The following is a 72089-nucleotide window of genomic DNA, read 5'->3' on the forward strand; positions in this document are numbered from 1 at the left end:
GTGACCACATCCGAACAACTCTAGTAATTACCGATGCCGACAATGGGGAGCTCCAGGGGAAGATAAAATACGGAAAAGACCACGCCGGCAAGCGCTATCAGATGGCGCGTGTCTGAGTCGTCCTGTTCGTTTCTGTAATTCCTTCGTGCTATTATTCCTCGTGTACTAACAACGAAGTAGGACATGAAGTCGGGATAGTCGGTTCATATTTGATGCGAATAAAAACTGCTCGAAGTCGACGGGACAAAGAGAGACACAAAGACCCACACACAAAGCGCAGATGTGTGCTTCGTGTGTGTGTCTTTGTGTCTCTCCTTGTCCCGTCGACTTCGAGCAGTTTTTATTCGCATCAACTAACCACGAGCTCTTCATGCAGGGCGGTTGTCAAGCTCCATTTGAAGCTTTGAAACTTCCGAGTCTTCGGCAGCGTATATTCCTCGAGCAGCACCTTATAATTCAATTCATGCCTTATTTTCGATCTTGTTTTGGCACTCCAGTGTACCGTACGGTTCAGTGTGCGGAAAATTTCCTTCATTACACCCACAGTGCCACCTTTATCGCCGGCCGCACGCCATACACCACCCCAGACCACGCTCACGGCGGGCTATAAAGTGTCTAGTCCAACAACTTTCCTTGTTTGTTTTTTAACCGGTGTCCTATGTCTGGGGCTCCTTCCTCGGTGGTCTTTGTTGTGCCAGCGATTTTCGTTATCATAACGAAGACCGTTCACCGTGGTTGTTTGTTTCAGAAACTAATGGGCTCGTTAGCCCCGTGATAATCGTTGTCGGGCGGAGCGAGGATTTCTTGACAAACAGCGCCTTAACACGCTCGCCGGTGGTTCACCTCTGCACTTTGCACGGCGTGCTGTTTGCGCTGAGTGAAGCACTTAAAGGACAGGTCTCGTTATCACGTTGTTTTGCGCTAAGAGTGATTCTGCCGAACGATGCCTGTCGATGAAAAAGGAATACAAAAAATACTTCAGAAGCAACAAAAATAGGTCGTGACTAAAACTTCTGCCTTATATAGTCAAAAGCCAGTCAATGACAAGGGCGCCGCATGGAACCTAAAACTGACAAGTGCTAGGCATCCTGTGAACAGTAATAATTGATCAAGCCGTCTTGATTTTGCTGTGTCAGTTAAAGGAAGACGCGCCTTAAAATTAAACTGCAATAGTTCCAGGAATTTTGGATTGCGATAACTTTAAGATTCATAAAAGTAAACAATATATTTTGATGCAGTGACGTAAGCCGTCCCCTGAAATGCTGAGTGTGCTCCATCAGCTGCTAAAGTTACCAGGAGGCTGGGTCAGAAGGCAGTACAACAATAGATTTTTTTTCGAGAACACGCATCTGAAAATTTTGAGGCCGATATATCGCTTTCTTTGGTTAAAGAATGAGAAGGGAAATATCGATGAATGATACGGCCCCTGGTGGAAGAGGGGATAAAAAACACAAATGCTGGACATGAGTTCTTTTAGCACAAAACTTTTGTTGCGTTCACGGTAGATCAACTCATTTCTAATAGTCGGCCCCTTTGGTGAAAAAATGAGCAAACCGCTAAAAGATGCTTTGAAGTCAGGCTTTAAAATAATTAAGAGCACTGCATCAATGTCATGAAAACAAGCACTGAATATCAGACCGGTTTCAAAAGAGTGCGAAATATAAAAAAATGGCCTGGCTTAGCTTATGGTTAAGCCTAGGATGCGAAGCATACGTCGCTTGGCAAGCCGTACTTCTCGTTCTTCTCCCGTTTCCGTGGCTCTTTGTAACTTGCGCTTTGCGGTCTGGTGAGCCGCCCTCTCCCTGGCCGACATCTCGCTGCTCAACTGACTCAACGAGTGCGTCGCCTTTTATACAATTGCGTGACGTCAGTATCTCCTAGCGGTAGGAGCGGGAGTTAGGCCACCGGCGGAGGCTGCGCGTCCGCAAGCGAGCGCAGGAGTTGAGCCCCAGCTTTCACAGCTGTTGTGACGTCAAATCACGTGGTGCGCCGATGTAGGTCAAGTGGTAGCTACGCGGCCGCTTGCGGCGCAGCAAGGAAGAGCTCGGTTGTGCGGCTAGTATGCTTCGCATAAAAAATGACACAAAGAAAAACTGAGCATTAACGCAGTTACCAATTAAATCAATAAGCCAAGGAGCAGCAACAGAAGATGAAGCTAGCGAGTGATGAGCGGATATAAGCGATAGGAAAGTTTAGCTGGTCATGTGAAATTTAAACTTAGTTGTTTGAAAAACGACTTTGAAAGGATGTAGAGTTTTTCAACTTACACGGTAAATACTGAGCAATACGTACGACATAACATCTGGTTCATTATCTCTGGACACATGAACATATGATGGCAAACATGTTTCCTGCTAATAGGCTCGAGAAGCCCGAAATAAAACGGAGAAAAAAATGCTAGCAGAATTCGAAGAATAGCTGCAGCATTGTGAAAGGAACACGAAAAGGGTTGGTCTCTCCTTTTGGGTACTATGTCTATACAGTTCCGGGTTCATTTTTCTCTTCCAGAATGGAGGCACAGTGCAGAGTTGTGCTCAGGGCATCCACACTTTTGGATGCTCTTCTTTGCTGCTGATGCTCTTCTGGTGTTTTTTTCTTCGTTGTGATGAACCAGGAGACGTGGCTGCTTAGATTCACATGACGTCAGGTCCTCTTTTTATCTCTTCCAAGATCCCGTATGGTCGTGGCGGGTTTGCTCAGCGGGCCAAACCTTTATCATCGTTTAGGTTTCTTATTGTTCTTTCTGTGTTATTGACGTGTGCAGCAGCCATTTATTGCTAACGTGGCCAACTTACTTGTCATTAACTTTCATTCTCGATGTGTCAGTACGTTTGCGTCCGCTCTTAACGTGCACCACCCCGCACATGCTCCCAGATTTATATTGATCTCACTGGGCCACACAATTTAAAATGCACAAGATAAAATTTCATGAAGCCAAAAGTCACATATTCGTCTAGCTTGTAACCACTGAGACCAATTTCAGTTGGCTGAAATATATGTTTGTCTAGAAACGCGTTTCTGCATTGAAAAAAGAAGTGAAAAGAGAAGAAAGAATGTAAGCACAGAGCCGCTTAAATATCTCTCCATTGCCGTTTTATCAACTTTACCCTCGCTATAACTTCGGCCGCTCAAACTATTTTACTAACAGCGAAAAGGCGCCAATATTAAACAAAAGTCAACTGTTATTTCTCGCTCTCAAAAAAAAAAGACAAGTGGGGAAACCCATTATGTGCAACGGAATTCGCAGTTAAGCATTTACTTTGAGCCGCCTGAAGAGGTGGAACGATACGCAGTCATTTTATTGGTGGTCAAATAAAAGCCCAGGTGTTAGGCAGAGTTCAAAGAAGCGGATCAATTTGGAGCTGCCGCTTACGAGAAGATGCACTTGATAGAAACATTGATTAACGCATGGACATCGGGGCAACATACAATATTCGGTCAAAGTTGTATGCTAATTTTCGGCCCCATTTTGCCTTTCCTTTACTGCCACAGTTTCTGATTTTCATGAGCCAGAAACGTGGTACTTCAACTGGCGACTACGCTTCTTATATCTCTACTATAATGAGCTTTTTAATTCATTTTTCATCCTGAGACTTATTCTGAGTAGAACTTCAGTGACGACAGTTAAGTGAGGTCATCATCCGGCGATTGTTTTGAGTAGCTGAAGGGGCTTCATTCTTAGCTTTTTAGGTTTCGCTGTCATTCGTGTTATCCGACGACACTGCACGCCAGGAATTTTGCAGCAAGCCAGTATCAAGGGATATAAAAACTTACACTGATATACCACATGCTTCGTTCCGTGTTCAGACTGCGCCAACTTTAGCTCACTACTGCAAACCGCGTTTTTACTCCTAAACGTCGCCTGGAGACAGCAGAAACCGCATAAGAATACTGGACGAAAAAGAAATATTTGTAAGGTTATGAAAGACCCACTACTAAATTCTTGATAGACCCCTCAATCTTGAAGAGAGAGAAAGGAAAAAGACGGAATGGAAAGAAGAACGAAAAGCGGTGCTGTGTGCCAGCACTGTTTGAGGCCAACACCAACCACAACAAAGAAAATGCTGTAGTGGCGAGCTCCCGAATTATACTGACCACCTGAGGTTCTTTAGAACCCGAACACTGCGGCTCAGTAGCCGACAGCCCTAACCTCACGGAAAGCATGCTCACGCAAAAAAATCTCCTGCCATAGAAAGAGGGGGAAACGGATATTTATTAATGAGAGAAATTTTTAAAGCTCCACACCTGAAGAATATGACAGGCAGTCGCTGTGCGAAACCAGTAGAGACACGCCAGAGTTGTTTTTTTTTTCTCGAGGGAAGGGTATGCGTGCAGCAGATGAAAATAATGTTTTCGATCCTGACTTAAGCGCATTGACGGCGTCTTCCATTGACAACCTGAAAGTTGATTTTAAGGAAAGTATCTGGCGCAGTAAGTCTGCGAGTTCTCGGTACAAACGTTAATAATGTTAATTGGTTTTGGGGAAAATGAAATGGCATAGTATCTGTCCCGTATATCGTTGGACACCTGAACCGCGCCGTAAGGGAAGGGATAAAGGAGGGAGTGAAAGAAGAAAGCGAAGGAGGGGCTGTAGTGGAGGGCTGAAGGAATAATTTTAATAATATTCATTATAATTGGTTTTTTGGGGAAAGGAAATGGCGCAGTATCTGTCTCATATATCGTTGGACATCTGAACCGCGCCGTAAGGGAAGGAATAAAGGGGGAGTGAAAGAAGAAAGGTGCCGTACTGGAGGGCTCCGGAATAATTTCGACCACCTGGGGATCTTTAACGTGCACTGACATCGCACAGCACACGGGCGCCTTAGCGTTTTTCCTCCATAAAAACGCAGCCGCCGGGGTCGGGTTCGAACCCGGGAACTCCGGATCAGTAGTCGAGCGCCCAGCTGGGGTTCTTTACCGTGCACGGACGTCGCACAGCACACGGGCGCCTTTGCGTTTCGCCTCCATCGAAACGCGGTCGCCGCGGCCGGCTTCTAACCCAACTACTCCCATTTAGTAGCCGAACGCTCTCACCACTGAGGGTACCATGAAGTAATCACGGAGAAAGTTTTCACACAGACGTTACTGTGAGAGATCTGCAGAAAAATAGGAGCGGCAATCAGAGTAGCACCATGTCGGTGAATAAAGATGCGCTTCTGGTTCCTCGGGAGCGCACGCTCAATATGGTATCATACAAAGCAATTCTGGGCAAAAACATTTTTGAGCTAGAAACCGTTAATTAACGTAATTTTTTTATAGGATGTAAGATTTCACTATAACAATCACTATATTCGCAGCTAGCTCGACGGCAGTCTTGTATTTCTTATATTAGCGTTTTTGCTAGCATCAAAAGCTTTCCCCATTTTGTATTCCATGCCATTCTTATAACTGTTCGATGCGGTCGATGGAAACACTTTAAAAGACATATTTTGCCAGATATCATAGTAATGAACCATTACCTTAATTACTTCCATAACACTTTCTTACAATTGTCCACCTTTCAAAATTTTTGCCCGCGGAAGCTAGACATATGTATGAGCCAGGTTGGTCTTCCCGAACAGCCTGTTGCGAAAAATCATTAATTTAACTACTAACTGCCTAGGTGGGTTCCTTCTGTGAGGATTTTTCACACATAATCTACGACGCAGAAACCGACGTTGGCTTTTTATGCGGCACGAGTTCTTTAACACTATCCCGTTAAAGTGCATTCGAGTGGAGCAATAAAATTAATTGAAAGGCTATTTCATCATCCGCGAGTCCGACAGAAGCTTAGCACTCCAGAAAGGATGCGGAGGGTATGGAAAATAAGGACAGGTAATGGCATGCGTTATATAAAATACAGATTGCGTTCTGAGTCTGCCCTAATCTCCAGACAGTTGAAAGAGTGAGCTGTGTGACACCATCAGAAATCGCAGAGCATTAGTGGAGGGCGGAGAGTGTGAGTTTAAACTTAGAGTTCTAAGTACGTGTGCTTGTTCCGAATTGATTGACGGGTGAGGTCGGAGTGAAATATTGCGGTTTTCCTTGGCATTTCGGTAGTATTCAGCTATTTGCTCTTTGTATGTTGCGGAGTCTTTCGCTGATTTTGGAGGTGAGAGGATCGAGGGCACCTGGATGTTAATTTTGCTGGCCCGTTGATTTACTGCCTCATTTCCCTCGAACGCAGAATGATCGCGTATCTGACGCCGGGTGATAGTAATGTTCCGATTACGGCAATAGGATTTTATTAGGATGTTATATAGGCGGATGTCCAAATGTCGCCGTTGTTTATTGCGAATCGCTTTGCTGAAGTCGGGGGTGGGGTGCTTTGTGAGTAGAGATGCTTCTTGTATGACATAAACGCGTGAGTTTCTAGTGTGGTTGCGTTGGAAGGCTTAAACAATAGTCCAGCTTTGTACGTGATCGGTTCAACTTTCTGCACATGCATCATTCAGGCGCTGTGCTCGAAGTAAAAAAAGAAGTGAAACAACCAAGGCCAAAGAAGCTTCGAAATGCAGCTTCACTGGATAGATGTCGGTTTATTTCATAACGTTAGAATGATCGTTTTTCTTTTCGTCACAACACTTCATCAATGAACGGGCGTCATAACCGATGGGGAGGAATTATTGATGCATGAACAACATTCTACATCCACTGTGGCAATACCAAGCAGGGGAAGAAGGCGACGTTATCGAGACTTAATTTCCAAAATTAACCAACTAAAAAAAGCAATAACTTTGAATTCCACGTGTGTTTTCTAAATGGGACTCATTCACTTCCTCATTGTCTCATCTCAAGAGGCATAATACTAAAAAAAGTAAAGCAAGCACACACACACACACACACACTTAAAAACTTGAGCACTGCTATTGAGATGATTCGTAGTAAACAAAATAAGAGTGAGAGCGATTGAGCGAGAATGGCGGCCAGCGACTCTAACGGTAGGACACGCCTGAACCACACTGGAATTTCTGATTAAAGCTCACGCATCGCCGAACGTCCACGGTACGCCCCTCGCTTTTGGAAGGAGGCCGCGCCAACACTGGAGGACCCATGCTGACTCTAGTTCTGCGCTTGAACGCACACGACTCCCGATTTCTACCCGCATCACTGCCTCAGCCTCATTTTATCGCTGCTGATGCCAGCAGCGACTGTACGCTGCTGCAAATAGGGCACAAACAGACGAAAACAAATGGCAGAGTCAACAGTGGCTTGAAAGCAGGGCGCTGCTCCCTTCGGACCTTCGTGTCTTTCTCTTTTTTAAGCGAAAACGTTCACTACGTTAGGTAAAGCCGTCGTCACGTAGGCCGGATAATGACCTTGAACGATCTTCAGGCCATCCAAGGGTAGCCGTGGATGACCATGTGTGGTACAGTTATGATGTGGAACCCTTGACCCTTGACCTTGACCTCGTGACCTTTAGTTGACCTTTGACATTGGATGACCTTTCGGTTGACCTTTGACCTTTGCCCTTAAGAACATCCGATGAGGGTGCTGTAAGACCATGTGATACAACGTCATAGCCACGTGGTCCTGTGGAAATATATAGAAGGGCTGTCGCGAGCGTGTAGCGGAGCTGCCATGAGCGAGCCTCAGACATTTAGCAAGCGCCCTTGCTTTTCGCCGAATTCTAGGGTTAGTGAAACTAAGCCACTGCAAATTTTTTTTCCTCCCCTTCAACTCTTCTACGTCCAAGGATGGGAGGTGGCAATTACATGCCGACGGAGCAGAAAGCAACAGCGACCTACTCGCCCAGCTTTATTAAAAACAATATCACCGCGACACCACGGTTGAGCATCTCTGTTACCAAACGACAGAAAGCTTTGGCAGACTGGTGTCGGGAGCGGAGGGTGTTAGTTGTGTACCGCTTCCCCCTCAACACCAATTTGGTAGAGAGGGGACGTATTGAAGAACGCTCGAAAGATGTCGGCCACATTTCAGCCCCAGGCCTCTTTCCACGATGGTAAATACGAAAAGTAAATCATGCACGCTCGCTGCCATCCTTGCTTGCAGCATTCAGGCCAGGAAATCGCTCCATATAAGACATTGGTAAGTTGTCTTACAGTCCAAAAGAAAACTGGTTTCTCTGCTAACGGTACTTAGTTACAATGATTTAGTTACAGAGAGTATTGTTTTGTTTTGTTTTTTACGTTTTGTGTTGGCTAAGCGCGACTTGTGATGTTCCGCCGGCTAAGGGTGCCTTTCAACGATATTGCACGGCTTACAGAACCCTATAGCCACAGAACAGCAGTACAAAGACGATACATTTTCGAGCCAATGCAAAGAGAAAGGAAAAAAAAAACTTTATTATGACAGAAATAAAAGTGAGAGGCTCCCAGAAGGTAGAGCCCTCAGTCCAGGGCCCCATGTGCCGTGGCTACAGGAGTGGAGCGCACGGTCAGGTCACGTCGGTTGTCTAGGGCTGTGCTAGACAGGACGGTTTCTCACTGGGATGGGGAGGAATGGGTTATGGAGGTAAAACGAAGTCCCTAGCTGCCTCAGAAGAAGAGGGGCAAAGAATAAGCACAGAGAAGGACGAACTTAGTTTTCCTCCTCTACATCCTTTGGCATCGTTCTCTCAACTGACACGCTTTTCTCAAAGCAATGAAAATGCCAATGCCCTCCACTTCACGTTTTCATTCCACCTCTGTCCCGCCCACGGTCGCTCAGAACTAGCCGTCTGGTGCGCCTAGTCTTTTTCCAAGAAGGCCAATGGCTTTTTCCTCCCAGCCTGAAAATCAGACCTCCAGCACCATTTCTTATGTGCCTCGCTGTTTTTGTTTGTTTTATTCTGCCCCCTTACACTATTTTTCTCTCGAACTTTTTTTTTTTTCTCTTTGGACTCTCGTGTTCCATAACCAGCTCCTCAGTTGTGTGTTTCTCGCCGTTCCAGTTTTACCAAACTCAAGAGCTGCGCAATCAGAGCATGTTGTCTAGGATCCGTCCTTCCCTCACTTTGCCTGTTTTCAGTTTCTCTTAATGTCGTGACTGACTGAGTTGTTTCTCCCCTAACGGAAGGCGCAGCTCAGCCTCACATGAGTTTCCTCCTAACTTCTTTTACTTATGCGTGCCGCAACTAGTTCAGCTTGCAGTTCTAGATATTTTTTTACTCTGCTTTCTATTTCTGTCTACTCTTGCATGCATGCTGCCTCCATTTAAGAGAGCGAGCTGGTACAGCGTTCACTTTTTACGTGTCCAACTCTGAGCCAAAAGTAGTTCTAGGCTGTACAAGCGTAGCCAAGCTTTTTCTCCTTGAGCAACACTTGGGATTTTTGTTTCACGTTCCCAGAACCTAGGCGCCACTTGTTAGGCAGCGCCGCGTAGTAGCTGGCACAGTACACACATTCCCAGCCCAGCCTTACGCTCCAACTACAACTTGGTAAGACAGAGTCCACGGAAAAAAGGAAATATCAAGAAGGAAGGCAGACTATGGAGCCAGTTGTCCTCGTTCTCTGACTCAAAGTTGTGTTTGACTCTATTTGTTCTTCGGAAGTGAGCAGCTTTCGTTTCCTTGTAGATGACCGACTCCTCATTTTATTTTCCTTCCTCCAATTAGTTTTGACGAATAGCGAGGCGTCCCTTGGGGTTTGAACCTTTTAGTGCACTTGCAAACAGTGACATGAACGTCGCTTCTCTATTCCAGCTTTCCTTTTTTACAGTTGCTTCTCTTGTCTCACTTTTTTTCTCGTTGCTTTCAGGTCTCGTTCGTTCATTTTTTTCTTGCGTTGCGTATACACCAAGTAGAAGATGGAAATCTTCACGAAAGCAAAGAAAGATTAGATGGTTCTAAATTTTCGTCTCAGCGTAGCGATGCTTGAGCTGCTGTGGCACTGCTCCACTCGACCGGGGAGGAAAGCGACATTTGGCGGGAGGGGCGCGTCACGCTTTCTTCGACGAACTTGCTCTCCGCCCTCACTGAGCCCGAGTCCACGAGGGGTCTCCGACGCATCGCTTCCTATGTGGCGGTGGTTGATCGCCAGCACTCGATTCTCCCGCCCTCCCCCTCACGCCTCACCTACTTTCTCTTTCCAAGCTTCGAGCCTTTTCCTTACGCCGGGAATTGGTTTTTCTTGTAGCGCTCGCACTTTCGAGCCATTTCCTCTTCTAAGAGCTCATCCCAGGCACTCAGTGTCTCTGTTTCGCTGTTCTGTCTGTCTCAGTTTTTAGTAGGCTCTTCCGGTTTGAAAAAAGCGATTGTAGAAAAGTGAAGAAAATAAAAAAAGAATGTAAAGTAGAACAGAATACTACCGAAAAGAATTTTGCCAGGTCCATTGTGAAAAAAAAGCAACAGAAAGTTGTGGGAAAAAGAGTTGTTCGGTTATTCACTTGCTTCGCTTGCTTCGTTTCTTTCCATGATCTTCTAGAGATTTTTTGTGGAACCGCATTATGATTATTTTTTTTGTGTGTAACTAGAGATATTCTCTCCGGATGTGCTATCTTATGCCTAACTTAAAGCGCTAGTGGTTAATGCGGAGCTTCTCTGGAAATGTCTCATCGTGGTCGTAATAATTGTAGTCAAAATTCGTCCATGCAGCCATGCGCTACCCGAAGACGTGAAACAGGGGTAAGGCGGTGGGCAGGACGGGTACTTTACTTAGCCCTGTCCCGCTCGAGTAATGACCCTTCTTTACGATCGAATTCAACTTAACTCACCTCTTCACATCACCGCTTTGCTGCCGCTGGCTCTTTTTCCTTCCCCTTGGAATCCTCTCTGTTACCAATCGTGTCCGCCTAAGTCGACTGCTTTTCGGTGCTTTGTGATGAAATATTTTAGTGGTACAATTCGCTTGGTTTCTTTTGGTCTCTTAAATTTTCATCTTTCATATCCCTTTTTTTTCTAACTGCGCACAGACGCCATCAGTTAGGTTGCAAATAATCTGCACCGCAGACTCGAAAACAATTTAGCGCACAGGTTCTGTCAGTGGTTGTGTTGAGTGCGCGTAGCCTCAAATTATTCAGGCGACTCCCAAACATCTCGTAGGTAGGAAACAAGAAGTATTTAATGATTAGCGTACACTGCGATTAGCGATATAGGTATCAAGAAATCGTGTTTCCCCCAAACCGATGAGTACATGTTAGTCGTGTGTGTTAATACTTTCCTACTTTTAGTTACTGGTGAATAAGTCCTCGTCCTGCCATCCGCTTGTCATGCGGGCTGACTCAGTTGGTAGAGCTTATGGATTAAATAAACGGGTGGTGCTGAGTTCAATTCTCGGACCGAAATGAATTTGTCTAACTGCGATGTTGATGTGAAAGCTGTGCAACTATTCTTAGTAGCCGAACGGCTCTGTTTTGTTCGACGCAAAGGAATAGTTACTCCTTTATTATATGCAAATACTTGCGCAGTGTTTCACGGCTGCAGTCTCATATTTGTCATAAGGTATTTAAGCCCATTATCGCATCTACACGCTGTTGACTTAGCCTAGAGCCGAAGTTTAGTGCCCAGAGTTTGTGACTCGAACGAAGGACGACTAGATAATGCTGCTGGCATAAGGCTCGTGTAAGAAGGAAGGCTTTTTCTCATATGGCAACCGAGAAAGACGACGATGATGAGTGTGCCATGTTGTTCAATGGAGGGCGGTTATCATCACTGCCCGTCTGACCCTTTCCGGCTCATCTCTACTTAAGGCTCCTGGTAGGGCGCATTATATTTTCTCTAATCATGCTTTAGCGATGAATAGTCCTAAGCGACACAAAGGAAAAGTGAACTGGAGGTAGAATAAGATAGCATTCTCGCGATGGTGCAGCCTTCTTCACTTTGCAGCAGGCTTCTACCTCCACTCAGGCAGACGTAGTTAATTAGTGGGGCAACTCGTTTGCGAACTCACGTCCACTCCCATAACGCATGAATTAGTGCCAGTAGCAAAGTATGGTTGATTCGTTGATTCGCCTCAACTAGTTCTACACACTCAATCTGCGAGCTTTCTTCGTGAGTCTTTCTCCTCGAGGGAAGCAGACGTGGACCGGTTGCTCGGAGGCAGAGCCTGGTTGCGCCTCCTGAAAGAGGGCCTACACTCTGGGGAGGACACTCTTGGACGCCGCCTGGGATGGCCTGCTTGGCCGAACGCACTTCAACGTAGGAAGATAGCCGCCAGGAAAGGCTGCGGAGCGAACGCCACAGGGGTGGTGGAGGGCGGGAGGGACAGTATAGTAAGGGGAGCTGGTGCGAGCGGGTTAGCACGCGCAGAAAATGCACGTGCTGTAATCCAGTTAAGCAAGCCCATCGCAAAGCTAATCAACCTGATTACTGTATGCGGGCACGCCACGGTGCCTGAGGTGACTGCTGGAGCCACCGTCGCCACCCCTGCTGTCCCAAGACGCCAGACGGCGCCGCCACGCCGTGTGTAACGTTGCAAGACATAGACGAAATGGCGCAGCTTCCAAGTGGTGTAAGGCTGTTAGTGAAAACAAGCGGCCAGTGTCGTATCCGGTGGACAGCTATGTAGACATCAGTGGGGCAGCGCACCAGCGATTTCAGAATGTGCTGACAAAGCTGAGTACCGGGCTAGCTGAGCCACCATCAACTTTTATTACAATTAAATGCCTCTAGCTAATGCTTAGAACTAAGGGAGGAGCAAAAATATCAAGAGTGCACAGTGGCCATCTGGCCTTAAAGCAATTCCGTCCGCAGCGGCCGCGTTTCGAGAGAGGCGAAACGCAGAAGCCCGTGTGATGTTCGATGTCGGTGCACCATACGCGGCACGATTAATTCTGAAAATATTTAAATTGCATTACTAATTACTTTTTCAAATAATCTCGCGAAAGTAATTAAAAATAAAAAATTACTCCTCTAATGAATTAATGACCTTACTTCCGAATTGCTTCCCAAAAGTAAAGAAAATTATTCTTAAGCTACTTTTTAGTTTAGACGCATAAAAAGTTGCGTATTGGTCATCGTTCCTACAAAATTTTAAGACTTTTTTTGTTTGCACAGCCACTGAGCTTGAAAGTGGGTGTCGGAAATTTTGACCCTCTTTGAAGAAAGTTAGCACTAGTCCAGTGAACAGCCGCTTTTGTCACGTAGATGAGATTAACTTAATCGCAAAATTTGTATAATTGGTCGCAACACTTTTCCATTAGAATTTCATCGTTCAATGCGTAATATGGTCCCACCCTCTTGTGTTCGAAGAATTCGCTCTCCGCGCAAAGAGCGAGACCTCATCAACCGCTTGTTCACGGTCATCGTCCCGGAAAACCATCAGTGCGCAGGCACGCTGCCAATTCTGGTGGGGGCACATTGCTGGGGGCACATTGGCGGAAATAAATTGAATGTCGCGGTGACGTGTTCGCCTATGTTGCCCCTGAGTTAGAAATGCGGCTTCGAATCCGGCCACAGAAGCTAGTCTTGCCGAAACCTCACGACCACATTTTTTAGAACTCAGTTGAGACTTCTTGTCTGTGCTAGAACGTGACAGTATATTGTAACGTACTTGTTCACAGAGGGAGCTGTATTAACTGTTGCCAGGCAAGATGCGACAGCAAAGATGGTGATTATGATAATGATGACCTTTGGCTTAATGGCAGCAAAGACGGCCGATTTGTTGTTGTTGTTAGCCTATCAAAAGATGGCCAGCTATGCGCCGCCTGACAATACTAGGTGGCAATATATGAAGCAGTCTAGAGGGAAGTACTCACTCAAGCACACGCAGTGCGTCTGTGCGCAGGTCCAATACGCCAGGCTATGGCCATGGAGCTCTACTGGTCGCCCTGCGGCGCGTCTAGGTGTGCGACCATTCGCAGTACTGGAAGAAGCGTAGCAGGGCTACCGGCTTCACCAAGGCGGTGTTGACGCCCGCACGCACATCGCCTCTAGTCCGCGTGCGCCGCCTCGCTAGGGTGCTGGCTGTTGCTACACGCGCGTGTTTCTTGCCTTCTAGACGCTCAACCCAGCAAACGCGAGGACAATGTATGGCCGATACAAGGAGGATTACGGACTCATTACTAAACAATAGTAATTTGGCTAGTAATTAATTACATTTCTATGAAATTACAGCTCCACAGTAATTCATTACATTACTGAATTACCAGCTCACAAATTACTGAAAATACATTACAAGTTACCAAGAAAACTAATTTGATTACTGTAATTTCATTAGAGTATTTTAATTACTGCTAAGTCCGCGTTGCACCAAAAGTGGGTGGGAAGTAAAGTTGACCAAAAAAGTAATTTTCTTAATTTGCACGTTAAAAAACCATCGATTCCTAATATGTCCTCCGAACAACGTGCTCTTCTGAGCACTCGAAGATAAGTTAAAAGGCTTCCTTCTGCACGAATTTATTTTATAAAAGTAACGAGACTTGAGGCAGGATGTGTTTGCATAGCTTTTTTTTAGTTCAACTGAAAGAAAATATCTCTTAAAACTCGTCGTACGTTTATAAACTAGACTCAACATAGTGGGAAAAGAAAAGGTTCTACGTACGATTAAGCAGTGCTGTTTTGCGTGCACCGCTAGAATAACGAGGAACTACTGCAATACTTCAATTCAGGAAGGAAATGATACGCAGAACCACACATGGAAATCAACAGACAGGAGGCCGTAGTGTAGAGGAAAATTCAGGCCAGGACCTTCCGCAACCTAGAAGAACGAAAATTGGTTTTGTGGAAAAGAAATGACGCAGTACCAGTCTCATATATCTCGGTAGAAACCCGAACCACGCCGTCAGGGAAGGGATAAAGGAGGGAGTGAAAGAAGAAAGGAAGAAAGAGTTGCCGTAGTGGTGGGCTCCGGAATTATTTCGGCAACCTGCGGGTTTTTAACGTGCACTGACATCGCACAGCACACGGGCGCCTTTGAGTTTCGCCTCCATCGAAACGCGGCCGCCGCGGTCGGGTTTGGACCCGGCAACCTAGATAGATAGGGTTGGTTTGGTTTATGGGGGCTTAACGCCTCGAAGTGACTCAGGCTATGAGGGCCACCTTAGTGAAGGGCTCTGAAAATTTCGACCTCCTAGGGTTCTTCAAAGTGCACTGACATCGCACGGTACACGGGCCTCTATAATTTCGCCTCAATCGAAATTCGACCACCGAGGGCGGGATCGAACCCGCGTCTTTCGGGTCAGGAGCCGAGTGCCATAACCACTGAGTAACCACGGCAGCCTAGGAGGATAGGAAAGAGGATCTTTCAGCGGAGGAAAGATGAGCACGAGAGAAAATGATCTGTGAGTGAATTTGTCGTGTCTGTTGAAGTATGTTCGCGAGAAATGTTGTATAATAATTCGGCACTCGATTGTTGTTCATTTTACCGTATTGTTCTCGGTCAAATGGTTCTCAGTACTACCTTCGAAATGGGTAACAGTGCTTTTTTGGGTGCACTTTTGTATTTTGAACTTTCTGTTTTTCAGGTATTGTGTATTTCCGACTCCTGCCTATAGCAAATTACGAGGCTTGCAGTATTGTGTAAATAAATATTTAAATGAAATACAGATGCGCAATGCTTCTACGGTGAATTATTGGCTGTTGTTTCAATTGGATCACTCTGCCGCTGGATATGAATACGTTGTGTTAAACTAGTGCTTAAATTTGTCAATTTAAACAATATGTTCTGCCGCATTATTTACTTCCTGGCGGCCTTGGAGAAAAATTATTTGGAGAAATTGCAGTTCCCTCCACTTCGAATTAACACACAGGAAACTTAGCTTTTCTTTTTGTCGGACAAACCGAGAAAGTAAATACGGCTTCCAAGCATTCACCGCTGTGCGCACTGCGCTGATGAATCGCAACTGCCATTACACGTGATGCAGGAGTCCTGTTTTCTTTTCCTTCGCACAATTTACACGAAGAGCATGTGCTTACAAGGGTGCTGATTTTTTTAACGAAATTTATTGGTCATTACGCTTTTAATCTAAGCCGTGAATGTAGTAACAATTAAACAATGAATGTTAAAAGTTTCGCTTGCGTTCTGCGTGCTCACACGTTCCTAGCTCGTTGACTTTCACTGTTTTTTAATCGACCTCAGTTACCAGGGCACGTGCTAGCTAGCTTAGCTTTTCTATAGGGAGCCCTGTGAGTAAACGGGAAATGAACCCAACAGTGGTGATAAAATTACTTAAGGTGTTGAAGCGAGAAAGGTAAAGAGAGATAAAAAAAAACGGGGAAAGAACAGCCACTCTGCATTCACAGCCTCCAAGCGCGAAATTGCGTTAACCCTCCCAATGCTGCTCTGGTGCCATTTTCCGGGTCATTAACTCGGCTGCGTTGGTAGTGTACCATAGCGCGCACAGTGTTAATGAGGAACCTTCGAGCCTGTAACAATAAACACTACTTTTATTTCTTCCTGCTTTAAGAGCGCTCGCTGCCGCAGAACCAGTTGCAACGCATTTGCTGCGTTTCCTACATGGCACTGAGTGAAAGTGGCTCAAATTTTCGACATGAGTTCGGGGGAAAAAAATAAGAGACGTGCCTTCGCACACATGACCGGAGGTTCTTGCCCTTGAGGCAAAGAAAATGTGCTTCACCAGGGTTCAGTGAAAGAGCACGCATAGTGATCCATGCAGGTATACGTCTGAATACAAGGCAACGGCTTCCGGACCCCGAAGTTATTTGATGATTGATCGGACGCACGCCCACACTTTTGAGGAATTAAGCAGGAAGTGCGAAGGTCGAGTTCAGAGCTAAATGAGGCGAGATGAACACAGCCGGCTACTAGGGCACGTTAACTTTCCGTTTGTGTTCGGGGAAAGTTCCGCGCGAAAATCGTGTTTTGGATAATCAAGGCTGTATCACTATTGGTGCGAAAGCAGTATTCCGATGGTTAAACCCCGAGCAAAATCTTGCAATGTTTGTGGTTTTTGCCTAACGAAATAAATAAATAAATAAAAATCAAACAAATATTTCCGCGACAGGGGTTCGAACTCACGGCAGCGCGAACAAAACAGCCTCGCTGGCCGGTGCATGAGAGCACCAGGCTTTCGCCGCAATACTTTTTTTCTTTATTGCAAGCGCAGCCCAACCAGGTCGCATCCAGCAACCCGTCATGCACAATCACACCAACATCTTGCTCTTTGCCGCACATCAAAATTCCGTGAGACATACACATGCATCGAGCAAAGGCAGCCAGGCAGGAGGTCGATCCAGAACAGCATATACCCCCTCCCCACCCCACAGAACACTGCTCTCTGACCAGAGACTCCGATCTCCCATGCGGCTCTTCTATAGGCTATCCAGTCCCATAAGAACAAAAAAAAACATAGGACCTTAGCACTTTCATTGTAGGCAAAACATTTATAGTATAGTGCATAATATCAATGTCCTTTTTCAGCGTCCGTCGAAGAATGTCTAAAAAAACACGCCATCACGACAGAACCCAAAGCAATGATCAATAGCTTAGAGCTGTTGACACAAATGACTGTTCACAGACCATAGCACCAATGTCTCTTTTTGAAGAAGGCAAGTTTTGACAGGTAAGGTTGACGTGCGAAGTTCAAAAAAAGAACGTCTTTGCGGCCGATCGAACACACATTCGTTGCAGCCACTTTAATACACTGTTGTCTAGAAAGGAGGGATCAGGCTGGAAATACCTCGGTCCAAGAAAACGTTTCAATCAGAACTTCTGTCATCTGCCTTCTGGAGAGACTCCGTAGAAATTATAAGGCAAATTGTACAGTGAGGAAATTTAATGTGTCGGCGACTTTTTTAAGAAAACCCCAAAAAATCTCCACACTTCTATGACCAGTGAGCGAAAACAGAACATACAAATGAGCACTTAACCTTCTGTTAAACACAGCTAGGAGGAAGGGATGGTTTGCTGCATTAAAAATGAAATACCTTGACACAAGCTGACGAACGAACAACTTGCGCTCAAGACCAGACTTCCAGCTGGAGAAACAAATTGTCTCGACGCGCAGGTTCCCATTGAGAGTGACACACAAAAGTAGCGAAATTGTGTACATTGTCTGTACTTTTTTCCTTGCGCAATGCAACACCTGAATGACATAGATAAGCTTCGAAACCAAGAAGACATTGTAAGCTTGTACTCGTGCAAACAGATAAAGCTCGCTGCCCATCCAAGCCTGTGTTTCTCGCCTAAGTAACGTGATCTGAGAATCCCAGTAAGGCCCACTGTTACGATGAGGATGCAAGGGAACCCCTAAATAATGTAAGCTAACCGATCACGCCTCGTGTTAAACTTCATGTGCCTAGGAATGACACATTCCGCTGCGAAAAGCACACGTGATCAGTCGCATACAATTTGTGACAGTGCGCCGTTGACTCACAGCTACGCGGATTCAACCTGGAATGACTGTGCTGTTTCGCATGCCTACGTAGCCATGATTTGATGAAGTATCAGCACACCACCATGACAGTCATTAGAAAGAGCTACCGGCAGCCAGGTGGCGTGAACACTTAAACCGCAATTTCACCGTGCTTCTAAAGCAGCTGATTTGTGGCAAGGTCACAGCGAGAAGGACATGGGCACACTGGGAAATTTGGAAGGTGCCACGATAGGGTCTGCTTTGATAGTACGCATGCACAAACGTACTTCTTTAAGAAATGAACGCTACGATTTTTGGCGAACAGTAGGTTTGAATATAATGTGAGAAGTCCACTTACTACGAACATCGGATACAAAGTACACAATCCGTGTGACCGTCAAGTATTTATAAGTGGGGTCGACTGTATGTGGACATTAAGCAATCAACGCTATCGCATCACACCTTGAGGCGGAGCTTGTGTTTCGCCTTCAATTTTTTTGTGTATTCTGGTGTCTCAGTCATACCTAAAGTGGAGGTAAACAGAAAAGCTAGTCATTTACCCGAGCTAAAGAAGCTTACTGCCTAAACGGGCCTGTGCCCCCATGCTAATACTAAACCTGCATAATAGAAGTCTAGGGAACGAAGTCTTTTTACTATCACACATATCAGAGCTATCACATCTGTCGAGTCATAGCTCTCGGAGCGCCCGTCGTGGTCAAAATTCCAGCGCGTAATGTGCCCCCGAGCTTTTTTCTGCTCCGGAGGAGCTGGAAGAAGTGACCTCGTGTCAGACCATGGAATATCTCTCTTCTTGTTTCAAAGCCCGAATCCTTTGGCGCTATTTCCCTCATGTCTTCAGTCTTTCCCTCCAGTCGGTTTTCTCTACTATTGAAGAACGCACCGCGACTTCGTCGACATTCAGTGTTCGCTTTCGCGAGAGTGGTGCGCGTTAATATTTTCAGTGGCTTGGAAATGCTCAGCATTGCCTTACAGCTCCTATCTTGTCCGCTCTTAGCTCTACACTGCTCCTTGTATCTTGCTGACCAAGGTTCGGGCACTAGCTGCCTCAAAAAAAGTATAAAGTTTCGGTAGCAGTCCGATTACTGTAAAAACCTTCGCTGCTGCCAGCATTCATAAGCACTCAGGTCGTTAGCCTGACGGCAGAGCTCTTACCAATGACAGCGCTTCGCGCCGCATCATATCTGTGTAATGTCGACGAATTCGCGCAATGCGATTGCGGTTTTTGGGTTCTAAACGCGTCGCTTAGGAAAGTATGCAGATCTTGGCAGGAACAGTTACCACCACAGCGACTTGAGCGCCGGTTTCACTGTTTGTTTTCGGCACAGGTGAAAGGATTTATGGTTGGTTTATGGTGGTTTTAACGTCCCAAAGCAACTAAGGCTATGAGAGACGCCGTAGTGAAGGGCTCCGGAAATTTCGACCACCTGGGGTTCTTTAACGCGCACTGACATCGCACAGTACACGGGCCTCTAGAATTTCGCCTCCATCGAAATTCGACCGCCGCGGCCGGGATCGAACCCGCGTCTTTTGGGCCAGCAGCCGAGCGCCGTAACCACTCTGCCACCGCGGCGGCTGTGAAACAAAAGATTTATGGCAGGAAAGAAACTTATTTACTTTTTTCAGAATAGTGCGGCCTCATTCAGGGGTTATGATATGTAGCAGGAGTAGCTTTCAAGGAACGGAATACAATAGGAAATTTCACGCGCCAAGAGGCCATAATCAATGGTAAGTTGTAATAAATTTGAACGGAAAAAGCACAGAAAATACAGAGTGTATAGAAAGAGCGCCTACTACAAACTGAATTTATTGCGGAAAACGCCATCATTTTTATACGCTGATAGATTATCACAGCCAGAGCAACATAACAAAATAAAAATACAGAATCACCATACAATGACGGACGATGAGGATTCCCACGTGTCCGTATAAAAAAATGGCAGTGGCTTAGCTCGGCTACGCCACGATATACGTAACGAGAGGTAAGTTTCCCTGGCTGAGCTTGTTGTGGTCACTGCATGTTAGCAATCAGAGACATTGGGCTCCATCTCGCTAGCTATGCGCTGTCTATTACGATCGGCAGTCTGGCATCTCCGTTTGGCAAGCCGTTCCTCTCAGGCGTCTCCGCTGCTCTCTTCGCCTTCTTACGCTCTTTCTCTCTTTCATGAGTAGCCATGTGCCAGTCGACAACCTCAGGGTCGGAAGAGTTAATCTTCTCTTGTCTATACCGCTGTTTAGCAGCGGATGAACTCTCCTCCTTTGCACGCATGTCAAACGTTGTGATACAGCCGCCCGTTACATAGCCGCCTTTTATACGCAATGCTGCGCATACGACGTGCGGTTCGGGTGATAGAGTGGCGTGCGGCAAAGCGGCCACGAAGCGCGCGGCGCACCGAGGTCTTTCTGGTTACCATAGTATCGGCGCATGCGCACAACTGCTCATCCGCGTGACGTCACGCGCGGCTCGGACGGTGGATCGGGCCATCGGGCGCACGGCCGAGCAACGGCGAAGCGCACGCCGCCCCTGCTGCTCCTATCCGGTTGCCATGGTAACGGCGCATGCGCACAACTGGCCGCTCCCGGCCACCGCGAAATGCCCAACTGGTAGCCCTAGTGTTGCTCTCGCTACAAAACAAGTTCTTGGTCGCTGAATCTGAGCGCCGACGTGCTAATGATAAGCTATTATTTCCCTTTCGACCCGCTCCTTAGATCGCCGATAAACAATGCCTTTTCAAACACTGCTTCAGATCCTTCAGAATTATTTGCAGTAATATGGAAGGTGCCTCCTTCCATAGTTTGTCATTAACCGTAGATGTTCGATTGCCCTCTCACTGAAACAACCGGAAGTCTGGCCGATATAGACATGCCCACATTTGAGCGGTATCTCGTACGTGACCACAGATTGGCAGGCAGTAAACCGCAGCCCATGCTTGATAGAGCATCTTGGGGGTCGTCTGGGGTCGTCTGCCCATCATGGAGCACAGCTTTCCAAGCTTGCATGGTGCTGAAAAAACCACTTTCACTCCATATCTACCGCCCATCCTATCATCATGTTGTGCGCTATGTTATGCGTCTACGAGATTACCGCCACAGGCCTCTTGTCTCTCTGCTTTGTTGGAAGTTCACCTATGAACGTGAGTTTCATTTTCTGAAGTTTTACATACGCTGGTTATCAAGAGACGCGGGTAACCAGTGTCATCCAGTCGCTGAAGCTGCTTGTCAAGCACAGCCTGCACACAGTGCTCGTAGGGCTTCGAGAAATCAGCGTGTAAGCACGTCATGGCGATGCATCGTTTCAGTAGTTTAGAATGCGCACTGCTGAGCTGTTTAAGGAGTTTCTTGGACCTGGGGTTGTGCATTGTGACCCACGTGCATTAGCACGTCGACGGTCAGACTCAGCGGGCTGGAACTGGATTTTGATGTGGAAACAAGTACATCCTGATAATCGGGAACTGCATGGGGATTCTGTATTTTTTCTTGTTACGTTGTTCTGGTAGTGATAATTTACCGGCGTAGAAAAATGAAGTTTTCGGCAATAAAATTGGTTGGCATTAGGCGCTCTTTCTATCCGCCATGCATTTCCTGTGGTTGTGTCCTTTGTGCCATTCAGATTGACAGCATGAACCAACTGGCCCTAAAGCAAGCGCTGCTGTAAATAGTAAACACATAAGAAACAACTACATACCTGAGCGCTTTAAAACAACCTGGCTGTTCACAAGAATTCTTGAAGGGATAATGACCGACTGTTACTTGGTAATGAGCTCTACCTCTCCAGAGTACGGGAGAAGACGATATATTTGAAAGCATTAGTACGCCCACAAAAAGGGTAGATATTATGATTGTGATGACTCAAAAGTGCTAATTATTTACTTAAAGAGATATCATTACCTTCTGAAAGACAGCAGATAGACTGTTCAATATGACTGGAGACGCTTCCATGAATGAGCTTTCCGGTGTGATGGGAGCAAACTTGTCTTTATGGAGGACAGGGCAGATGAGGATTAAAAATTGTTTAGTCATATCGGCAGCAAGTAAATCTTCTAGCTTTCCATTGTGGAGATTACATTTTATTAATACTGCTCTGCCTGTAGGAATTCTATACATTTTAAGCATATTCGAGAATAGAGAGGGATAGAACACTGTACAGTAGTAATTGTTGACCGCACGGTGGCCTAGTGGTTGAGCATCCGCCTCGCATGTGGGAGGTGCAGGGTTCGATCACCAGTGCCGCCGGGTACCCACCAGTGATGCAATCGTTAAAAGCATCCCCAGGCATGGTGCTCGGTTTAATCAGGGTGAAATGCTTAGGAAATCGGTCTTTGACCCCACCTTGAGCAAACGAAAATACCTTGCGCCATGCCGCTCTTTGGCCGCAGATGCAGTTGCGCCATAAAAATTCACTATCATCATCTGCAGCTTTATGTTGCAATTTCCAGTCCTATATTAGTTATCCTTAATTCCTATCAAGTTAACTGTATTTATTTGCCGTTTACGGGTCCGTATCGCGCTAACAGAAAAGCTTGCCTTGCTTGATAACTTGTCATTCGGGTACGTTTGCCTGTTACACATATGTAACAGTTGTAAGCTGCTGGTTAGAATACGTCTGGGGACATACAGTAGATGCGTCCCTCTTTCTTCTGCACAGAAAAATTGGTTATAATTGCGAAGAGAGCCGTGCATCATTAGTCAAATGGTCACGTGCTCCCCGTACTACATCAGAGTAATAATAATAATTGGTTTTTGTGGAAAGGAAATGGCGCAATATGTCTCAATAAATCAGAGTCACTGGATAAGTTTTTATTGTACCGCGATTCTCCCCTCCCTGCCAACTGATTTGGAAGCTTTATGGCTGCCTGTGACTAACGTTCCCAGATCTGCAATGACATTGGTGGTTCTTCTGTGTATCTCTATTCGCAACGTCGCTGTTACAAGTAGCAGTAGTTGGCACTGATAGCTTGGGAGATTACGTGAACGAACACTCAGAATAAACGGGAAAAAACAGTTGTTGTGACTCGTTGATACAATATCTTGCCCATGTATGCAGGTCCTAGAAGAAAGCCCAGGGGCTTTGAAAACCTGCATAGAATATCTGTTACGGGTCAAATTGGACTTATTTTTGGAAACGTGGCGGAGAGTTTGAAGTTTGCTTCACTTCCGCCACCGGTTGGCCCGGTATATGCACTACCTCCGGGATCGGCCTTGTCTTTAGCGCGTCTTTACTACCTTGTCTTTCTATCCCATCTTTCAACTCTCCTACTACCTGCACGTGGTAGTGATTGTGGCTCGGCTTGAGCCAGTGAGCAGGCCTGTGCACTTTCTTTTTCTTTCTTCCTGGCAACAACAGACAGACAGACAGACCTGCCGCTATATGAAGAGTCCCTGTAAATTTATTACCATAGCTTCTGTTCGTTTGGCCGAAAGTACACCGGACCACAAAAGTACAATGACACAACTAATTTTAGATGAGGAACAGCATGCACTGGTATGCTGTTATTTGCTGATGGTATTTACTGTTCTAGCAATGTTGGGCCACAACAACTTTTTTCCAAGTCCGGCGGCTCGGGGGAAACGAACCCGCTACTTTGAAAACTTATCCAGGGACTCTATGCAACATGAACTATTGGCGACCTGTGTTGTCTTGCATGATGGAAAACGGATACAATGTAATCTCTTCTGCTGCACTCAAGGACCGACAGCTACCGCGCCTAGCAACCACACACCGGGGAAAAGTAGAAAATATGGCACGAGCGACGCGCAGGGTGCCATCAGAACTCTTCGAGACCTCCGACAAGGCACCCTGGATGGGGAAATTTGAGGAAAAAGCTCTGGGGCGCGACGTTGAGTACACCAAGTGAAGATATGCTCGAGAGCGCCGCAGCCTTTGCAGCTCTATTTTCATGTCTTTCACATCGCACAAGGTCCTTTTCGCTCGCAAAAACTCATCTTACGGGCAAAAAAACGTGAGAAATGAGCACGAAAAATACAGCCTTGCAATTGCCGGCCTGCACAAAATGTACAATCGCCCAATTTTTTAACCTGAACGCGCGAGCGTCGACCGGCCAGTCGATAAGCGCCGTACAACGGAGCATAGCGGCGAAGTGTGCGAGAATACGCGCGTGCGCACAATGCCCAGTCCAGTGCAGCTGCCCTCTGCCAGGCTGTTCCGGGAACCGGACCCCACCCCCTTTCGAGCACCGTTATCGTCTTCGTCTTTTCTTTTCTGAACGCTGCCATCACGCTATAAATAAAGGGTCAAGTGGCACCGCTTGGGCTCGATGGAATGCGACATACACCGGCTGATTGCACTACGTGAGAATCAGCACTTCTTTTTATTTTTATTTTCCCTACGGCTCACGCGGCAATTTCCTGCGGCAAAAAGATATCTGCCGCTGGAAGTCCTGCTGATTAGAAACTTCGATGTTGCAAAGAATAGCGTGCCTTGCCTATGTCTGACCAGAAATAAATTTATTGCTTTTCTCGAGAGCGAAACCAGAAGAAAAACAACGCCTCAATAAGGATACCTTTGCTCGCACTGGTTACCAAGGGGTATTAGAGATTTTGGTAATTCCAGCTGCTTGAGAAATTGTGGGGTCCCGGGTGTCGCAACTCGCTTGTTGCCCTTCAGTATTTGGAGAAGGCTCCACCAGACTGAACAACCGTTGCGATGCGTCGCGGAAGAGAGTCGTACAGCGCTGGTACGAGGTCGTGGTCGATTTTCAACAGCTCCCATTCGGCTTCAACTTTGCGCCACAGTTCATCGCAGCTCACGTTGTGAAGACCCATTTTTGATAAGTTCTTTTTCATTAGGCCCCACACGTTTTCAATTACATTCATGTCCGCTCCTTGTGGCGGCCAGTCAATCGTCATGATTCCGAGTTCTTCCAGGCGGCCTTTGGCAGCGCGAGACGTGTGCACGGGGGACAAGTCCTGCTGTAGGATGAAGCAGCCGTCATTGAAAGGACCGTCGAGCACATGAGGCAGGAGCACCTGTTCGACGATATTAATGTAGGAGGCGGTACAAAATCGGCCCTGTATTCTGTATAGTGGTCCAAGGCCCTCTTTGGTTACAATCCCCCAAACGTTGATGCTTTTGCGTCCACTGGCTCTCACTTGGTGGACGTATCGGGGGTCATACCTACAAGAGAGGAGAACAATAAGTCAATTTAAAATTGCGGCAATTTACACCACAAACGTATCTTAAATTAACAATAACAAGAAAAGGCTCACAGGAATAAATTTGTGAAAATAGAAACAGGCACAAACTAACTAAATATTCGTAATAGGAAGAAACGAACCTCGTTAGGTCTGGTCTGTATACTTGGCGTTTTTGGTCCCACTGCGTGCAGAATGTGGACTCGTCGGTAAAGACGACATTGTGCCAGTCATCTGCTGTCCAGTGCAGATGGGCCTGTGCAAAATCCAGTCTTTTTGCTTTCGCTGTGTCGGAAAGAAGCGGCTTTTGGGCAGCACTTCGATTCTTCAGGCCTTCTTCCAAAAGCCGTTTTCTCACCAATTCTTCGCTGACATCGAGGCCAACCGCATCTCTAACCTGGCCAGCCGTCATGAAGGGATCAGTCTCGGCGGCGAGAACCAAGGCGGCATCCTCTTCTGCTGTCGTCTTCCGGACGCAGTTCCTTGCTGCATCACCTATGCGCCCTTCGTCTCTAAACGCGCAAATTATCCTGTTCACTGTCGCTACATTTAAATCCAAAGCCATCGCGATCTGTCTTTGGGATGTGCCGCTCAAAGACATGCGTACTGCAGCTACTCTCTTTTCCTCTGGCACCCGAGGAGGCATTGTTGATGCTGCGTGAAGCAAACACTCCAGAAAGCGGATGCAAGGCCTTATATACTGTGAAGCGCGATAGCAATCACATCTGATCGGATTATTTCACTTATCAATTCACACTTCCCTCTCCTACAGAAAAGAAGGCGGTACCACGTTGCCTTTTCTAATCCTTTGTCAGTGGCGTGCAGAAAACAGAAGGAAAGGCGATAACGGACAAAAAAGCAGGTGGGGTGGGGTCCGGTTGCCGGAACAGCCTGGCAGAGGGAAGCTGCATTGGACTGTGCATTGCGCGCACGCGCGTATTCTCGCACACTTCGCCGCTGTGCTCCGTTATACGGCGCTTATCGACTGGCCGGTCGATGCTCGCGCGTTCAGGTTAAAAAATTGGGCGATTGTACGTCATGGCAGTAGTATCAAAGTTCTTTACTTTTTTGTCTTTTTTTTCTGGCGCTTACGAGGACAGACGCCCATCAGTAAGCCCGAAGAGAAAATGTAAAGAAAAAATGAAAGAACTACTTCCCCAAAATATGATGACTGCGAGAAAGCAGGACGTTGCATCTTGTTTCCTGAGAAACACAGACTTTTGTTGTTGTTTTCAAATATGGGTACTTTCCTAGCCTGTAGTTCCGGTACCAGCTTGTAATGCCGAGTAAAGAAACAATCTAAGTGTTCCAAGGGGCACGGTGAAGCGTTAAGTACGCAAAAACAGAACTCACAGGCAAAGCAGTGGCCGATGGATGGAGGCCGTTTTCATGCTTCCGTGAACGTCAAGTGGGCGTCGGACGAAGACACGAAAAGCACGACAAAATTTGAGCCCCCATCAGTGTGGGAAGATACGCATGCGTGCTCTGCATCAGTCACTGCCAAATTTAGCGCGGTTTTCCGCACAGGAGCAGAAGTTGATGGCGCAAGGTACTCCTCACGGACACGCACAATTTTTATGCTGAATCCAGAAGTTTCCTAGCGGTAAAAGGTAAAATTACAGATCATGCTTGGCGCATGCCTGAGAACGTTGTTATGCTTCGTTCGCCAAAAACTGAAATATTTACGCCTTATTATTTTCATTGTTCTCACTAAGTACGTGTTGTGAACAAGCTTACTAGTTTTTTTTGAGGTCTTCCCTCGTTGTACCAAACCATGGCCTTTTAGGCCTAATGTTTGCGGCTATGACGGATTGTGAACTATGTGTGGTGCCCGAGGTTTATTAGGCTGTCAGTTGGCTGCCTTCTACTACGGACTTGTAGAACATCATTTCTAGTTATGTATTACTATTAAAAGTTGAAGTGTTCCTATCGTTTATCGGACGCCGCGCACAAAAAAAAACTACACAAAGTGTTTAATACATTCGAATCAGTGCGAAAGCGCAGATTAGTGCTACGTAGAATACGGCGAAGAGCGGGCAGTGCCGCGGGACGGAGTGCTCGCGCTAGGCAAACAGACAATGCGGACAATGCAACAGACAACGGACGATTTTGCTCGGGCTTGATACACATCGGATTAGTGCTTACTCACTGAACACGCGCAAGGTGCGGGCTAACGAAATATTAGCGCGAACGTGTTAAGGCTCCCGTTCTCCAGAAAATACGGCGTCGTCGTTTGGCGCTACGAGCGAAAATTCGGCCTCGGTAGGTAGGGCCACCTTATAAAGAGAGGGTGACCCCCTTATGCCTAACCTGGGGTGCAAAATTCTGCTCAGAACAAGATTCGAGGAACCAGCCACAGCCAAAAAATGGGCTGGTCACGTGACCTTGTCAAGTCATTGTTGGTCACCTGACCTTGTGGAGTCATCACAACCCGCCCACCGGATTAACTGTTAAAGCTGCTTCCGCCAGTTTCGTGCCACCGATAGGTATTTTGGACGTCATTGGGGGCCATAAAATATCAGTGCAGTCGAACGGGGTTGTCTGTGAAGCACATGTACGCCAGATCAACTGCAAAAGAAGCTCCAAGACAAATAGCATCATATGGCCGTTTTTCTGCCCATACAGCTCTGCTAAAAGTGAGTAGACCCCCCAAAAGATGACAATTCTCTCTTTGGAAGACTCCTGAACTGTGCTTAGTAGCAAGCTTACCCTCGCTGCAGTAACGCGCGTTTTAGAATATATAACAGGTATTGGGGGCCGTTTCTTGCTCTCTATCTTGAAGTATCACCTCTGCGCTGTGTTCATAGATTGCGCATCACAGTTCCGTAGCTGAGATCATACTTTGGACAACATTTTTCTATCCAGGTTTTCTTTTCTCCCTACATCATTGAGAGGTGCCCATGCGTCTGTCAGGGCCCACATTGCCAGAACACCTGTTCCCGGTCATCGCCAATTGACTCCGCTGTAATGTGAAACCCTGCAAATAATTTTTGTTTTTCGGTCGCTTGTTTTTCTTCCTGTTTGGGTAAGCGTGTACACACTGGCATATTTGACACGTCTAAAGCAGAAATCTAGTTTCGTAGGTCGTGCCTTGTTTTTCCTCTTAAGCGGAAGATATTTAGCTGACCTCTCATCACTGACCACCAGCTTTTTTGTTTTTCTATCGCTATGTTCTTTGAAAACTGAACAAATTTTTCTTTATCTTCGCTCACTCATGAATGGCGTCATACAGTAGCAGACCGGCGCGAGCTGTACAATTTTCTTTTGTCATTATTTCAGAGTATGAATCAGCATGTGTGTTTCGTCAGGAACAACAAAAGTAATCCCCCAAAGAAGTGACAAGACAAAAACTAGCGCTAGTGATTTGTATTTTTGTCGTTGGCAGCAGATGCCGCAGTGCATAGGAAGGAAGGAAGGCCTCAGACGTTGCTGGCACATACCCACTCAAATCACTGTGAGAACGACGAAGTTCGCGTTTGCGCGTGAGCTGGGCGCGCTGAGTGGACCGTAGAAGCGTTGGAGGCTCGAGTCCGGTCGCGGTCGTGTTCCAAACCCTGGGCGGCGCCATGGTGATTCCGGTGACGCTCATCAACGACATAAAGCAGGCCGTGGACCTGTCCAAGCAGGCGCACGCAGCGGACAACAAGGAGCAGTACGCCAACGCCATCCGTCTCTACCGCAAGGCCATGGAGTCCTACCTGAACGCGGCGCTGCTCATTCGAAACTCGTGCGCCCCGTTCATCGAGCGGGCGCAGCAGCTCAAGGCGTTCTTCGGCACTGACGCCAACGAGGACGTGGTGGTCGAAGGAATGCCAGAGATGAAGAAAATCCACCAGATCGCCGTTCTCTCCCAGGTGAGCGAGCGCTGCTGAGTTAAGCAGTGACCGTGAAGAGGTTGAGGGACCGAGCAGTATGTGCGGAAGATGGCTCGAGGTAACTCGAGGTAAAAAAAGGTAACTCGATGAAACAAGTAAATTGAGGGCATGACGTGTATAGCGTCAAGTGCAAGGAAGAACCATCGATAATGAAAAGTCTCAACCGTTGTTTTCGTTTTGTCGCAGACCTTGTATGTCTGCCAATAGGTGCATTTGCTGCGGAACTTCACCCCGTGCCCTAACAATAATGGAAACCCGTTTTTAAATAATATACCGTTAAGTTTCTCTGGGCAGCTCGGTCTGAGTTACGCTATCACTACTACCATGCAGTTATGCGCACTGCACAAGAAAAAGTACCTCCCTACTCATTTCCCGTTTTTCCTGGATGATCAGCTGCCAACCATCTCATTCAACCATATTTCATTCTCCATCAAGTGATTCTGCACATGAATCACGATGTCACCCTGGGTCGCTTGCGTTCAAGTAAAATTTCTTTTCTTGTTTGTGGAGACTCTTACATTTCTCCCCATAACGTGCCGAGCAGGTATATGATAAACACGCCTCTTCAACAAACACGCTACTGCCTTTTTCCTTATGGACTCTCCTATTGAAAGCAGGCTAAATTACTGACCTATTCAAAGCAAGCTTTTCAGTACAGTATCGGCGCTAAGAAGTAACGTACTGGCTTGTAGTCTTTTTTTTTTCCCGGGAATAAATTGCTTTGACTCAGCGCTGCTATGCCGCCATACAACTTCTTGAGTAAAAGTGAGCAATGGTAAGCAAAAGAACAGCTTTGAACGATTCAAATATTTGCCCGAAGCATGGTGGAAAGGAATGAGCGCGAGCAACAAAAGTCCGCCAAAAAGCCTTATTCAGGCTCCAGCTTTAAAAGTAAAATTTGTTCAAGAAGGCAAGTTCTCCAAACGAAAAATGTCACCGTCTGACCAGTAAACAAAACTCGGAGAATTAAAAGGGAACAAAGAAAGATTTCGACTCCTTGGTCCCCTCCCCCCACTGAAGAAAGGCGAGGTTTTCTGGACACTACACGAAAGCGCCTCCTCCCAAGCGCACACGGATATTGTGGAGGTTATCCAGGTGATCTTTGGCTCTACGAACCAACGCGGGGTTTACCTTTCCATTATCTGGCTAAAACGTCTGCATCATGATCAATTTCTTTAAGCCGCCCAGTTAGGCTGATGAGAGAATTCACTTAGTTATCGAAATATATAAGACGTCGAAACACAGCAGAAACAGAGAAAGTTTAGCCGTGTGTGGGTTTGACTCCACTTGTCAAGAAAAATAAGAATGGCTGTAAGGCGTACAAATCAATACTTTTTTCTATGTAATGTCGACCTCCATTTCTATACTGACCGTCTGTATTCCCTTCAGGTCCTTCCCCCATGGTGCACGGCTGCTGGAACCGTTACTTCCGGCAAGAAAATAAAATTCTGCGACGACATCCAAGGTATCGACCCTGCCAAGCTCCTGCTCACCCAGATCCTGGCTGACCCCAAGGCGAAGGCCGCGTCGACCATACTTCTGTACGGGCCGCACGGGACGGGCAAATCGCTGCTCGTCAAGTCTCTCTACGTCAAGTATCCGGAGAAGTTCATCTTTATCGTCGACCTCGACTTCTTCGTGATTGGCGGCCTCACGCATGACCCTTCCTTGATGACTAAGATGCTCGTGAGAAACTACATGAAGCACAACACCGCTGTGCTCATCCTCGAGGGCCTGGACCGGCTGTATTTGCCCGAGGTCCCGGAAGCCAAGAAGCCCGTGGTCGACGCCGTTAAATCCGAGCTTCTGGCCTATATGAAGGAGCTGGTTGAGAAGAAGGAGTACAAGGAAGTGGTCATCGCGACGGCGTCCCAGCCATGGCTCATCGCAGAGGACATGCGGAACACCTTCGAGGCCAAGATCAACGTCCCCATTCCCGAGAACGAAGAGGCGCGCAAGGCCATCATTAAGGCTGAGCTGTGCAAGCTACGTGTCCCCTCTTACCGGGCCGGCGATATCGGGAGCCTGGCCAAGAACACCAACCGCTTCTCGCGCTACCAGCTCATGCGCATCATTCGCTGCGCGCTCGCGCGCAACTTTCACAAAATTGAGGCGATCGAGATCAAAGAAAATGCCGAGAGACTCAGCCACATGACCAAGGCGGACATGGACAAGGTGGCTCCCCTCTTTACGGCCGACCTGAGCGAGGAGGACGAATCGAAGCACCAGGAGTTCATCGCGGCCAGCAACCCTGCCCCTGCCGCTAGTCCTGGCGCTGCTGCTTCCCCCAATGTCGTCGCTTCACCTCCTGCTGCGGCTGCTTCTCCTGTTGCTGCCACTCCTCCTCCAGCTGCTGCTGCCGCTTCTCCTCCTGCAGCTGCGGCCGCTTCTCCTCCTGCTGCCGCGTCCCCCGCCCCTGCCGCTCCTCCTGCCAATTAGCGGCTGACGGAGCTGCGTCGTCGATTACATAAGTGCAGTGGCCGCCAAATGGCGGCTGAAGCAATAAAATTGCGCTTATGCGCTTTGATAGTCATATGCGTGTATTTTCCTTCCTTTCGTTAACTTGTTAATAAACGCGCTCTTGAGGGACACCACCTCAGGGCGCGGGACATGGAGAGGACGGTGATTTAAAGTCAATCGTAGAGCACTAGGATAGAGAGGGGACTTGTTTTGGCGAATCCAAATGATAGCACTACGTTAAAGAATGGGTAAACAAGACTTTAACAGTGCAGCAGTGATTTGTCATCCAGAGCATCGACTCTTTTAAACTGGCATTCACCGAGATCCTGACACCGATGTGATTCTGCACGGGCTTCACGGGGCGGGCAACTCTCTCGTCAAGTTCCTCTTCGTCATATACCCTCAAAAGTACATCTTCAAAGTCGACCTCTACCTTTTCGTGACCTCTGGAATCGCGCACGACACAGCCAAGATGGGCAAGCTCTTAGGGACACTGCAGGAGGAACAGCCGTTACAAAAAATGTATGGGGTTTCTGCAGAAGTCTTGTTGCTCAATTGCATCAAATGAAGCATGCTCTCTGGCTTTCGTGATCTTTGTGTGGAGCTCTCGGCGAGTTTCTCCAGATAATTTGCCGTAGATTTTCCTATTTCCACTTGATAGCAACATTTCTGGCGAGCCTATGATGAATACTTTTGATGAGTTTCTTGTGATATCATGTGATGAATCTCTGTAGAGTTGTTCCAGAAAATTTTCCGCCGATTTTCAGATATCCACTTGATGTCTATATTTGTGATGAGCTTATGATGCATCCTTCTGCGGAGTTCCTGGTTAAACGATGTGTTTAATTTCTGTCGAGTTGGCACAGAAGATATGCCGCAGATTTTTTGACGTGCACTTGATGTGCCCATTTCTGATCCGTTCATGCCGCATCAGTTTGCCGAATTTTTGATGCAATCATTTAACGAGTCTAGTGTTTGTTTTATTGGTGTAGAAAATTTGCCGTACATTTTATGATCTCCACTGGATGAGTGCATTTCTGATGTAATCTTGTGAAGCGTCTGTGTAGAGTTTATCCAAGAAGCTTTCCTCCTATTTTTTATCGATCCTTGCTCTTTATATTTTTATTTGATTATTGTGCTTTCAAGTGTTTTTGATGTATTCTTGCGGGGAATTTTTACGCATATGACTGCAGCCTTTAGTGTTCCCAATTATTAATAATAATAATTGGTTTCTGGGGAAATGAAATGGCACAGTATCTGTCTCATATATCGTTGGACACCTGAACCGCACCTGAACCGCTGTCAAGGAAGGGGTAAAGGAGGGAGTGAAAGAAGAAAGGAAGAAAGAGGTGCCGTAGTGGAGCGCTCCGGAATAATTTCGACCACCTGGGGATCTTTAACGTGCACTGACATTGCACAGCACACGGGCGCATTAGCGTTTTTCCTCCATAAATACGTAGCCGCCGCGGTCGGGTTCGAACCCGGGTTACCAATTATTCAATCGCATAATTTATGAAGCCCGTGCGTGAAGGCATAGATTCACATCGAACAATGATGCGAAAAATTATATAGAACACGCCTGTGATATAAACCCACAAAGAATATGTAATGAAGAATCCGAGCACTTACGCAGACCTATCTATGCCTCTCATGAGGAAATATGACAGAACTGTATACATCGGCATCTGAAAACAGCAGGTGAATAGCACCACTCAGGAAATAATCACATCGATATGTAGCATCTAAACATTTATTAAAACTCAAGCATGAATTATGAACTAAATCTTTATATTGAAGCCCCCAAGTTAAGAATCGCAGAATTGCCTTGGCCGACGTACACTCTCAGTTGAGGTCGTGGTAGATCACGGATCAAAGGCTGGCCCCAATCTTTCCTACTGCGGTTTCAGAAAAGTAGGGAGAGGTATTGCTGAAGCCGAGAAAGCAAAATAAATACACTGCGCGTTAGTACGATGCAATTACTTTTAACGTTTATTTGTGAGAAACACGACTGCACGCCAAGGAATAAGGGAAGCGGGATGGCATAGGTTGGAGGCGCGGCTTGGCCGGAGTAGTTTTCCTGTTATACATATAGGAACACTAGGAGGAGTTACCTCCTAGAACTACCATCGTAACACGAATGTTTCTTACCATTGTAAGCGCAGCCTAAGCTCGATGGCCATATCGCATTCTATATCCATCAGGATGCCCCAGTCAATACACACGCAGCCTTTTCCCGAACGGAGGTAGCGCTTTTTTACTTACCTGACAGAATGGTCTTGGGCAGTGCAGAGTGCTGGGTAAAGAAACATTCACAAGAAGCAACGTTGTGCAGACACTGTAAAATAAAACCCTCTTTACGACACTGTAATAGCACCTAGCAATCAGAATAACACCTAATACTGAGTTCTAAAGCTCATTTACAATATATCGCTTGAAATTTGGCACCAAGAATGCCTGACATGAAGAACGACGCTGGGACGATCTTCTATGAGCACGTCCTTTCTTACGTTGGCTCTCGAATAATAGTTCATGACAGCGTCGCGCACGGGTGTAGGATGCACTACTGATCAGTCGCATCGCTCAACAAGTAGACACAACGCAAATGAGCAAAACAAAAATGAACGCCCAGGGCACCACATCATGGACTCGTCTGAAGCCGCGGCCAGGTTATGGTCGCTAAACCCTTCTGTCACGCGACCTGCTGCAGAGAATGAAGATACAAAACTAAAAAAAAAGTGCTTCGTTTTCCTCTTAACTTTAGCGCTTCCCTTCCTGTCCGGCGAGAGGGGGAGGGGGGGGGGAGGAAGGTCAATGCAGACTTAGGTTGTAACCGACTTCAGAGCTTTTGATTCTTTTCGTTGCACTCTTATTTGTTGTAGGCGCTCCCATATTTCCCATATTACAAATACTGATCAAGTCTAACTCCGCCAGTTTTTCAGCCTCGGACTAATATCTTCTTCCACGGTATCTATACTTGCTACTTTCGGCTCCGGGGTTCCTCAGTCGTGATAAGCAAGCGAATCGCCGCTACCGCTACCCCCGCACGAACCATTTTATATATGATACTCACCTTTCAGCACGGCCTGTAAAATAAAAACATTTTGATCATCGCCTTGTGCCTGCCGGTGAGACGCGAGTTGAATGAGCCAAGAGCGGAAGAACAGTAATTGCTTTAAATTTAATACTTGCATTCTCTTTTCGTGTATATATAAGAGATTCGTGATTTGCTAGTTCATAATTTCGCAGGCGAGAACGCAGAACGTTCTCCCTGAAAGCCTGACAAGAAAGTAATCGAGACAAGCGTAGTTTGCAAAAACTTATCTCATTCCTGTGTCTCATTTTGACTCATTCCGCTTTTCTACAACGTAAAGAACTGGAAGCATTGAATTCGTTTGGTGTTAAGGCTCAAGGCACGCTTACTGCATCTCAGATTTCGCCGTGATTAAGACATTCTCTATCCCAAGCTCAGGTAGCCCCTGAGAGAACGGAAAGAGGGCGTCAGAACGCGCAGGATTGTATGCTCTCCCTTTTGCAGTTTTCCTGCGGCTGTTCATAATTGTTAATAATCAAGAAAAAACTGGTAACGAACGCGCTCCTACTTACGGACTTGATTTCCCACTGGTTTTTCGATAGGAATATTTGATATGTAATTTAACTTTAAACTTTATTATTACTATCGTTATTTTTTTCTGAACGGGCTTCCCGTGATCTAAGAGGCTGTTCATTCCCTAAAACCAAATCATGAAGAGACGAAATATTGATAATTCTGAATGAATTTGAGCTGAATGCCTTGCAATGATCCGTAGAAAGACGCCTAAGTGTGTCTAATTCATCAACCATAGGAAGCCAGAATACCTCACTAATGTTAAAAGCACAAAAAGTTTGTGACGCGCTCGCTTCGAAACACAAAACAGACTTCATACAACAGTTTGCTTTACCGCGCGTACACGAATCGCATCGATGAGCTATGCTGTTCTCTAAATAGTCTTTTGAAATGCAAAGTCGAAACAGAGCAAGTTAAAATTACATCAACGTGTTATTTTCCGAACGAAAAAGGTACTGGCCCAAACCGAGAAAACTGCAAAGAACAGCTAGCGCTGCTAAATATTGCCCAAGCAAATTTTTTTCTCGCAAAGACAGGCAGCCGGAAAAACCGGACTTGCCCAGGACCGCAGTGATACTCTAAAGTTGAACCTGCTGAACCTGTACGTCTGTTGAGACACGCTGGTTAGAGCGTACGAGCTTGAGATGAACTCTTCGCTTCACTTACAAGTGAAGCACGAACCGCCTTTGCAGGCTGTGTGTTCGAAAGTGGGTTTACCTTCGAAAGGGCGCAGCGGGGTTTGTGGAACCTCCTCCACGCACACACCCCTGAGGAAGCCGGGCACCGGGCAGGGGATGGCTTGTACCCACTTTTACCGGTGGGTGTCCGGCGGTGGGTTTTGAGCCAACCACCTCCCGCAGCCTGAAGCGGACGCCCAGATGTTTAGGCCACGGCTGCGGTATACGAGATATCTGGCGCTCGCGGCGGACCATACATACAGCACACCTAGGCAGAGATGGAAGTCTTATCAGAGTAACTGCAGGAATCTCAGCACTCGTCCAGTTAAAATGTGGTAACGGTAACTGCGTGCTGTGGTCATAGTTTTGTATTGTTTTCGTGACACCTCATACCGGACAGATGTTGACATTATTAAAATAAAGAAAACTAACTAGCCTGCTGGTGATTTGGTGGGCTATTATAAACCTGCTTAAATTTAATTTGCTACGAAACTCGGAAAGCGACAATTAACTGCATGACACTATTAAGAAATGAGCAGACTTCCATACCTAGAGAAAAAAAAAACAGGTGTCCGGACAGATTATGGCAAGAATACACTGTAAAAAATGGCTTCAAGTGCATACTTACCAATTGCTAAAGCACTTTCGTATTGAAATGATTTGTTCATTGATACTCCCTATTTAAAAAGGACTTGCAAATGTAATTTTTCCAAGGGTCCTCTTTTTAAGCGAATTGGAGCAGGGAATGAAAGGGGTTCGCAATAATGATTAAAAGAAAAAGATGGCTAAATGGATGAAAAACGACTGGCCAGACTACTCAAGCCGAGGAGCGACCGATGATGCGGTCCCTGTGTCCAAACATTAAAGGGCAAAGGATTGGTCGGCGAGAGACCCGCTGCCGCCAGGTGCCGAAGTCTCGTCGGGTTCAGCGCCGGGAAAACGCGCAGCAGGTGATAGATATCGGCCACAGCATTCCGGGGTTTGCAGATTGGACTCCCGGAGCGGGCATATAAGTCTCAAAATTGATGTCACTTTCGAGTTACAGCAAAAGTAAAGAAAACCCCGACCCGTGTCCTCGGAAGCGCAATTTCTTCCGCATGTTTAAGACCACGTCGGAGGGTAATCACGCACTGAGGGATGAAAGCATGTCTCCGACGCTGGAGGTGCCCCTTTCTCGTTAAAAGGAGACGGGAAACTTCCAATCGCGGCCATCTTTCGTTCATATTCTTTCATTGTATGCATTGCACCGAACATGGACAACAATGATAGTATACAATCAAAATAAAAATAAATATTGCACTTCAAATGGATAAAACATTTTTATGACAGTTTTTTTTTTTGCTTTCGCGGCTTTGCCCTTCATTGCCATTCGTCTTTTTTTCTTGCGACTGGATGAGCAGAGATGTAGCTGCAGGCAGCATACGGTGACCAAAGTGTCTACATCTGTAAATCATTGTCACAAAATGTAAGGCTGATGGCTCTATTGTTCAATACAAGGCGCCTAGTTTGAGTTTGGCTTACAAAATGCACGAAGTGGCTCTATTATTTCAAGCCTTAAAATGGTAAGAGAATTCGGACCTTGCATGCGGCTAAAAAAAACTAAACTAGTGTAATAAATTCAGTTGGGACAGGAAATTTCCCAAGCCTTGCCAAAACGAGCTCGCCGAGACAAATGGTTTGAAGGATAAAGTGGTTATGAATTCGAAGCAAAAGAATGCGATTAATACAGTGGCTTTAGAAGTAAGTACAACCTTTCTCTGTAAGTTTTCCAGACTGACTTATTTTCTTCTCTAGAAATCATTCCCCAAAAGACACGTTGGTGCGTATGTGTAGCGCCGTCTTTTCGGGCTAACTTGAGCTATTTATGTTAATTTCCCTGGTAGCCGCTAGATGGCACTAGATGTAGAAAAATGCATTGTCACTAGTCCTGCGCATTCTACTGTGAGTGAATGTGGAGAGATGGACGTACACCTCGAACAGCGTGTAAACAAAATTCTGTGTGAAGCTTGGCAAGACTGCCACACAGACGTATGAGCTCGTTTGTGACGCTTACGGCAAAGAGATATTATCGCGGGCGCGAGTTTTCGAGTGGCAGAAGAGCTTCGTTTCGGGGAGAACGTCGGTGGAAAACGGCACAGGGCAGGGGAGCCCTTCAACCTTAGGGAATGAAAACAACGTGGCTCGGATCAGGGAAATCGTACAGCAAGACAGCACCATTACAGTCCGCATGCTATCAGATGCTCTCGACATTACTAAGGCAACACGCCACCAAATTGTGCGTGAGAACTTGGGGGAACGAAAGCTGAATGTCAGACTTCGGCCGCACTCCCTCACACAGGACGAGGAGGACATGCGGGCATAAGTGAATGCTGATTTGCTCGCCGAGGCAGAGAAGGATGCTGCATTCGTCGACAGCATCATTGCTCAAGACGAAACAAGATGTTTTCAATACGATTCGCTTACAAAGAGGCAGAGCGCCGAATGGCGGTCCACAAGCTCTCCGGCGTCGGGAAAGGTGCGGTGACAGAAGACCAGAACAAAGACGATGCTGATAGTTTTTCTCGATGCCAGATGTGTAATACACCACGAATTCGTCCCAAAAGCGCAGAGAGTTAATCAGGAGTTTGACATCCACGTGCTCCAACACATGCGTGATGTACTGCGACGCCGTAGCCCTGACTTATGGGAATCTGGACAATGGAGCCTTCTCAAAGATAACGCAAGGCCGCACACTGCTCTCAGCGTGACAAAAATTCTCGCCAAGCACAGCATTGCTATACTTCCCCATCCGCCATACTCGCCTGACCTCTCTCTATGCGATTTTTTCCTGTTTGCTCGTGTGAAGAGAGCCCTAAAAGGTCGCTTGATGGGGAGCGTGGAGGCCATTCAAGACGCCACGACAAAGGAGCTGACAGCCCTGCCAAAAGAAGCGTTTTCGAACTGTTTCCAAGACCTCAATAAGCGTTGGAAGAAGCGTGTACAGACTGCAAGGGAGACAATTTTGAAGGGGTGCTGGTCAAATTATTTCAATGTTAAACGCATATTTTAATGAACTCAGTCTCGAAACTTTACGGACAAAGGTTGTAAATTGAAGTAAGTTGTAATCTGGACAGTAGCACTCCTGACTGAACTGCGCGAAAGAAACGGGGACCAAGAAGAAACACACACACACACACAGCACAGCGCTGTGTGTGTGTACGTGTTTCTTCTTGGTCCACGTTTCTTTTGCGCACTTCAATCATGAACGAAATCCACCAACTAGCCCGCCTCAAAACCCTTCTTGAGTAGCGCTCCACAGGTAGTAAAAATTTATCTTAAAGGCACAACGAGGACGAATATAAGCTTGCCTGTATCGGTATTGTACTACGTTCTGACCTCAAAAAGACCACTCTCACTGAAAGCTGAGCTTCTGAAAGCTACAAAATACTAACAATGAAATGCAGGTGTCGTGAGCACGGTTCGATTTAGCGAGTAAAATGCTACCGTCAACGCCAATTTTTCGTTGCCGATTTCATCATGCTAAAACAAATTTACGGCGGTTTAGCTATGGCTAAACCTGGAGTGACGCGATAGCTACAGCTGGCCGAGTGGAACTTGCTCAGTTGAATTACAATGTCAGTCTTTCGCCGCTCCTTTTCTCTGGGCGTTCCTTCATCTTCGTCCCACTAGACACGGCGCATGCGCACAGCTGTTGCAGCTCGGTTTCGCCGGCGCACCGCGCCGCCGGCAGCAGCAGCTTCTCCGCACTACGTGGCTGGTCACGTGACGAACCACGTGACACGCCACGGCGCCGGCAGCTGCTCCGCAACACGTGACCACGTTGCGGTGGCGGCCTAGCCACAGGGTGGCGGCACAGCCACGGCGTGGCGGCTCCGCCACGCTGAAGGCTCAAAGTGCTACCGTAAATAACCTATTTACCACAATGAAAGCCAACACAATATGCATCATGAAAATAATGCAAAACAACACACCAAACACACCAAACAACACAGCCACGCTGAAGTCTCGGAATGCTACCGTAATGTAGCTATCACTAAAAAAGGCGATAGTGCCATTCACGTCAAAACGGTGGCACCTATACTTCTAACTTAGGACGCTATTAGTTTGGACCTCCTGGCGGGTAGAAATTTAAATCCAGTTCTCTAAGCGGCGAATGCTTCTTTTGCCGCCGGTCGAACGCCAACACAGCTAGAAAGAGCAAGAGAATCAGTTTTTATTCAGAACAGTAATTGGATGGAGTGGTCCACAGTGTCGCTTCAACAAATGAGAGCAAAGAGGTATACATGACTGTTCTCTCGGTCAAATGTGTTCGCTCGGTCAGTAAATGTTCTGCCACAAGGTGCAGTGGGGTAATGTGCACCATTTTTTGATACCACATTAATGGTTTCGTGCTTCCAGAGGCATTGTTTTTACACTATTAAAAAGTACTTAGACATCTGATACGACAGGTGCCGACAATAGTGGCCATTGTTACATTTCTACTAGAATATTCTCAAATGGCAAAAAATTCCAAAAGGCGTACTCTAAGTACGGCACAGAAGCACATACAAAAAGAGAGGAAATGAAAAACAAACAGTACAATGCCACCATTAACTCTTTCATGCGACCCCAGTTCCCGAGACACACCACAGCCCGGGCGCATGAGACGAAGCCACTTTAGGCAATCAGTGTCACCGTATACTAAATCACGTCGTTTATTTTAGGAAAAAAAATGTCACTTCGTCTAAACAATGTTTTTGCCCCAGGTTTCATGTCCCGCGAGCTTCACAGTAACACTGCCTTTGTTATGCATGGCCTGTTCTAACATGCTTCTTTCAACTAAAAATTAGGAACAAAACAAGGGACATGTATCTTCATGTACACGCTGTTTGCAAGTTATAGTGCTTCGTCATTTGTGTCACGGTACTATATATTTTCTCACCCAAAGACTTTGCTCGGGTAAGAGTCACTGTCATAGTGGCCAGGCATTCGACCCCCCGACTTCGTCCGTGCCCTGCAAACAAAATTGACTTTTGCTCTCCGATAACGCTTAATACAGCTGTCTTTAGCTATGATTTGAAATTACTTCAGAACCTTATATATTAAAATTTACTATGTTTGTCCCCGCTGTGAAAATATTTTCTAACTGCGGTGTATAGAAATGAAAAGCATAATCGAGAAGTTTTTTCGAGGCATTGAAGCCGAAAATCTGACCTTCCCACGAGAACAGAATGGAGAAGGCGATTATGAGACGGGACAGCCAAGCGTGCGAGAAGTGGTCTTCCGCGGCACCCAGATCAAGTGTTCAGCAATGGTTTTGTAGCCTCTTGGTTAGGCCTTCATTTATACTAAGGCCAGCACTAAGACGCGGACAGATTCAATTTGGGGCAACTCTTGCAGGTGCTTTTTCGAAAGCTGTGAATGGGTTTGGTGAATGCGTACGCCATGCTCACAACTACTGCGTGATTTAAGATGGTGTTAGGCTGGCGGTAAAGCCAGTCTAACTAACTAAAGCCAGCGGCTGCTCTAGCTTGGCGCGCTTCAGTGCCGAAGGCGTTGAGGAAGCCAGCCGTGCCTCAATTTGCATGGATGATTGCTCTATTTATATTCTATTGGTAAGAGGATCAGACATCTTATCATAGCCAATGATTATTTCCTAGACACCGTCCGCAGCGGCTTCGGTGCGAAGCAAGTTAGACCCGCCAAGGCTAAGCGAGCGTTGCTCTGCCCGGGCAGCACGTCGTTGCAAGGACGCGTCACACGCGTGGGTGCAATGTGTTCTCCCTTCTATCCTATCCATATTACCACCTGTTTATATATCGTATTATCGATATATCGCATTATTTCGTGATCCACTTCGAGTTCGATACTATATACATGCTCAACTCTACTCACTCCTGAACGATTTAGTTGCTGAAAGACGAGCTAAAGAAAACACGCTCAGTTGCACAGCTGCGCCACAACCGCGAGTCCTTCCGCAGTGCACGTTATGCGGCGATGGTCTGTCGCGTTCGCCTCATTTTGCACGAACACAACCTAATAAATTTGTGTGCTCAGGCATACGTCTGCGACGCGGTCTCTGCGCTTGGAGACGCGGAACAGCTGTAAAATTCCTCTTCGGTGTCGGTTATCGCCTCTTTTACACATTTTGACTTGCAGCTGCATTTCATGTGGCCCTAAGAGGTGCAAGGTATTGAGAACTTTTTTGGGAGGCTGTTATGATAAAGCCATTTTCCAATCATTTTATTGCACGATTGTGGGCGGCATAATCATGGGTTCATGAGGGCTATCTCTCGATAATTCATAACCAACAAATACCAACAAATGGTATTGGCTATCGCTCGACTGTACTTACACATTAAAAGAAAGTAAAATGTAACAATTAAGACAATTAAAAGACAATAAAACATTATAAAGCACTAAGAACATTAAAAGAGCCACCAGAAGCCAAAGCAGGATTTTGAACGCCAAAATGCAGTTCACGAATGGAACACAAATAAAAGACAATAAAACATTGTAATGCACTAAGAACATTAAATGACCCACCAGAACCCAAAGCAGGATTGGCACGCCAAAATGCAGTTCACGAATGGAAAGAACGCAATTATAGAAAATGTAAAATTGGCGAAAAATGAATAGGAAACGCGAAATAAGGAAAAATTGCGCATTTAAACTCTATTTCAAATGCTGTGCGTTCATAATGTGACTAATTAAAATAATGTAAGACATAAAGAGGGCTTCATGCACTAGCGTGAAAGCTTTGGGTCCGGTAATCAGATAATGCAAAGTGCCATGAGTGTGTATTCTAAAAAACCAGTGTCGATTTGTCCAATAATTTTTAACAGAAGTCATGGCCGCCGAAGTTTCCTGCAGAAAACGAAAAAAAAGAACATACGATACACTACATTAATTATGACAAAGTGACAAAGTAATTAACGCGAAATGCGACAAAAACTTCCGCTGGTGCTAATGCAGCAAATGGGTTGATTATGTAATTTTTCAAGGGTTGTTCGTTGTATTATTCTAAATCGGTTCTCGATGAAATGCATTTTGCGAACGCATGGTGACAGAATCAGCGAGTGCTCGCGAGCAAACCACTCATGCCGTCACTTCAGTGTCATAAATTCCGCTACACAGTGGGAGGTGCAAGGTTCCGTCATCCTTTCACAGCTCCTCTACGGACGGGCCTAAACTACAAAAATTGCGTCTCTTCCTACTGCACTTCACTTGGATTTGTAAAATAAAAAAAACGAACAGTCGGCAGTTACCAAGAAGATTTGAACAACGCGATGGCGTTGCTTTTTCTTATCTTAGACTATGACGTAAAATTTCGTTCTCGTTAGCAGAGTTCTCCGCACCAACGGCAAACGATGCGGCGACCAACGACACCAGGAAGAGACGTGGGAAGAAACGGCAAAATTATATGGACACTGGGTCACACTGGCGTGGAGGGGGAAACGCAGTCGCGCAATCGGGTCGGGTTGATCACAGGTACCGCACCCCACACGTCAACTTCCTGCCGAGAACGGTAGATTAAAAACCATATCGAAAGCTTCAATGAAGGCTCCCCCCGCAAAGCCCTGATACACTACAGTTCGCACCTAAATAAAAGCAGAGAGCAGGCGCCGGTTATCGGAAAGAACACAGGCACCGGTGTTTGACACTGAAGCTCACTTGGCTACAAGAGTTCTTACACAAAGCGCTTGAAAACACAGCGCACAACCCGTACATACGCCACAAGTGGCCTCTTGCCAGACGGGAAACACCTGTGCACGACAAATGCAACCGCTTTCAAGAACACTACAAAGGAGATCTCCAACATTTTATGTGGACTTGCCCATTTATCTCGAGGAAGAAAATTCATAATTCAGCACATATCGCATAACTGCATGGCTAACCTAGCAGACCAGATACGATCCAGCACCGAAGCACAACATGTCATCGCGGCACACAGCAGTTCGAGCGGCCTGCTTTGAGTAGTGTAGCAGTCCGACGGATGTAAGACTCTCAGCTCTGAAGGCTATGAAAACGATCGACTAGAAGTCGCTTCTGCGCCTGCACCCCAAATCCTCCAAATTCCCCAACTGTGACCGAGAGCCATCCCTTCCTTGCGATTATGACTTAATTCATTCATTCACCTCTAAGTATTGCCCTCCTCCTTGGTCTTCAATGCATCCAGTACGTTTTCAATAAATAAGCTACACTTGGCTGGAGAGAAAGCCGACTGCCACTTCCCGACGCCTGTTGGTCACGGACGTGGAAGTGCGACGGTGAATAATGGTAAAAAATACGCACCGGTCCTGAATGTCTGCATCGTCGTCGGTGACTCGGACCAGAGTGAAGTCGACACCAGGATTCATTATCTCATCCAGCAGAGTCACGGCTCGTGACTGGTACTGGTACATTGTGCGTGAGTGCTGCATAGCCATTTCCAGCCACGTCTTTATCTGCAGGGAGTGTTAGTAAAGAAAGGAGCTCTTTTTCAGTCATAGTAGGTGTTCTGGTTCATAGGGGGTTTAACGTCCTAAAGCGACTCAGGCTATGAGAGACGCCGTAGTGAAAGGATCCGGAAATTTCGACCACCTGGGGTTCTTTAACGTGCACTGACATCGCACAGTACACGGGCCTCCAGAATTTCGCCTTCATCGAAATTCGACCGCGCGCGGCCGGGATCGAACCCGCGTCTTTCGGGCCAGCAGCCGAGCTCCAGAACCACTCAGCCAGCACGGCGGCCTTCTAGTAGGTGTACGTTGTCAGATGCCAAAAAGGCACAATTCTCAGTCACAAAGAAGGTCGTTAAACGGGGCCCTGAACCACACTCTCCTGGACCAACAAAACGCTTTAAAAAAAAAAGTCGTTTATAGAGCTTGTTTAGCCGGTCAAGGATGAATATAAAATGTTTATCTTTTGCAGCTTCCCCCAATTCGAATAATTCCCCCTATTTACCTTTCTTCTAAGCTTCCAGTAACATCGCCGCTTATGCCAAGACCACAGTGAAAGTGACGTTGCCCAGTGCAACACAGCTTGCACTAGTACTTCATTAAGCAAATAGTGGCGGATTACGGTGGCCGCGTGCTCCACACAAGTTTCGCGGCGTAAGGCGTAATACCCTAGTACAGCCCAAAACAAAGGCTTCAGCTAAATTTCTCTTTTTTTAGATTGAAATCCCATGTTTTCAATTTCGTACTAAACTTTTGTGCAGCTTTAACAAGTAATTAAGACCTCCCCGAAGGGACATCGTTGTGTAATTTGGTGCTCTAACTTCGACAAACCGAGACAAACATTCCAACTTTTTGTATTATGCAGAACAAACAAGTTCTTGTGATAGAAAGATCGACTGGAATGGCCTTCCCCACGAAATCGTTGCTGCCACTTGCCCATCTTCCTTTTTTCAAATTCTGTATGACCATTTTTTTCAATAATTAGTTACCATGATCCTTACTGCATGTATAAGATGATCCTTACTGTATGTATAAGAACCCACCTATTCTGTAATTCTCCTGTGGGGGACATTTAAGATAATAAACTAAACTTAACTGAACTGAGCCGTTCTAGGCAACCCTTCTCACATAAGTGCGCACACTCAGAAGTCAACCTGGGACGCATTCACAGACGACAGATTCTTGAAAGCATTTACCCTGAAAGCCCACTTCGAGAAATTTTGTTTGCCAGCTCAAGAACTGGAGGTTTTAGATTGTGGCGTACATTAGCATCGCGGACATGTCTTGTTAGTTGAACAGCATGGTTTTCACAATGTGAAAGGCGTCATCTATATAACTATTGCTGAAATAAAAATGAACAATCGTCTATACAACCAATGCGGGAATGATATCCTGAAAAACATGTATGGCAAAAAAAGAATAAAATATATTTAAAGGCCCTCAAAGGAATGTTGAGACAACTACATTCAATTACTGTTGTCTAAAACATCTGGCTATGTTCAGCGTTGACTGGGCAGCAAAAAACTCATTTATCGCCTAGGAAAATGGGTTTAAAAATCTTCCCGTCAGTCGAAAGTTCACAGCTAAGGATTTTGGCTAACTTCTGGCAAACATTGAAAAATGATAACCAGATCTACGAAGGCTTACCTTGCGCAGATTGATAGGCTATTGTCATCTCCAGGTAAGCGTATTTTTAAACACTCCTAGTTTTGCAATTCAGAGAGGTAAATTAGCCCAGTTTATAATCAATAACTTCAGCGAAAAAATTTCAGTGCAAGATGCAGAGCGTCTTGAGAAATGCCCGTGAAGATTTTTTTCTTAAAAGAGACTTCCTAGTTTTTTTTTCGCCTGAAATACAGCACGCGAGATTTAAACATCACGTCCCTGTACACTCTTGCATAGGGATAATATGTACCCTCAACCGCGCCCTGACTGCAGGAAATCAATTTCACAAAACAGTAATGGATTAACAGTCAGTCGGTCATAGCGTCAGTTATGCACGAGCGCGTAGTTTCGTTTTGCTATCACGATCACAATGCTGTCCGATAGATGCTATCATGTTGGACAAATTGTGCTGGCCTATCTGAAATACGTATCACTAGCTCTTATCGCAGAACCACGGCCCGCTGTGAAGACGAAAACACAGGTAATTTAAATTTGTTAATTAGCAAAAAGGTGAATTAAATATGGATTCACCTGTACAAGACGGCTATGTGCGTGCTCCAGTAAAACCTTCGTCGGCATCGTTCACTAAAGATTGTTAACTTGGGTAAGTTGTACTTAGCATGCCCTTTTAGTTTACTTCAGCGCAAAAAAGGATGACAACAGAGGTATTCCTCTTAGTCTCGTCCTTTTTCGCGCTATAATCACTGACAATGACACTCCGTTGGTTTCTTGAAGCTTGGCAAAATCTACCTCAAACGCAATGTATATATCGATGAGCAGGAGTGACGCAGTAACACGTGGATAGGAAAGACGTCTTTTGTTCTCGCACTACACTTAAACCCTTGCAATGTTGATTCTTACCGGCGGCAAGGCAAGGTTGAACACCTTCTGCTGGCGGCTGTTGTACTTCTCTAACTCGCTGATCATCTTCTTGGAGGCCCCCAGAGCTCGTGCCAAGTTCTCCTTCTTCCAAAGAACAGCGCGCACTCTCTTCTTGTACATGGCTGTTTAGGGAAAGGCGAAATATCAAGCATGTCAGCCTTTTTGTTACAACAGCACTACCTCATAGGCGAAGCTGAAAAATCCGGGGTATGTGTGCAGCCTCAAGCTTTGTCCTTCGACGTAGCGCCAGCATCGGAGGCCTTGCGCAGCTCCTCCATCAAAACGCGAAACCGGCACTCCACTCCGCCCCCTCCTCCCCGGCGTGCGGCTGCTGATAGCGGCTGATGATAAGACCATGCATGCGGTTACCTTTGAAGCGGTGTTGCCTTATGTGCTTTCCCACGTCCTACCCGAATTACCTACGTTGAAGCCGTACCATTTTTTTTTATTTTGGGTGTAACCAGATCCCACGCCTAGTCCAGCAAGGTGTGTTCAAATTACATTGAACTTTCGCAATGCGCTACAAAGTTTTCGGCGTGTTTCCCTCTAGATGGGCTGCACTTCGCAGAACAGTAAAGCTTCTGCTGAAGTATCAAACTTTAGGTAATCCCTTTACTTCAAGGTCGCTCCTTTCGGTTTTTATCCACTGGAAACTGCATCCAGAGCTAAGGAAGTAGACGCTGAAGAAGTCCATCTGAGAACAGGCATTTGAGCTAGTCGTTTGAGTGTGCCTCGCATTAGCGAAGGGCAGGGTCTGACCCCCAGTGATAGTGAGTACAAGCTTTCCCCTTACAGTTGCTTGGTGCTTGGCTTCTTTACAGTGAAAAACTTGAAAATGGGTCATTGACATAATATTCCGTACACTAAACAGAGTAGCAATGACCTTCACCGCATAAGACGAATTTCAGTTCCTTACAGATAGATTTTATCTCAAGGGAGGGTAATGTGACGAAAGGCCGTTTTTTAAGCTTGTGCTGCCGATGGGTACGCCACAGCACTGAAAATCGAGCCCCGCATCTCTGGCATGACAAGCGAACTCTGAATTCGCAAGGCCGCACTCAGCCACAATTTGACAAGGCGCTCTTGAAGGGAGAGTACGCCCTTCTCCCTTCAACGAGGAAAGAAATGAATACACAACATAGCTTCAAAGGAAAGATGAAGATAACACAAAACACGTAAAACAACGACTTCTCGAAAATTTGCCTCTTCAATAGCGAAGTGCACCTCAGAAATGGCAAAATTTATCACCGCGACCTCATTCAGTACGCCTGACCTGCTCGAACTTCGCAGTGACATCCATGATCTAGCGCCTGAACATAGCGGTAAACAAACATCTTGGCTACGTAAGCATGAAATTAAAGCAGTACCTCTTGCGCGCTCAGTCTTTTAAGCTGTCTGGCAGCACGTTCGGAGCGCCGAAAAGCCCAAGAGAGATAAAAGGCGGCCACGATCGCCTTTGTTTCAGCTCGAGTAGCAAGTAGCAAAGTAATCGATTTCACCTCGTGTTGTCCTGTGAACGCCGGTTAGGTAATGGTATGTACTTCCTAGTTTCTCTCTTTCCATGCAAGGCAGCAAGAATCACTACAGGCGAACAATTGAAACCCTGCCAAGCAAACCAGCGGGCGAGGGAACCCTCACCCATTACATCCGATGCATTGATGATGGAACTCTGGTTGCTCCTGTTGCCCCAGCGGACGTTGTACTTCACCTGCAAAGTACATTGAAATGATCCAAAGTTTTGTTAAAACATGGAACCTGGCTCGGAAGTGAGACGAGTTTGTCGAAGGCTCTTTACGGCTCGTTCTATAGCTGTCCCTTTTCCGTTCTATGCACCAAAATTTTGAAAAAAAATCACAGGACAGTTACGAGTGTAGCGCGAATGCGTAAGCGTAAATTGTGTTGTGACAGTGAAGAAAGGTGGCGGATGCCTTGTGAAGAAATTCGCTTTTGAAGGTGGGGACTTTCCGCAACTTACTCCAATACCACCTTGTCCAATCACCTACAACGGCCTTCCAAACCCTACACTAGAGGCCCCGATAACTATAGCCGATGTGCAAGCCGCAGCCCGTGCATCGCAGAGCAAAACAGCTCCTGGCACGCATAAAATCACAAACGCTATTATTCGTAACCCGAGTCATGCACATATCAAAGCCATCACTGACTACTTCAATGATGAACTCTAGGAGAAGGGTATTGTATCTCAGGATTGGCGTCATGCCGAAACTATCACCATTCCCAAGCCCGGCAAGCGGCCGTCACTTGATTCCCTCCGGCACAGCTCCCTAACATCATGTTTTGGAAATCTCTATAAACGAGTCATCTACACCCGCCTCAAAACTATATTGAAGACAATGACCTCTTCCCCCTACTATGGTTTGGTTCAGGCCAGGGCTTTCGGCCCAAGACGCCTTCCTGCTCCTGAGAGAAGTGCGTACCAACATCTCCAGAGGTCAAGAACATCTCATATTGGCCTTAGATTTAAAGGGCGCCTTCCACAACATATCCCACGAGGCGATCCTTCAAGCCATAAATGACTAACGGCGGAGAAAAGGTATTTGCTTACGTGCGTGCGTTCCTCACGGGCCGCACGGCCACGATAGGAATCGGGCAAACCCGCTCCGACGTCTAAGATAGGCCACACAAAGGCACACCTCAAGAAGCTATTATTTCTCCCCTGCTTTTCAAGATTGCTAACATTGCTATGCTCGGGCTATCGCGGGCAATGTAATCACTTCCAAATGTCGGTTTCACCATATGCGCGGATGATATAACTAAATGGGCCACACAGGGTTCCCTGGGCCAAAAAGAAATCACCCTACAATCAGCAGCCCTGATCGTCGAGGACTTCGCCACGGAAAGCGGCCTCCACTGCACCCCGGAGAAATCGGAGGTCATACGAGTACATGGTCTGAGATACGTCCCCCAGGTCCCATCAACCTCACGATCGAGGGTCAAGCCATCGGGGAAGTTAACCTGACCCGCATTCTTAGTCTTTGGATACAGAGCAACCTCCGTACTACCCACACCATCCAGACTCTCAAAACCACCGCAAACCAGATAGCTCGCATGATCAGCCGCATTACCAAGCATCGCCAAGGAATGCGAGAAGACACTCTTCGGCTGGTGCGAGCGCTGGTACTTGGCCGAATCCCATACGGACTATCCTTTCACGCGCTAACAAAGAGGATCAGCAAATTGACACCATCATTAGGGGTGTTTGCAAGAAGGCCCTTAAGCTTCCTAAAAACACCTCGACGGAGCGTCTGACCGCTCTAGGGAGGTTAAACATCCTTGCGGAACTACCAGCAGTTATTCGTGCATCTCAAACACCAAGACTTCAGACCACCCAAGCTGGACGAGCTATCCTACGCCGAGTAGGCACAGTTGCGGACATCCGCGCACAAGATGCTCAATCCTCTCTAGAAAAACAACACAGGAAATACATCAGCGTGGCCCCGATACCGAATCATATGCTTAAAGACGTTCACACAGGCAGACGACGAGCTCGAGTATCCTACCTACGCCGACGCCTTGCCAATTCCCCGAACGTGGTCTATGTTGACGCCGCAGCATACCCGGACCATGACAAGTACGCAGTGGCGGCAGTGGACCACCGCTTCTCCACTCTATTCACTGCTTCTGTAAAAGTCGAAACCCCAGCGGCCGCGTAGACCACCGCCGTGGCCATTGCCATTAGGCATTATGAGCCCCAAGGCCAAAGCGCTCATGTGATCACAGGCTCGCCACACGCGTGTCAAATCTTCCCGAGAGACCGTGTTCCCAAGCACATCAGTCGGCTCATGGGCACTGCACCCCTCGCAAAGTACCACCAAATCACCTGCACCCCAGGCCACGAGGGGCTGGAGGGAAATGAGAGGGCACATGCTCTAGCTCGAGGCAACATCGACCGAGCGGGGCCACAAACCGTGCCCGCTTTTAACCCTCTACATAAGGGTTATAACGAACGCCTCGAGTTTCAGCGTCGTGAAAGGAGACACTTCCCTCCACCTCATAGGAAATTAGACACCCCAGATGCCGTCTGTTGGCGGCAGATCCAGACGAACACATTTCCAAACCTCCATAAACTACATCTCATACACCCAACATTATACTCCGACACAAGTCCCTGGTGCCTGGCCCGCCCTACACTCTTTCACATTTCGTGGGGATGTGGGGCCGAACCAAACACTCTACAGACGGAAAACACATCTGTTGAGCGGTGGGAGGAGCTGCTGACCAGCGATAACCTGGAGGACCAACGGTCCCTCATACAACAGGTACGCAGGGCAGCTCAAGCCAGTGGAGCCCTGGAATGAGGGCCCCGCCCATAAGCTCGGCCAACTCCCCTTCCTTTCATAATTCCCCCCCCCCCCTCCTCCGCAACTTTGTATTTACCAATAGACAAATACCTCATATATGTTTATTTTTGTTGACTGCTATCTATTCTGGGATGTGTTGCTTACCAAATATAGAATAAAAATGCGTAGCAATAAAGTTAACTTCGTGGGCAATCGTTTCCCGTCCTCATAACCTTGCTTTCGTAAGCCGCTGTCCAAGTTAGTCCCCTAACCTTGGTCAATAATTCTAAAATGACCGCGTTCCATATCGCACGAAATTCAAGAACCATTTCCTAAAGTTGAAATATCGTCGCAGGTAAGCACTTTTCATGTTTTCATACAGAACACCAAGAGCTTGATTTGGGGCCTGCGAATAAAAGGCTGCCGATTAGGGGTTCACCGATGCAAAAGACAACAGTGACAGCTTATCACATACGCAGCTGGCCTATACCGGGTGTGACAAGGAAGAATAAGTATAATCTTGAAAAATGGGATTTTTTAGGCAAAATTATGACTTTTGCGGCACGGTATTGCCAGGATTGGCGGACGTCAGAAACCCGGTGAAGAATCTTAACAAGTAAGATGGTTAACTAATTTCATTAAGTTTTAAACTATTACAGTTAGGCGTCAAGTGGCAATTAGAGCTTTGTACCCGACCGTTAATAATTAATAACAATATATCGTTGCACACCTGAACCACACCGTAAGAGAAGGGATAAAGGAGGACGTGAAAGAAGAAAGGAAGAAAGAGGTGCCGTAGTGGAGGGCTCCGGTATAATTTCGACCACCTGGGGATCTAACATGCGCTGCCAACGCACAGCGCACGGGCGCCTTAGCGTTTTGCCTCCATAAAAACGCAACCGACGGGGTCGTGTTCGAACCCGGGAACTCCGGATCAGTACTCGAGCGCCCTAACCACTGAGCCACCGCAGCGGGTTCCGTTAGTAACTGCCATATCAGTTCTTGTAATTTCGAAAACGCGATTACTCTCGCCGCTGTCGCTCGATAAAATTTAGCATTTTCGACTATTTACGTAAGCTGGAGGGGTTGCATTGCCTGCAAGCTTTCGAAAGCGCATGTAATTTCACACGAAGCTGTAAAAATTTATCGGGCCGCAGCGGCGAGGATAATCGGGCTTTCGAAATTTCAAAAACTGATATGGCGGTTACTAACGGCCACCTACAAATCTCTAATTGCAGCTAGACGCCGAACTCTAGTACTCAAAAAGTTAATTATTAAGAAATATTTAGCCATCTTACTAGTTAACGTGCTTCATCGGTTTTCTGATGCTCGCCAGCCCTGGCAATACCATGCCGCAAAAGCCATTATTTTACCTCAAAAATTCAATTTTTCAAAATTGTCTTCAAGTCTTCCTAGTAAGACGGGGTATATTAAGCTCATTCAACCAATTCACTACGACCATCTCATCCTATTTGCCTGCGCTCTTTCCCAAATGTGGTATGTCAGTTGTCTGTCGACTGCGACATCATCATGCCCCAAAACAAGACCATCATTATCATCAGCCTTACTACACACACTGCAGGGCAAAGGCCTCTCCCATGTCTCTCCAATTAACCCTATCCTTTGCCAGCTGCATCCACCCTTTGCCTGCAAACTTCTTAATCTCATCCGCCCACCTAACCTTCTGCCGCCCCCTGCTACGCTTACTTTCTCTTGGAACCCACTCCGTTACCCTTAAGGACCAGCGGTTATCTTGCCTTCGCATTACATGCCCTACCCAAGCCCATTTCTTTCTCTTGATTTCGATTAGGATGTCATTAACCCGTGTTTGTTCCCTCACCCACTCTGCCCGCTTCCGATCTCTTAACGTTACACCTATCATTTTTTCTTTCCATGGCTTGCTGCGTAGTCCTTAACTTAAGCTGAACTCTTTTCGTTAGCCTCCACGTTTCTGCCCCGTAGGTGAGTACCGGTAAGCTTATGCTGTTGTACACTTTCCTCTCGAGGGAAATTGGTAAACTGAAAACAAGACACAGAAAACAAGACCACTTGTATTTAGATACGCAGTGTTATGTATAATGCGCAGCATATTTTTTATGACCTACGACACTGACAACTTACACAACAGTGCTTTCGTCGCCAGCAGCGGTTAAAGAGTACCTGTCATAGTGGCATTAAACGGACCATTCCTCGTCAGGCTAGTGAAGAGTACAGTCATTCCTTTTTCATTACAATCGAGTACCGTTCGTGCAAGGACTGCTCTAGGGATAAAAAAGCATACAAAACATTTCACAAGATGACCTTTCTTCTGGTTAGTTCCGAAAATTGGAAACAACTGCCACATTTATTCTTACTTAACGTGAGGCTCACTGCATTACATATGCAGAATAAACATGGGCGCTTCACAGCACTCAAAGCCTCTTACAGCTTAGAAAGCGGAACATTGCGCAGATAGATTGCCCGCGACGCCAGCTGCGAAATATAGCAAAGATAGCTACCTGCAACTGCAAAACAGGGCGACTGGCGCCAAAGCGTTGTAGCGCAAAACCGGTGTGAAAGGAAAGAGTAAATACATGGCTTCGCGGAATGCTAAACTGACGAAATTGGTAAAAACCAAGGACCTAACTGCACAGCTTAAAACGTCACTTTCTCACTATCTGCGTAGTGCAAGGAAGTACAGCAAGCAGAATCTGCCAACAGATCGAGAAACTAAGCTGAGCTTACCAGACGGGAAGCTCCTGCTGACGCCATCGTAGCTGCTACTTCACTGATCACTCGCAGAAAAAGAAATGAAGACGCCAATGGAGTACGCCCACCGCAGGACATCAGCAGCGCACCCTCGTGGGAAGAATACGGAAAAGACGAAGGCAATGATCGTATGTCTTTGTCTTCTGTACTTCGCTAACTGGTTCAGTTTTCTTCCCTGCTACAACGAAGGGTGTGGTCGATATTTTTGTTTTCCTATGCTGTAATATTTCTATTCGGGAATGGATATTAAAACGCCGCACTCAAACGGACGTTTGGAATGTTCTTTCAAAGCGCACGACAGCTACCACCGCCAAAATAAAGTGTGCCGACAAACACAATATAAGAGAAATAAGCGGCTACATATTTGTAAGTTTTAACGATTTTAAATATATTATAATTACTCATTAAACCTATTTTGTCTGCGTAGATTTGGTTGGAAAGGACGACGCTTTTATTTAATACAATATGTATGTTCGCGTTTTCTCACAGTAGCGGCCAGCGGCTTTTATGCCGTCCACCTTAACTATTCTGCGGCTTGCTTGTCGCCGGCTGCCGGTTGGTCGCGACCTTAGCCGGCGTATCTCGTCACCTCGTGACTTCGTTCCGTGCGGCTGCTCGCCTTTTATCTGCGTTGTTTTCAAGTGCTTGGCTACTTTTTTTCCTCGTTCTACGTTCTAGTCGGCTACGTGTGAGCGCTTGTTTTTTCCATACCAGCCATAGTCCTAGTCGTACTTTTTTCACGCTACTGCTTTCGGAAAGACGTGTGGTTCAAGTCACAGAGCGCACTGCATGCGAAGAACTGGTGCTACGTAAAAAAAATGTCAAAGTCAGAACTCCGCTGTTGGCATTGCATTGCAACGGTGGGTTTGGTAGTATGGTAACCCGCCTACAATGAGTGCCTATAGCAGCAAAAAATGTCTGTTTTCCATGCGATCTAAAAAGCAGACCTAATTTCGCCGGGAAACTACTATGAATGCTCTATTTCCGTAGGGTAGTTCTACGGATATTGTTCCTTTACGTGTACCTGCTTAGTACACGGGCGTTTTCGTACCCATTCTCCAACCTGGGTAACAGCCTCCGAGGCCGGGTTACTAGCCCGTGCATCCTGCCCAACACAGTCGCGGAACACCATAGCCACTGTGCTACCACGAAGGGTAAGTACCATGGGCTTAAGGGTGCCTTTATGTCTTTAAGGTCCAGCGATTATTGGGGAGAGGTCCTCAATTTCCTGTGGGAAGGTTGTGATGACGCCGCAAGGTCACGTGACCTTGGTTGCCCATCTGCCTCTCGTAGGTTGCTCTCTGGGCTCCCCCTCCTCCGCAACGTACGTTTCAAGACAGTGCTCCGCCGATCACCGCCCCTACCCCTCCCTCCCATGTCGGCCTCCTGCCCGCTCCTTTCGTAACACTATGTTGTCATCCTCTGAAGAATCCTAGCAACGTGGCTGATGGCCATGAGGATGACGTCCATGCTGCTATTGCCAGCCCACATGAAGGAACAACTTGACGCCTTCGGGCAGTTTTGCAACAGATAGTCCGTGGGTAGACACGCAGAGGAAGTGCCTGGGTGGTATCTGCGCTTTGTTCGGTGCTCCCTGTGATCTGTGTGCTTTGTCCTGGTCGCCCTTGCGTCTGACTAGCTTTCAAGGAACGTAACAACAAAAACATTGGTGGTGGTTTGGCTCTGGTTATACCTGGAGTGACGCGATAGCTACAACTGGCCGGGCGGAACTTCTTCAGTTGAATTGCAAAGTCACTTTTTCGCCGCTTCATTTCGCTGGGCATTCCTTCATCTTCATGCCACTTGACACGGCGCATTAGCACAGCTGTTGCAGCTCGGTTTCACCGGCGCGCCGCGCCGCCAGCAGCAGCAGCTGCTCCGCACCACGTGGCTGGCCACGTGACCGACCACATGACGAACCACGTGATCAGCCACGGCGTCGCGCCGCTGGCATCCGCTCCGCACCACGTGACCTACCACGTGACAGCGTTGCGGGGTGCCCACAGTTTGGCGGCGCCGCCACGCTGAAGGCTCGAAATGATACCGTAATGTAGCTATCGTTAAAAAAGGCGACAGTGCCATTGACGTCAACATAGCTGGAAAGAGCAAGAGAATCAGTTTCTATTCAGAACAGTAATTGGATGGAGTGGTCCACAGTGTCGCTTCAACAAATGAGAGCAAGCAGATATACATGACTGTTCTCTCGGTCAAATGCGTTCACTCGGTCAGTAAATGCTCTGCCACAAGGTGCAGTAGGGTAATGGCCACCATTTATTGATACCACACTAATGGTTTCACTGCTTCCAGAGGCATTGTTTTTACGCTATTACAGAAAGTACTTAGACATCTGATACGATAGGTGCCGACAATAGTGGCCATTGTTACATTTCTACTAGAATATTCTCAAATGGCAAAAAATTCCAAAAGGCGTACTCTAAGTACGGCACAGAAGCACATACAAAAAGAGAGGAAATGAAAAACAAACAGTACAATGCCACCATTAACTCTTTCATGCGACCCCAGTTCCCGAGACACACCACAGCCCGGGCGCATGAGGCGAAAATAGGTTGGATCTGGCATTGCCGAGTGAACCACTCACGGTTTCACCACGAGATAGCCTTCTGCCCCAACATGAGTACTCAACGTAACGCAACGTCAAGAAGCAGCCGGGACACACTGCATGGAAGCGCCATACGTGGCTTCCCTAAGTCTATTGTTCTTGCGTGAGCATCGCTTCCTTCGCTCGTGATTCTTCTTTGCCTCATTCATGATGAGTTGTTTGTCGCTCAGTCTCCCCCTCTCTTTGTCAGGTGCATAATTCCCGATGGACGTGTCGGCGAGTAGGGTAAAGGAGCGGCAATAGACGCAGGTGTAGCAGACATAAAACCTATGAATCCAGTTCCTAGAAACCATAAACACGTGGCACGGAGGCTGGAACAGCCGCTCTTTCTTGTTCCTTCCCCGCCTCCCGTGCTTGTACTGCTTGCCGAAGAATAAATTTGAATCGGATCTTCCTGCAGAAAAGGTCAAAACGTGGCATTCGCACTGCATGAGTGCTGCTTGGCCAAAGTGGGTAAACTAGGCACGAAGAATCACATTGTGCTCGTGAGTCGAAGCCGTTCATAATGTGTTTCCTTCCAGAAGAGGCCGTGTAGAAGGAAGAAAATTGTGCGTGAGCAGCGTGTGACGACGGATATGCCGCCCGGACATGTGGAATTGAATTCCCATGCCATGCAAACGCCTCACAGATCAAGCACGTGTCCGATCACAGCATGGTAGGGAGCAATGCAAGACAGTGTAAAAAAGGTATATGGATGTAAGACCGATGCTCGCGATGAGGCAAATGAGAGCCGCTGGATCTCTAGTCGCGACCAATGGGAAACGCTGATGTCTACGCATGATCGTAGTTGCAGCATTTGGTGCGTGCTAAAAAAGAAAAGAAGAAATAAAAGAAACAGCTCGCAGCTGACAAGGTCCACCACAGCACTTGACGAAACGCGTGGTTGGAATGAGTTGGAGCTGTAAATTAAACAAAAATTGAACCCTGGTAACGCAAGTATTTGCGCCCTTTCTCCCCATTTTACCCCCGAGGGGAAATGGTTTATGGTTTATGAAGGTTTAACGTCCCAAAGCGACTCAGGCTATGAGGGACGCCGTAGTGAAGGGCCCCAGAAATTTCGACCACCTGGGGTATTTTTGCGTGAATTGAAATCGCACAGCACACGGGCCTCTAGAATTTCGCCTCCATCGAAATTCGACCGCCGCGGCCGGGATCGAACCCGCGTCTTTTGGGCCGGCAGCCGAGCGCCATAACCACTCAGCCACCGCGGCGGCCCTGAGGGGAAGTGAATTGCTAAAATCGGAGTTCGCTTGAAGGCGCATTTGCAAATTGGACAGAGGTTGGCGTGGTAGTACGTGTTGGAGCCTGCGCGTCACTCGGCAGGCCGCAGCACTTTCATGCCCCCGGGTGCCCACCATGGGACGCTGATGCTGGTCGCACTGTCCGCTCTGCTTTCTGGCCTCCCGGCTACAGTAGGCTTTGAAAACAGCGTCCTCGGTCGTGTTGTATTTTTTTGCAACTTTTACCGCTACAGCATGCTATGATGTGCGCTCGGGATTATTCGTGCGCTTTTGAGTGAACCAGAACTCTAATTTCAAGCCAACTCGGTGAGCGCCGACAGACGAAGCCACTTTAAATAATCAGTGTCACAGTATACTATAAACTGTAAAAGCCACTTCGTCTAAACAATGTTTTTGCCTCAGGTTTCATGCCCCGCCAGCTTCAGAGTAACACTGCATTTGTTATGCATGGCCTGTTCTAACATGCTTCTTTCAACTAAAAATTAGAAACAAAACAAGGGACAGGCATTTTCATATACACGCTGTTTGCAAGTTAGTGCTTCGTCATTTGTGTCACGGGACTATATATTTTCTCGCCAAAAGACGTTGCTCGGATAAGAATGGTTAATTTCTAGCCACTGTCATTGTGGCCAGGCATTCGACTCCCCACCTTCTTCCGTGTCCGGCAAACAAAATTTACTTTTGCTCTTTGATAACGCTTAATGCAGCTGCCTTTAGCTATGATTTAAAATTACTTCAGAACCTTATATATTAAAATTTACTATGTTTGTCCCCGCTGTGAAACTTTTTTCTAACAGCATGTAGAGAAATGAAAATCATAATCGAGAAATTTCTTCGAGGCATAGAAGCCCAAAATCTGACCCTCCAGAGAGAACAGAATGCAGAAGGCAATTATGAGACGGGACAGCCAAGCGTGCGAGAAGTGGTCTTCCGCGGCACCCAGATCAAGTGTTCAGCATTGGTTTTGTTGCCTCTTGGTTAGGCCTTCATTTATACTAAGGCCAGCACTAAGACGTGGACAGATTCAATTTAGGGCAACTCTTGCAGGTGCTTCTTCGAAAGCTGTTAATGGGTTTGGTGAATGCGGACGCCATGCTGACTACCGCGTGATTTAGGCTGGTGTTAAGCTGGCGGTAAAGCCAGCCTAACGAACTAAACCAGCGGCAGCTCTGGCTTGGCGCGCTTCACTGCCGAAGGCGTTGAGGAAGCCAGCCGTGCCTCAATTTTCATGGACGATTGCTCTATCTATATTATATTTGCTACATTATCGGACATCCTATTATAGCCAATGATTAGTTCCTAGGCACCGTCCGCAGCGGCTTCGGTGCGAAGCAAGTTAGACCCGCCAAGGCTAAGCGAGCGTTGCTCTGACCGGGCAGCACTTCGTCGCAAGGACGTGTCACACGCGTGGGTGCAATGTGTTATCCCTTATATCCTTCTATCCATATTACCACCTGTTTATATATCGAATTATCAATATATCGCTATATTTTGTGATCCACTTCGAGTTCGATATATACATGTCCGACTCTACTCGCTCCTGAACGATTTAGTTGCTGAAAGAAGAGCTAAAGAAAACACGCTCAGTTGCACAGCTGCGCCACAACCGCGAGTCCTTCCGCAGTGCACGTTATGCGGTGATGGTCTGTCGCGTTCGCCTGATCTTGCACGAACACAACCTAATAGATTTGTGTGCTCAGGCATACGTCTGCGACGCGGTCTCTGCGCTTGGAGACGCGGAACAGCTGTAAAATTCCTCTTCGGTGTCGGTTATCGCCTCTTTTACAAAGTTTGACTTGCAGCTGCATTTCATGTGGCCCTTAGAGATGCAAGGTATTGAGAACTCTTTTGGGAGGCAGTTATGAAAAAGCCATTTCTCCAATCACTTTATTGCACGATTGTGGGCGGCATAATCGTGGGTTCATGAGGGCTATCGCTCGATAATCCATAACCAACAAATACCAACAAATGGTATTGGCTATCGCTCGGAGGTACTTACACATTAAAAGAAAGTAAAATGTAACAATTAAGACAATTAAAAGACAATAAAACATTATAAAGCACTAAGAACATTAAAAGAGCCACCAGAAGCCAAAGCAGGATTGGAACGCCAAAATGCAGTTCACGAATGGAACACAATTAAAAGACAATAAAACATTGTAAAGCACTAAGAACATTAAATGAGCCACCAGAACCCAAAGCAGGATTGGCACGCCAAAATACAGTTTACGAATGGAAAGAACGCAATTATAGAAAATGTAAAATTGGCGAAAAATGAATAGAAAACGCGAAATAAGGAAAAATTGCGCATTTAAACTTTATTTCGAATACTGTGCGTTCCTAATGTGACTAAACAAAATAATGTAAGAGATAAAGAGGGCTTCATGCACTAGCGTGAAAGCTTTGGGTCCGGTAGTCATATAATGCAAAGTGCCATGAGTGTGTATTCAAAAAAACCAGTGTCGATTTGTCCAATAATTTTTTCCAGAAGTCATGGCCGCCGAAGTTTCCTGCAGAAAACGAAAAAAAAAAGAACATACGATACACTACATTAATTATGACAAAGTGACAAAGTAATTAACGCGAAATGCGACAAAAGCTTCCGCTGGCGCAGATGCAGCAAATGGGTTGATTATGTATTTTTTCGAGGGTTGTTCGTTGTATTATTCTAAAGTGGTTCTCGATGAAATGCATTTTGCGAACGCATGGTGACTGAATCCGCGAGTGCTCGCGAGCAAACCACTCATGCCGTCCTTCAGTGTCATAACTTCTGCTACACAGTGGGAGGTGCAAGGTTCCGGCATCCTTTCACAGCTCCTCTACGGACGGGCCTAAACTGCAAAAATAGCATCTCTTCCTACTGCACTTCACTTGGATTTGTAAAAAAAAAAAAAATCGAACGGCCGGCAGTTACCAAGAAGTTTGCACAACGCGATGGCATTGCTTTTTCTTATCTTAGACTATGACGTAAAATTTCGTTCTCATTAGCAGAGCTCTCCGAAAAAACGGCAAAAGATGCGGTGACCAACGACACCAGGAAGAGACGTCGGAAGAAACGACAAAATTATATGAACACCGGGTCACACTGGCGTGGAGGGGGAAACGCAGCTGCGCAATTGGTTCGGGTTGATCACACGTACCACGCCCTACACGTCAACTTCCTGCTGAACACGGTAGATTAAAAACCATATCGAAAGCTTCAATGAAGGCTCCCCCCGCAAAGACCTGATACACTACCGTTCGCACCTAAATAAAAGCAGAGAGCAGGCGCCGGTTATCGGAAAGAACACAAGCACCGGTGTTTGACACTGAAACTCACTCGGCAACAAGAGTTCTTACACAAAGCTCTTGAAAACACAGCGTACACCCCGTACATACGCCACAAGTGGCCTCTTGCCATACGGAAAACACCTGTGCACGACAGATGCAACCACTTCCAAGAACACTAAAAAGGAGATCTCCAATATTTTATCTGGACTTGCCCATTTCTCACGAGGAAGAAAATTCATAATTCAGCACATATTGCATAACTGCATGGCTAACCTAGCAGACCAGATACGATCCAGCACCGCAGCACAACATGCCATCGCGGCACACACCAGTTAGAGCGGCCTGCTTCGAGTAGTGTAGCAGGCCGACGGATATAATACTTGCAGCTCTGAAGGCTATGAAAACGATCGACTAGAATTCGCTTCTGCGCCTGCACCCCAAATCCTCCCAATTCCCCAACTGTGACCGAGAGCCATCCCTCCCTTGTCATTATGATTTTATTCATTCATTCACTTCCATGTATTGCCCTCCTCCTAGGTCTTCAATGCATCCAGTACGTTTTCAATAAATAAACTACACTTGGCTGGAGAGAAAGCCGACTACCACTTCCCGATGCCTGTTTGTCACGGACGTGGAAGCGCGAGGGTGAATAATGGTAAAAGATACGCACCGGTCCTGAATGTCTGCATCGTCGTCGGCGTCGGAGACTCGGACCAGAGTGAAGTCGACACCGGGATTCATTATCTCATCCAGCAGAGTCACGGCTCGTGACTTGTACTGGTACATTGTGCGTGAGTGCTGCATAGCCATTACCAGCCACGTCTTTACCTGCAGGGAGTGTTAGCAAAGAAAAGAGCTCTTTTTCAATTATAGTAGGCGTTTTTATTTCATGGTTCATGGCGGTTCAACGTCCCAAAGCAACTCAGGCTATGAGAGACGCCGTAGTGAAGGGGTCCGGAAATTTCAAACACCTGGGGCTCTTTAACATGCACTGAAATCGCACGGTACACGGGCCTCCAGAATTTCGCCTTCATCGAAATTCGACCGCGCGCGGCCGTGATCGAACCCGCGTCTTTCGGGCCAGCAGCCGAGCGCCAGAACCACTCAGCCAGCGCGGCGGCCTTATAGTAGGTGTACGTTGTCAGATGCCAAAAGGCACAATTCTCAGTCACAAAGAAGGTCGTTAAACGGGGCCCTGAACCACACTCTCCTGGACCAACAAAACGCTTTAAAAAAAAGTCGTTCATAGAGCTCTTTTAGACGGTCAAGGATGAATATAAAACGTTTATCTTTTGCAGCTCCCCCCAATTCGAATAATTCCCCCTATTTCCCTTTCATTTAAGCTTCCGGTAACATCGCCGCTTATACCAAGACCACAGTGCAAGTGACGTTGCCCACTGCAACACAGCTTGCACTAGTACTTCATTAAGCAAATAGTGGCGGATTACGGTGGCCGCGTGCTCCACACAAGTTTCGCGGCGTCAGGCGTGATACCCTAGTACAGCCCAAAACAAAGGCTACAGCTAAATTTACTTTTTTATTTTTTTAGATTGAAATCCCAAGTTTTCACTTTCATACTAAACTTTTGTGCAGCTTTAACAAGTATTTAAGACCTCACCGAAGGGACATCGTTGTGTAATTTGGTGCACTCACTTCGACAAACCGAGACAAACATTCCAACTTTTTGTATTATGCAGAACAAACAAGTTCTTGTGATAGAAAGGTCGATTGGAATGGCCTTCCTCACGAAATCGTTGCTGCCACCTGCCCATCTTCCTTTTTTCAACTTCTGTATGGCCATTTTTTCAATAATTAGTTACCATGATCCTTACTGCATGTATAAGATGATCCTTACAGTATGTATAAGAACCCACCTCTTCTGTAATTCCCCTGTGGGGGACTTTTAAGATAATAAACTAAACTGAACTGAACTGAGCCGTTCTAGGCAACCCTTCTCACATAAGTGCGCCCACTCAGAAGTCAACATGGGACACATTCAGAGACGACAGATTCTTGAAAGCATTTACCCTGAAAGCCCACTTCGAGAACTTTCGTTTGCCAGCTCAAGAACTGGAGGTTTTAGATTATGGCGTACATTAGCATCGCGGACACGTCTTGTTAGTTGAACAGCATGGTTTTCACAATGTGAAAGGCGTCATCCATATAACTATTGCTGAAATAAAGTTGAACAATCGTCAATACAATCACTGCGGGAATGATATCCTGATTATTATGTATGGCAAAAAAAGAATAAAATACATTTAAAGGTCCTCAAAGGAATGCTGAGACAACTACATTCAATTACTGTCGTCTAAAACACATCTGGCTATGTTCATGTTGACTGGGTAGCAAAAAACTGATTTTTCACCTAGGAAAATGGGTTTAAAAATCTTCCCGCCAATCGAAAGTTCACAGCTAAGAGTTTAGCTAACTTCTGCCAAACTTAAAGAAATGATAACCAGATCTACGAAGGCTTACCTTGCGCAGATTGATAGGCTATTGTCATCGCCAGGTAAACGTATTTTTAAACACTCATAGTTTTGCAATTCAGAGAGGTAAATTAGCCCAGTTTATAATCAATAACTTCAGCGAAAAAATTTCAGTGCAAGATGCAGAGTGTCTTGAGAAATGCCTGTGAAGATTTTTATCTTAAAAGAGACTTCCTAGTTTGTTTTTTTTTCGCTTGAAATACAGCACGCGAGATTTAAAGATCACGTCCCTGCACGCTCTTGCTTAGGGATAATATGTACCCTCAACCGCGCCCTGACTGCAGGAAATCAATTTCACAAAACAGTAATGGATTAACAGTCAGCCGGTCATAGCGTCAGTTATGCACGAGCGCGTGGTTTCGTTTTGCTATCACGATCACAATGCTGTCGGATAGACGCTATCATGTTGGAAAGAAATTGTGCTGGCCTATCTGAAATACGTATCACTAGCTCTTATCGCAGAACCACGGCCTGCTGTGAAGACGAAAAGACAGGTAATTTAAATTTGTTAATTAGCAAAAAGGTGAATTAAATATATATTCACCTGTACAAGACGGCTGTTTGCATGCTCCAGTAAAACCTTCGTCGGCATCGTTCACTAAAGAGTGTTAACTTGGGTAAGTTGTACTTAGCATGCCCTTTTAGTTTACTTCAGCGCAAAAAAGGATGGCAACAGAGGTATTTCTTTTAGTCTCGTCCTTTTTCGCGCTATAATCACTGATAATGACACTCCGTTGATTTCTTGAAGCATGGCAAAATCTACCTCAAACACATTGTATATATCGATGAGCAGGAGAGACGCAGTAACACGTGGATTGGAAAGACGTCTTTTGTTCTCGCACTACACTTAAACCCTTGCAATGTTGATTCTTACCTGCGGCAAGGCCAGGTTGAACACCTTCTGCTGGCGGCTGTTGTACTTCTCTAACACGCTGATCATCTTCTTGGAGGCCCCCACAGCTCGTGCCAAGTTCTCCTTCTTCCAAAGAACAGCGCGCACTCTCTTCTTGTACGTGGCTGTTTAGGGAAAGGCGAAATATCAAGCATGTCACCCTTTTTGTTACAACAGCACTACCTCATAGGCGAAGCTGAAAAATCCGGGCTATGTGTGCAGCCTCAAGCTTTGACCTTCGACGTAGCGCCAGCATCGGAGGCCTTGCGCAGCTCCTCCATCAACGCGCGGAACCGGCACTCCACTCCGCCCCCTCCTCCCCGGCGTGCGGCTGCTGATAGCGGCTGACGATAAGACCATGCATGCGGTTACCTTTGAAGCGGTGTTGCCTTATGTGCTTTCCCACGTCCTACCCGAATTACCTACGTTGAAGCCGTACCATTTTTTTTATTTTGGGTGTAACCAGATCCCACGCCTAGTCCAGCAAGGTGTGTTCAAATTACATTGAACTTTCGCAATGCGCACAAAGTTTTCGGCATGTTTCCCACTAGATGGGCTGCACTTCGCAGAACAGCAAAGCTTCTGCTGAAGTATCAAACTTTAGGTAATCCCTTTACTTCAAGGTCGCTCCTTTCGGTTTTTATCCACTGGAAACTGCATCCAGAGCTAAGGAAGTAGACGCTGAAGAAGTCCATCTGAGAACAGGCATTTGAGCTAGTCGTTTGAGAGTGCCTCGCATGAGCGAAGTGCAGGGTCTGACCCCCAGTGATAGTGAGTACAAGCTTTCCCCTTACAGTTGGTCGGTGCTTGGATTCTTTATAGTGAAAAACTTGAAAATGGGTCATTGACATAATCTTCAGAACACTAAACAGAGTAGCAATGACCTTCACCGCATAAGACTAATCTCAGTCCCTTACAGATAGATTTTATCTCAAGGGAGGGTAATGTGACCAAAGGCCGTTTTTTAAGCTTGTGCTGCCGATGGGTACGCCACAGCACTGAAAATCGAGCCCCGCATCTCTGGCATGACAAGCGAACTCTGAAATCGCAAGGCCGCATTCAGCCACAATTTGACAAGGCGCTCTTGAAGGGAGCCTACGCCCTTCTCCCTTCAAAGAGGAAAGAAATGAATACACAACAGTTTCAAAGGAAAGATAAAGACGTTGACTCAAAACGCGTAAAACCACGACTTCTGGTAAATGTGCCTCTTCAATAGCGAAGTGCACCTAAGAAATTGCAAAATTTATCACCGCGACCTCTTTCAGTACGCCTGACCTGCTCGAACTTCGCAGTGACATCCATGATCTAGCGCCTGAACTTAGCGGTAAACAAATATCTTGGCTACGTAAGCATGAAATTAAAGCAGTACCTCTTGCGCGCTCAGTCTTTAAAGCTGTCTGGCAGCACGTTCGGAGCACCGAAAAGCCCAAGAGAGATAAAAGGCGGCCACGATCGCCTTTGTTCCAGCTCGAGTAGCAAGTAGCAAATAATCGATTTCACCTCGTGTTGTCCTGTGAACGCCGGCTAGGTAATGGTATGCACTTCCTAGTTTCTCTCTTTCCATGCAAGGCAGCAAGAATCACTACAGGCGAACAATTGAAACCCTGCCAAGCAAACCAGCGGGCGAGGGAACCCTCACCCATTACATCCGATGCATTGATGATGGAACTCTGGTTGCTCCTGTTGCCCCAGCGGACGTTGTACTTCACCTGCAAAGTACATTGAAATGATCCAAAGTTTTGTTAAAACATGAAACCTGGCTCGGAAGTGAGACGAGTATGTTGAAGGCTCTTTATGGCTCGTACTATAGCTGTCACTTTTCCGTTCTATGCAGCAAAAGTTCGAGAAAAAAATCACAGGACAGTTACGAGTGTAGCGCGAATGCGTAAGCGTAAATTGTGTTGTGACAGTGAAGAAAGGTGGCGGATGCCTTGTGAAGAAATTCGCTTTTGAAGGTGGGGACTTTCCGCAACTTACTCCAATACCACCTTGTCCAATCACCTACAACGGCCTTCCAAACCCTACACTAGAGGCCCCGATAACTATAGCCGATGTGCAAGCCGCAGCCCGTGCATCGCAGCGCAAAACAGCTCCTGGCGCGCATAAAATCACAAACGCGATTATTTGTAACCCGAGTCATGCACATATCAAAGCCATCACTGACTACTTCAATGATGAACTCTAGGAGAAGGGTATTGTATCTCAGGATTGGCGTCATGCCGAAATTATCACCCTTCCCAAGCCCGGCAAGCGGCCATCACTTGATTCCCTCCGGCACAGCTCCCTAACATCATGTTTTGGAAATCTCTACAAACGAGTCATCTACACCCACCTCAAAACGATATTGAAGACAATGACCTCTTCCCCCTACTATGGTTTGGTTCAGGCCAGGGCTTTCGGCCCAAGACGCCTTCCTGCTCCTGAGAGAAGTGCGTACCAACATCTCCAGAGGTCAAGAACATCTCTTGGCCTTAGATTTAAAGGGCGCCTTCCACAACATATCCCACGAGGCGATCCTTCAAGCCATAAATGACTAACGGCGGAGAAAAGGTATTTGCTTACGTGCGTGCGCTCCTGACGGGCCGCACGGCCACAATAGGAATCGGACAAATCCGCTCCGACGTCTAAGATAGGCCACACAAAGGCACACCTCAAGGAGCTATTATTTCTCCCCTGCTTTTCAAGATTACTAACATTCCTATGCTCAGGCTATCGCGGGCAATGAAAGCACTTCCAAATGTCGGTTTCACCATATGCGCGGTTGATATAACTAAATGGGCCATAAAGGGTTCCCTGGGCCAAAAAAAAATCACCCTACAATCAGCAGCCCGGATCGTCGAGGACTTCGCCACGGAAAGCGGCCTCCACTGCGCTCCGAAGAAATCGGAGGTCATACGAGTACATGGTCTGAGATACGTCCCTCCAGGTCCCATCAACCTCACGATCTATGGTCAAGCCATCGGGGAAGTTAACCTGACCCGCATTCTTAGTCTTTGGATACAGAGCAACCTCCGTGCTACCCACACCATCCAGACTCTCACAACCACCGCAAACCAGATAGCTCGCATGATCAGCCGCATTACCAAGCATCGCCAAAGGAATGCGAGAAGACACTCTTCGGCTGGTGCAAGCGCTGGTACTTGGCCGAATCACATACGGACTATCCTTTCACGCGCTAACAAAGAGGATCAGCAAATTGACATCATCATTAGGGATGTATGCAAGACGGCCCTTAAGCTTCCTAAAAACACCTCGACGGAGCGTCTGACCGCTCTAGGGAGGTTAAACATCCTTGCGGAACTACCAGCAGCCATTCGTGCATCTCAAACACCAAGACTTCAGACCACCCAAGCTGGACGAGCTATCCTACGCCGAGTAGGCACAGTTGCGGACATCCGCGCACTAGATGCTCAATCCTCTCTAGAAAAACAACAAAGGAAATACATCAGCGTGGCCCCGATACCGAATCATATGCTTAAAGACGTTCACACAGGCAGACGACGAGCTCGAGTATCCTACCTACGCCGACGCCTTGCCAATTCCCCGAACGTGGTTTATGTTGACGCCGCAGCATACCCGGACCATGACAAGTAAGCAGTGGCGGCAGTGGACCACCACTTCTCCACTCTATTCACTGCTTCTGTAAAAGTCGAAACCCCAGCGGCCGCGTAGACCACCGCCGTGGCCATTGCCATTAGGCATTATGAGCCCCAAGGCCAAAGCGCTCATATGATCACAGGCTCGCAACACGCGTGTCAAATCTTCCCGAGAGACCGTGCTCCCAAGCACGTCAGTCGGCTCATGGGCACTGCACCCCTCGCAAAGCACCACCAAATCACCTGCACCCCAGTTCACGAGGGGCTGGAGGGAAATGAGAGGGCACATGCTCTAGCTCGAGGCAACATCGACCGAGCGGGGCCACAAACCGTGCCCGCTTTTACCCCTCTACATAACAGGTATAACGAACGCCTCGAGTTTCAGCGTCTTGAAAGGAGACAATTCCCTCCAACTCATAGGAAATTAGACACCCCAGATGCCGTCTGTTGGCGGCAGATCCAGACGAACACATTTCCAAACCTCCATAAACTACACCTCATACACCCAACATTATAATTATAATAATTGGTTTTGGGGGGAAAGGAAATGGCGCAGTATCTGTCTCATATATCGTTGGACACCTGAGCCGCGCCTTAAGGGAATGGTAAAGGATGGAGTGAAAGAAGAAAGAAAGAGAGAGGTGCCGTAGTGGAGGGCTCCGGAATAATTTAAACTACCTGGGGATCTTTAACGTGCACTGACATCGCACAGCACACGGGCGCCTTAGCGTTTTTCCACCATAAAAACGCAGCCGCCGCGGTCGGGTTCGAACCCGGGCCAACATTATACTCCGACACCAGTCCCTGGTGCCTGGCCCGCCCTACACTCTTTCACATTTCTTGGGGATGTGGGGCCGAACCAAACACTCTACAGACGCAAAACACATCTGTTGACCGGTGGGAGGAGCTGCTTACCAGCGATAACCTGGAGGACCAACGGGCCCTCATACAAAAGGTTCGCAGGGCAGCTCAAGCCAGTGGAGCCCTGGAATGAGGGCCCCGCCCATAAGCTCGCCCAACTCCCCTTCCTTTCAAATTCCCCCCCTCCTCCGCAACTTTGTATTTACCAATCGACAAATACCTCATATTTGTTTATTTTTGTTGACTGCTATCTATTCTGGGATGTGTTGCTTACCAAATATAGAATAAAAAAGCGTAGCAATAAAGTTAACTTCGTAGGCAATCGTTTCCCGTCCTCATAACCTTGCTTTCGTAAGCCGCTGTCCAAGTTAGTCCCCTAACCTTGGTAAATAATTCTAAAATGACAGCGTTCCATATCGCACGAAATTCAAAATCCATTTCCTAAAGTTGAAATATCATCGCAGGTAAGCACTTTTCATGTTTTCATACAGAACACCAAGAGCTTGATTTGGGGCCTGCGAATAAAAAGCTGCCGATTAGGGGTTCACCGATGCAGAAGACAACAGTGACAGCTTATCACATACGCAGTTTGCCTATACCGGATGTGACAAGGAAGACTAAGTATAATCTTGAAAAATAGGATTTTTTAGGCAAAAATGACCTTTGCGGCACGGTATTGCCAGAATTGGCGGACGTCAGAAAACTGGTGAAGAATTTTATCTAGTAAGATGGTTAACTAATTTCATTAAGTTTTGAACTATTAGAGTTAGGCGTCTAGTACCAATTAGAGCTTTGTACCCGACCGTTAATAATTAATAACAATATATCGTTGAACACCTGAACCACGCCGTAAGGGAAGGGATAAAGGACGGCGTGAAAGAAGAAAGGAAGAAAGAGGTGCCGTAGTGGAGGGCTCCGGAAAAATTTCGACCACCTGGGGATCTAACATGCGCTGCCATCGCACAGCACACGGGCGCCTTAGCGTTTTGCCTCCATAAAAACGCAGCCGGATCAGTAGCCGAGCGCCCTAACCACTGAGCCACCGCGGCGGGGCCCGTTAGTAACCGCCATATCAGTTCTTGTAATTTCGAAAACGCGATTACCCTCGCCGCTGTGGCTCGACAAAATTTAGCATTTTCGACTACTTACGTAAGCTGGAGGGGTTGCATTGCCTGCAAGCTTTCGAAAGCGCATGTAATTTCATACGAAGCTGCCAAAATTTATCGGGCCGCAGCGGCGAGGATAATCGGGTTCTCGAAATTCCAAAAACTGATATGGCGGTTACTAACGCCCACCTAAAAATCTCTAATTACAGCTAGACGCCTAACTCTAATAGTCAAAAAGTTAATTATTAAGAATTATTTAGCCATCTTACTAGTTAACATGTTTCATAGGTTTTCTGATGCTCGCCAACCCTGGCAGTACCATGCCGCAAAAGCCATTATTTTGCCTCAAAAATCCAATTTTTGAAAAATGTCCGGGTATATTAAGCTCATTCAACCAATTCACTACGACCATCTCGTCCTATTTGCCTGCGCTCTTTCCCAAATGTGGTATGTCAGTTGTCTGTCGACTGCGACATCATGCCCCAAAACAAGACCACTTGTATTTAGATACGCAGTGTTGTGTGTAATGCGCAGCATATTTTTATGACCTAGGACACTGACAACTTACACAACAGTGATTTCGTCGCCAGCAGCGGTTAAAGAGTACCCGTCATAGTGGCATTAAACGGACCAATCCTCGTCTGGCTAGTGAAAAGTACAGTACATTCCGTTTTCATTACAATCGAGTACCGTTCTTGCAAGGACTGCTCTAGGGATGAAAAAGCATACAAAACATTTCACAAGATGACCTTTCTTCTGGCTAGTTCCGAAAATTGGAAACAATGGCCACATTTATTCTTGCTTAACGTGACGCTCACTGCATTACATATGCTGAATAAACATGGGCGCTTCACAGCACTCAAAGCCTCTTACAGCTTAGAAAGCGGAACATTGCGCAGATAGATTGGCCGCGACGCCAGCTGCGAAATATAGTAAACATAGCTACTTTCTACTGCAAAACCGGGCGACTGGCGCCAAGGCGTTGTAGCGCAAAACCGGTGTGAAAGGAAAGAGTAAATACATGGCTTCGCGGAATGCTAAACTGACGAAATTGGTAAAAACCAAGGGCCTAGCTGCAGAGCTTAAAACGTCACTTTCTCACTATCTGCGTAGTGCAAGGAAGTACAGCAAGCAGAATCTGCCAACAGATCGAGAAACTAAGCTGAGCTTACCAGACGGGAAGCTCCTGCTGACGCCATCGTAGCTGCTACTTCACTGATCACTCGCAGAAAAAGAAATGAAGACGCCAATGGAGTACGCCCACCGCAGGACATCAGCAGCGCACCCTCGTGGGAAGAATACGGAAAAGACGAAGGCAATGATCGTATGTCTTTGTCTTCTGTACTTCGCTAACTGGTTCAGTTTTCTTCCCTGCTACAACGAAGGGTGTGGTCGATATTTTTGTTTTCCTATGCTGTAATATTTCTATTCGGGAATGGATATTAAAACGCCGCACTCAAACGGACGTTTGGAATGTTCTTTCAAAGCGCACGACAGCTACCACCGCCAAAATAAAGTGTGCCGACAAACACAATATAAGAGAAATAAGCGGCTACATATTTGTAAGTTTTAACGATTTTATATATATTTTAATTACTTCTAAACATATTTTGCCTGCGTAGATTTGGTTGGAAAGGACTACGCTTTTTTTAATAAAATATGTGTGTTCGCGTTTTCTCACAGTAGCGGCCAGCGGCTTTTATGCCGTCCACCTTGACTATTCTGCGGCTTGCTTGTCGCCGGCTGCCGGTTAGTGGCGACCTTAGCCGGCATATCTCGTCACCTCGTGACTTCGTTGCGTGCGGCTGCTCGCCTTTTATCTGCGTTGTTTTCAAGTTCTTGGCTACTTTTTTTCCTCGTTCTACGTTCAAGTCGGCTACGTGTGAGCGCTTGTTTTTTCCATACCAGCCATAGTTCTAGTCGTACTTTTTTCACGCTACTGCTTTCGGAAAGACGTGTGGTTCAAGTCACAGAGCGCACTGCATGCGAGGAACTGGTGCTACGTAAAAAAATGTCAAAGTCAGAACTCCGCTGCTGGCATCGC

The 72089-nt window shown here is 46.7% G+C and overlaps 1 protein-coding gene and 2 long non-coding RNA genes across 3 annotated transcripts; 1 reads left to right on the plus strand and 2 right to left on the minus strand.

The window, feature by feature from the left end:
* The first annotated feature begins 28804 nt into the window (after window positions 1–28804).
* On the plus strand, window positions 28805–31749 carry LOC144123420 (uncharacterized). Its single transcript, XM_077656251.1, has 2 exons — window positions 28805–29195; window positions 30606–31749. The coding sequence occupies exons 1-2, from the start codon at window positions 28908–28910 to the stop codon at window positions 31653–31655; spliced, it is 1338 nt and encodes a 445-aa protein (XP_077512377.1). The 5' UTR covers window positions 28805–28907; the 3' UTR covers window positions 31656–31749.
* Window positions 31750–60241: 28492 nt separating this feature from the next.
* On the minus strand, window positions 60242–64535 carry LOC144123421 (uncharacterized). The gene is made up of 3 exons (XR_013313091.1): window positions 64465–64535; window positions 61772–61929; window positions 60242–60341 (listed from the first exon to the last, which is right to left on the minus strand). It is a non-coding gene; the product is annotated as an uncharacterized LOC144123421 (long non-coding RNA).
* Window positions 64536–64548: 13 nt separating this feature from the next.
* LOC144123422 (uncharacterized) lies at window positions 64549–71264 on the minus strand. Its single transcript, XR_013313092.1, has 3 exons — window positions 71218–71264; window positions 66122–66191; window positions 64549–64607 (listed from the first exon to the last, which is right to left on the minus strand). It is a non-coding gene; the product is annotated as an uncharacterized LOC144123422 (long non-coding RNA).
* Window positions 71265–72089: the final 825 nt, after the last annotated feature.

The sequence above is a fragment of the Amblyomma americanum genome, chromosome 3, assembly GCF_052857255.1.
Source record: "Amblyomma americanum isolate KBUSLIRL-KWMA chromosome 3, ASM5285725v1, whole genome shotgun sequence".
NCBI classification, from domain to species: domain Eukaryota; kingdom Metazoa; phylum Arthropoda; class Arachnida; order Ixodida; family Ixodidae; genus Amblyomma; species Amblyomma americanum.

Excerpts from the sequence above, each read along its gene's own strand:
- LOC144123420 (XM_077656251.1), top strand. The coding sequence starts at position 28,908 with ATGGTGATTCCGGTGACGCTCATCAACGACATAAAGCAGGCCGTGGAC. Across the intron at positions 29,196-30,605 it reads AGATCGCCGTTCTCTCCCAG|GTCCTTCCCCCATGGTGCAC; the intron begins GTGAGCGAGCGC and ends TATTCCCTTCAG.